Here is a 72,089-nt window from a genome sequence, read left to right on the forward strand (position 1 = left end):
CTCCTTGCTCTATCAACTCCTCTATGCTCTTTGAGAGAAATACATATTGCATTTTCAAATGTGTCAAGGGTTTTATCATGTTTCAAAATCCTGGCTGTCCACTATGTTAGACACAAGGTTTCTCATTCCTCTACTTTTTCATCTTACAGAAGAGGAAACTTCTGCTAATAGTCTAGCCCTTCCCGTAGATGGAGCAACTGGTCTAACTGGTCAAAGTCCAGGATATTCTCTGAACCATATTTCACCAGTGCTCATGGCCCTCACTTTAAAGCCCAATGGGAGTACTTGCCTGCTCTTTTACCTCTTGTCCCCAGGTACCTGTGGCCACTTTCTTTCTCCCGAGTCCACACGCCCAAACAGGGCCCAGGGTTTGTCTTCTGGAGATCTGTGGTGTATATTATTGCATACTCCAAACCTGTAAATCCTAAAGAAATCAACCCTGAATATTCATTGGAAAGGCTAATGCTGAAGCTCCAATATTGTGGCCACCTGACAGGAAGAGCTGACTCATTGGAAAAGACCCTGATGCTGGGAAAGATAAAAGGCAAAGGAGAATAAGGCAGCAGAGGATAAGATGGTTAGATAGAATCACCGACTCAATAGACATGAATCTGAGCAAACTCCAGGAGATGGTAGAGTCCAGAGGAGCCTGGCATGCTTCAGTCCATGGGGTTGCAAAGGATTGGGTTGGACATGACTAAATGACTGAACAACAAATGGCAGTGTTAAATGGACTCTTAGATTCAAAATAATAAGGGTAAGGCCTCATTAAGTTTCTTGGTCCAGCAAAATTTAACAGAAGCACAGCAGTTAAGGACTTACAAGGCATTCACCTGCTTATTAATAAAAATTTTGAAACCCTACTGGTCAGAGCTCTAGAAGGGAGGAGAAATGAAAGACATCCTCAAATCTTACATCCTTATGAACCAGCATTTATGAACCAAATGACTCCGGTGAGCAAGATCCCTAAAGCCAATATGGTAACAGTTGCTTGCTGGTACTGAAGTGTATTTAGTAAGTATAATTTGTGATAGTTAGATATCAAAGTATGTATGGCTGGGTCTCTAGATCCTGGGTTACTGATGTGCTTAGCAAAAATGAAAATAAATAAATAAAAATGGCAGTCATTTAGGCATAGGGAACCAAGTTTGCTTGTCAGAATCACAAAGAGAAAGGATTGAAATGTCTTGGACAGAGGTAGAGTCTTCTTTCCTAGGAATATGAAATCAGAAGGAAAATGAAGTTTCTCTTCTCCGGAATGCACTACAAACATACTTTTCATAAACGTGCCTGTAAGACATAAGACCCAAAGTAGTTTTCTCAACTCCGGGGCACATTAGAATCATATGGGGAGTTTTAAAAAATATATGTCTGATTTCTAAGCCCTACAACAGACGGATTGATAACAAAGTCTCTAATGGAAAGGTCCAAACATCTGTAATTGTAAAAGTTTCCCAAATGACTCTAATGTCCAGCCAGATTTGGGAATCGCTGGGCAGTGTAAATGGCTTCCCAGGTGACTCAGCGGCAAAGAATCTGCCTGCTAATGCAGGAAACAGGCGACAAGTGTTCGATCCCTGGATCAGAAAGATCCCTGGAGGAGAAAATGACAACTCACTCCAGTTATTCTTGCCTGGAAAATCCTAGGGACACAGAAGTCTGGTGGGCTACAGTCCATGGGGTTGCAAGAGTCAGATACAACTTAGACTGCCTTGTCGTTGCTTAGTCACTAAGCACTGCAGAAATGCAGAGGGAAAGCTATTTGGGCGCTCAATGTTGGAAGGCAGAAATCTAATAGGTTTTGCTGTTTGTTTTTGTTCTCACTCATTATATGTTTCAGCCAGGGCCGAGGGACAAGGGGAGGAAAGATCGACTTTGGGTGCACAAGGAAAAGAAGGAAATAGCTTCCTGTGCTGATGGAAGGGAGAAGGTTTAAACTTAAAAAGCAGAGGAGAAGCAAGGTTTTGGAGAGAGGGGCTCATGTGGAGATCTCATTTGGGTTTTGAAGAACTGGAATTTGTTTTGAAGGTTAAAATGACACAGGAGAGGCTAACAAGAATTTTGTTAACCCTCATATTTATTTAGATTCCCCTTCTGACTGGCATTTACAAAGGTGTGCTGATGAGATAAAGAATATTCCAAAACCCTCCCCACTTGCTTCCTTTGTTCACTTCACATAGTTCAGGAAGGTACCACAAGGAAAAGTCAATTTTTAAATTTCAAGTCCAGCCAAATCATTAAAATAGCTGGGGTGGCTTAGTGGCTTCATAAAAATTAAATCAGGCACACATTTTGAGTAAGCTCATTATGGAAATAAGGAATCCACAGAGGCATTTTAAAGTTGATGCTAGATCCAGAATCTTTCCATTACCTTATATGTGTGTGTCTATATGTGCTGGAATGTCCAGTACGTGGTTATATAAAAATGCCTGATGGCAGCCCCTCCGCTTTCCCCAATGGATATTTTGATTTATGCCGCTTCCAGCTTTATTCGACTTCCACTGATTAGTTTGCATTTACATTTTCATAGCATCCAGCTGCTCAGCATTCATGATTTACATTCATCCAATGTAATTAAAGTATTTGTTGTGGGTTTATAAGCTTTTTAATGGTCTATATTTCTGCATTTTGTGTCTCTCCTTCTCCAAATTTATTTTATTCATCAAGCTGTGTCCTAAAAAGCAGTAGAAACAATTACCTCTAAAGTATGTTAGTATACAGCATGAATAACGCTCACACTGGATTTAAAACTACCCTCACCCGAATTACCAATTCAGTGCTGAAAATAAATGTCTCTCTCTCCAGAAATTAGAATCTAATTATGTACAATAAACTACGTTAAATAATATCAAGGGTCTAGCCTAAACCAACAAAGACTCAAACATCCCCATAGAAAGCAGAACTGTTCCTGCTCACATTTGTTCTTTGGGGCCAAGGTTATTTTTGGAGGTCACAGGCACTGTTGAGAACTTGTCCAGGTTTCAAGGAGATAGAACTGAAGTGCACGCTAAAGAAGTAGTAGCCTGTTCTCTTGCCTGATACTCTCCACAAACGAATTTGGTAAATACTTTTGTTTCAGTCTCCTGTAATTAATAGGTAATTAGCTGTGACTCTAGGACAAAACAGCAAAATGACAACAAAGCCATTTAGACTTTTAGTACAAATGAAATCTCCCCATGCAGTCAATATTTCAATATGATTTCAGAAGCTGAAATAATCTCCAGGTTTTAAATTCCCATTGACCTCTAAATCAATCCTGACTTCTAACTTTTAAGTCTCTTTTGGCATTAATCCCACCCCGTATTTGCTTTTATCTTTGGATATACTCCTGTAAAACCCTAGAATCAGCTAACCTTATCTTCTCCTAAACTCAATTCTTTCAGCCACCTCTCAGCATTTTTCCAAGCCTATATAAAATTCACCAATTTACCATCTTATTAGATGCTAAACCACACTCTTAATCTGTTTCAAGTCATAGGTCAAAGCTAACATTTTTTAAGAACCCTGCCCAGTTAATACTGAGAATTTGCTCCCAACTTCTTAACATATTGAAACATTTATTTTACCCTTGTGTCTGTTTATCTCTTTAGCATTCACATGTGTAGTTTTGATTATCTCATCTCCCCTGTTTGGTTGAAAAGAGAGGGTAAGAAATTGCTGTTTGTTTTAATTGGTGCTGAAAAGAACAGCTTTGATTTAAAAAAAAAAAAAAAAGTTTGGTTGGGAGAAGAAAGAGAAATTGGCAATGATAAATGGGACTTTATCCCAAGTGGTTTCTCTTTTGAAAGAAATAGAAAACATATAATAAGATGGTTATAAATACCTCTGATATGCTAATTAGAATGGCAGTATCCATTGTCCATAATCTTAGCATGCTGGTTTATATTAACATAAATTAAAAATAGCTGCAAAACATGCTTAGTGTTATATGTCAATGTAGACTTTTACTGACTAGCCTACTGAGATTCTGGTGTAATTACTTTTTAGTTTTTATGGCTATTCCATAACTTTTAACTCAAATTCCACCTCTGAATGTTTAGACAAAAACAGCTAAAAGATTATACTCTCTTTAAGAAATACCTGCCATTAGCTTTTTAAAAAACTTATTTTGAGATAAGTTCAGACTTTTGGAAAAGTTATAAGAATAGTGTATTCATCTTCCTACCAAATAAAACAACAACAACCACAACACATATTTTGTCTCAGGGTGAAGCCCAAGGTGTCAGCAGGGCTACATTCCTTCTGAAGAACCTAAAGGAGAATCTGTTTTCTTTTTCCAGCTTCTGGAAGTCGCCTGCATTACTTGGCTCATGGCCCCCTCCTACATCTTCAAAGCCTGCCTTGCAGCATCTTCCAATCTGTCTTTAACTCCGTCTGGCCTCTGAAATCCCTCTTTTGCTTTTGGATGTTTGTGATTATATTGGACCTATCTGGATAATTCAGGATAATCTTCCTATCTCAAGATCTTAACTTATTCACATCTACCTTTTCCCCTCTGCCAAGTTAGTTAACATAACCACGTATTAAGGTTAAGATGTGGACATCTTTTGGGAGGCGTGGGCATTATTCTGCTACCACATATGGAATAAAGAATTCTTGTATATTCTTTTCCTAGAGTCCCCAGATGTTAAAATTTTACCACATTAGTTTCTATATTTCTCTTCCTTTCTCTCTTTCCATATACATATTATTTTTTCCTGAACCTTTAGAGAATATGTTGCAGATATGATACTACTTTTCCCCTGAATACTCAGTGTATATTTCCTAAAAACAAGTTTATTCTCTTATGCAACCCCCCAATCTATGTTAAATCAGAAAATTAACATTGGTAAAACACTACTAGCTAGTCTAAAGGTCTGTTTCAGATTTTGCCAGTTATCATAATAATGTCCTTTACAATAAAAGATGCCAAATCATAGACTCAGGTCATGCTGTCTAACTTGTCTCTTTAGGTTCCTTTGATCTGAAATGGTTCCTTGTTCTTTCTTTTATGATGTGGATGACTTTAAGAGTATAGGTCAGTTATTTTGGAAAATGTCTCTTAATTTGGGGATATTTGTTTTCTCATGATTATATTCAGATTATACATTTTTGGCAGAAATATCAAAGACACAAAACAGTGCATCATATCAGGAAACACCAGAAATGTTCTAAATCTAAATTCAGTCTCATTTTAATAATAAGTTCTCACATTTAAAGAATTCTTGTTGTATGTCTGCGTCTGAGCTAAACACTCTACATATATTATCCAATTTAATTTTCCATATTTGTTTTCACTATAACTGAATGGAGATTCACACAACTAGTGAGATAAAAGTCTGGAATTTAATCCCCTTGTCTTTTTTGTTCCAAATGCCATGCTTTTTTCACTTTATTTACAATGAAGGGAGTTTTTAAGTACTGAAAACAAGCCTTGACCAAGACAGCTTTGATGTTCCCCTCAGTTTTACTTAATTTCAGATAGATTCTTCCTAACTTTAGGCCTCATCTTTCTTTTCTTCCAGTATTTACTTTCGAAAACTAAAATTTGTGAAGTCTTTTTCTGACCCCTTGAGATGTAAGTCTTGCCGGTTTTACAATCCAGAAATGGCTTCCTCAAAGACTGAGAACCATCTCTTTAAAATGTCATCAAGAAAGATAATGCCCCCTCCCACTCTCTGTGGGAGGTTAAGAGCCTAAATGCAATAAGTGCCAGTTAGCAAACACCTGGACCAACTTCCCTGTCAACTTCTTCCAGCAGTTGTCCACTAACTCACACTTACACTTAAAAACTCCTCTTGACTGGTGTCACAACTTCACTGGTAGCTCAGTCGGTAAAGAATCCGCCTGCAGTGCAGAGACCCAGGTTCGATCTGTGGGTCGGGAAGATCCCCTGGAGAAGGAAATGGCTGCCCGCACCAGCATTCTTGCCTGGGAAGTACTATGGACAAAGGAGCCTGGCAGGCTACAGTTCATGGAGTCTCAAGAGTCGGACATGACTTAGTGACTAAACCACCATCTGCCTTGTGTCAGTGGAGTTGAGTTCAGTCTCTCCCTTGTAACATTAATCTCTCTCCCCTATTGCAACAGTCTTGAATAAAGGCATCTTATCCAGGGCAATATTTTTTTTTTATTTATAAGTTTATATGAGAAAAGAAATTATTTTAATCGATTGAATCAAGTTTTCCCCAACAAGTATAATTTGGCAATGACGAGTACAGCAGTTTTAGTTCTTATTTTTTTAATGCCACCTATATCACATAGTCGGAGAAGGCAATGGCACCCCACTCCAGTACTCTTGCCTGGAAAATCCCATGGATAGAGGAGCCTGGTGGGCTACAGTCCATGGGGTCGCTAAGAGTTGGACACGACTGAGCAACTTCACTTTCACTTTTCACTTTCATGCATTGGAGAGGGAAATGGCAACCCACTTCAGTGGTCTTGCCTAGAGAATCCCAGGGATAGGGGAGCCTGGTTGGCTGCCGTTTATGGGGTCGCACAGAGTCAGACACGACTGAAGCAACTTAGCAGCAGCAGCATATCACATACTGTGATGTGATAGCTCTCACTTTGACACAGCCATGGTCTTGTTTTAAACAGAGAAGTACACCTTCCTGTCTTGTCACTGAAATGAACACTTAAGATTGCCTGCTACCCATTTTCTAGGGACAGCTATTCACATGGGCTAATGGGAGTTGCCAGGTTCATACCAGCAATATCTCCTGACTTTATCTCTAAAACAGTCCTCTCTTAAACAGTCCTCTCTTAAAACTCTTTTGCAAAGGAAAGAGTTCTACTAATGCTTTTATTACTTAAAATGCATTTTTACCCCTGTCTTAGTAAATTTTCTGTTTGAAAGTACACATAAGAGTGTTTTTGGCTCTCCAGAAACTTTAGGACAGATGTGATTTATATCTCTGCATGCTCACTCTTTTTGGCTGCATGCACTGGGGTTAGGGAGAAGGAAAGGCTGTGTACATTTTGTTAACAGTGATTCTGGTACCCCAGTGGAAGTGCCAGCTGAGGATATTCACTACTAATCCTCAGACTCTAATTCCATAATTGCCTTGTTTTGTGTTTAGCTTTATTTTTGCCTTCCAGATACCCAATTGTCAGTTACTATTTCATAAATGAAATATCTTTTCTCATCATTCTGAGAATATGTGTACTTTCCTGAAGGTTTTTCTTACTCCTTTCCTTGGCTCTATTTTATCCAAGTTTCCTTATTATGGTTGTCTCACAGCTAGTAGAGTTATTCTTCAACTACCTGGTAAAACCTAGCTCCCCATTTATATTTGAAAGTGGAGTACTCAAAAGCTAGTTGGAAGGTGTGTGTCAGTCCCTGAGCTTTCTACCAACAGAACTTGCCCATTTCATTGGAGGCCTTCTTGACAGCATTATCTTCAATTTCATTTTGTGAGTGAGGGATCCTATAACTTCTCACTTGTGGGTATAAGCCTGGGAGCAGAACTGTGGATGATGAAGGTAAGGTTGTGTATAAGGAGCTAGGAAGCTCATGATTCAACGTGGAGACTGACTTGATCCCCATTTTCAGTCCTCATTTCACTCTCCTGCAGTATGTTAGATGCGCTAAGCCCATGGCTTCTCTGGTTCTATTTCCGGCTTTTTCTGGTTCTGTTTTGTGTGTGTGTGTGTCTTAGAGGAGAAAAAGGGGAAAAGGCTGGTCACCTGTTTTCAAGTATTGGAGAAGAAAAAGAGGGGATCCTATTATTCCTTGTACATACTTTTAGCCTTTCTTGCATTCCTGGTTTTCTCAACTTTGGAGTTTTTCTGGAATTCTGCAGCATTAGCTGGCTTGCTCTTGTTGGTCTCTACTTACACAGATACCTTGCCTCTTCTTCCATTTCTCTTTGTCCTTGTTGATTAATATTTTTTCGAAATACTTTACACTCCTTTCAGTGAATTTTTAGGAGGGTACAGAAATAAATACAGGAGTTCAGCCTGCCATCTCTAACTGTTGTTAGGTTTCATTTTTACATTTAGATTTCTTTTAATGCCTATGTCTTTATAGCATCTCTTTTTTAAATTGATTTAACCTCTGTAAAATGGATATACTGTCCTAAATGCTCTTGTGTGTGGCATGTATGTATGTGTGTATGGTATTTGCAGTGAGATTATAATAATATGAGCACTTACATATGCCAGGCACTTAGAGAAACACATCACATGGGTTAACTTACTTATGCATAACACTCTCATCTCATAGATAATATTATTGTGTCTGATTTACAGATGAAATCGAGATGCTTAAAGGTTAAATAACTTGCCAAAAGATCACAAAGCTGTGGAGCTGTGATTCAAATGAAGGCAGTTGTCTCAAGGATGTGCTATCAGACCTCTACTAAATATCCTCTTGGTTATGTAGCTTTTATGTATGTATGTGTGTGTGTGTGTGTGTATACTTCTTACAAGTGTACTACCTACTGTATTTCTTTTTATTTGTATAGCCATTGCAGTAACTGGGAACAGCATTTGCCTTAGAACGAACTTGTCTCATTAGAGGATGAACGTTGCTGACACTGTACTGTACCCTATCTCATGCCAGCAGCATGCTCCGTCTATAGGAAAATCTCAGTAAATGTTGATTACGTCACTTTATTCTCATACTCATACATAGGTCATTGTATCAATAATTCGAACTTTATGAAAATTCTTCAGTTTTCAAATATTCTTGCATCTAAAATGTAAGCAGTTTTTCCTCGGGTGGGGGGCGGTTCAGGGGATGGCTCTCACAGAACTGATATTTACATAGGAGTTGTTTACTTCTAGGTTGAAATGAAGAATCTGTTATACAACCCAGCTGTTCTCTTCCCATAACCATTCTGCATTTAGATGTGTGCTATTTAGGTCCACTGTATGTGATTCAAGTCATTTAGGTTTATATGGGCCCTGGACTCTATCTGATAGAGAAAGAAAAATAAAACCACCTTTTTAAAAATAGATCACTAAACTTCTGCACGTGCTGTGTGAACGAAATTGTTGTGGCTTTCTTTTCATGAAAGACAGGACCCTAAGCCCTTGGCTCAGAAAGATGTGTATGTATACCCCTTCCTCTGCCCTCTCCAAGCGCACTACCCCTCTCACACATTGTTTTCAGGTTCAAGGTCACAGTGAAAGCTATCTTTCAGCTTGATGAATGATAACAATGAGAAGGAATTCCTTTTCATTACTAGGTCAAATACTCCAGATATTCTTCCTCCTTACCTGCTAGGAGAGAGCCACTGTTTTAAATAAGAAAGCAGTGAGATTCTTAACTGTGTATTTTGACTAGAGACTCAATTAGTACTTGATTTTTCAATGACTGATGATCTGCCTTCGCTTCAGAATAGCCCGGAGCCACGAAGTTCTTTCGAAAAGCATACCTGAGGGTTGGCAGTAGGCAGCAGCTTTGCCATCATTACTGATCTTTCGATAATTCTAAATAGAAATTGTACTTGGTATCCTATTTCCCATCCACTCTGTTTAAAAAAAAAAAAAAGTTTTCTAGTAAATGATTTGGAACTATCTATGGACATTCTTCAGAAAAGGCAATGGCACCCCACTCCAGTACTCTTGCCTGGAAAATTCCATGGACGGAGGAGCCTGATGGGCTGCAGTCCATGGGGTCGCACATAGTCGGACACGACTGAAGCGGCTTAGCAGCAGCAGCAGCAGCATGGACATTGTTACTACAAGAGAGGGTTAGAAAAATTAGAACTAATGACCTTCTGGGTAAAGGGTACAAAACCAGACTTAGTTTCCTTTTTATCTGGACATTGAGGGCACATTTGTCTGTGTGTGTTGTATATGTTGTTTTCTGCACAGATGGTTTGTTGTAATTAGATGACATAACGCAAATATAGAACAGATTCTCCTTAAATTCAAGAGATGATTTCCGGTATTTCAAAGCAGTGTTCAGAATAAGTGGTCACAGGCACATTTAAATTCTGCTTCTGTTTTATTCTCTTTCTTGCCTTCTCTCATCTATATATGTAACTGTTCTCCTTTCTCTATTTTCTCAGTACATTGGTATTATCTCCTCTATGTCCCTCTTGGTTCCTTTTTTTTTAAAATTTTTCTTCTGGTGTATAATTAAATTTCATGAAATAAATATGGATTCATCCTGGTGAATGGTAATATGTTGAACTCTGCTATTAGCTCAGACCATTTGAGGAATGTTGTCAAAGTCTTGTGGAATTTTCCCAGAACTAACAGGATTTGAAAAAGAAAAATCCACCCATTTACTTCCCAGGTTTGTTCGTTGTTGGTTTCTTGATGAAAGAAAGTGACCTGTTCTTGATGAACTTGACATTGCTTAGACTCAGAGTTGAGGGGCCTTCCCAGAAAGTCAGGGGCCACACGCCAAACAGATCTGAGGCAAGAATACAGTTTTCATTTTCAGAATCCATTGCCGTGGTTTTATTCTGCAAAGTTCGACTTCACCTTCTTGTCCTCTCCTGTCATTTAGGAAGGGAACTGCCTCCACACCTGTGAGATCTGCAGCACTAGAAAACTCTGTACTTTTAAAACAGCACTGTCATTTACATAATTCCCTTTCCCACTTAGGAAGTTTTCTGTTCCCTCTCGGTGAAATTTGCATCTCAATCTCGCTTCCTTGTAAGAGCCTCCAAAAACCCTTAAGTCACAGTATTTTTGAAAACATGAAAGTTATGATTTGACTTTTCCATTGCCTGTTTATCCATTGGATTAGTGATTTTCATTAACCTCGGGAATTTAAGGAGGCAAAGCTCCTGACTGAGAATAGATCTTTATCGTGAAATCAAATTATCAGATGAAACCTTAATTAGGATTTGCGCTGCTGATCAAAGGAACAGCCAAAGGATTATGTGGCAAAAAAAAAAAAAAAAAGGCAACTCATAAGCTACCCAGTACCAATGGATGGATTTTCTCCATGATGCTTTTATGTGAACCAAAGTCAGATTTTGGATATATGGTCCACTGATAAACTAGAAATACCAATCTGTTATTTTTAAGTGAGCCTACTAATTTATTATTTAAGAATCAATCTGAAGAGAATAATAAAACTTGTCCAGATAAATCCTGTGAGGTCCGTAAGTGAAGTGAAAATCACTCAGTCGTGTCTGACTCTTTGTGACCCCATAGACTATACATTCCATGGAGTTCTCCAGGCCTTGTTTCATTACCAAGGATAAGACAGCCAAAGGAAGGTAGTCCAGAGAAGCTTGTTAGATTCCACACAGATCAGGGCCCCAAGAAGGGGCAAGACTCTGTGTTCAAAATCCTAGGGATAAACACAAATGAATAAAAGTCTGAAGTTAGGTCAGAGATTCCAGCTTTGAGCCTAAAATCAGCTCAAAATGCTAAAATGCCTGTCTGGGCATCTTTGGCCAGCCACTGGTATTGCATATCTTCAGGCTACAGATTTAATCTAAGGTCCAGAGCCAGGGAAAACCATGTCTGTCATTAGACTTATTATCCTCCCACCAACAGTGACTTTGGAATTGGCCCATGACCTCCTGCTCAGATGATCCCCCTGGGACTCATTTATTCAACTTATATTTGTTGACCACCTTTATGGGCCAACTGCCTTGAGAGGTTCTGGGGAAAACAACAGTGAAAAACTTATCATTCCTTCCTTTAAAGAACTGTCATTTCACTAAGGAGGTAAAATTTAAACAGTTCTAATAAAATACAGCAGGTGCTATGTTAGAGGTAAATGTGACAAAGAATGCTGTAGGAATAAGAAGGATGCCCAACCAAGCTGGGGGGTAGGGGAGGAATGGTCAGGGAAGACTTTCAAGGACTTTAAAATATTTCACTGAAGCATCCGGGGTATTTCTGAATTCTGTGGTTGGGAAGCAAGCTGTGAGGTGAGAAGGTTGGCAGAGACCAAACCAGAAAAGCCTTTATACCCCACACTAAAGTGGTCAGACTTCATCCTTAGAGCAGCAGGGAATACACGGAAGGTTTAAAGCACAGGGAAGACAAGACTAGATGGGAGTGCTAGGAATAAGGCTGAGTTCACTATGGAGCATGGTGTGGAAATGAGCACGGCTGAAGGCAATCATCTAGTCTATCAAAAGCCCAAGCCTTGGGAGTAGTAGAAGGGATGGGACAGTTTCAGGGGCTATTAAAGAAACAGAATTGTAAGATTAAGGGATTGATCAGATAAAGGTGAGGGAAAATTAACCAGATGTATAAGTAAAAAACACCAAGTTTCTTTCCTGGGCAAATAGGTAAATGGTGATATGTTTTACTGAAATATATATTATACGAACAGTAGGTTTTATGAAGACAGTATATGGTAAGTTCAATCTGGGGACATTTAGCACTGAAGTTGGAGAAGGCAATGGCACCCCACTCCAGTACTCTTGCCTGGAAAATCCCATGGATGGAGGAGCCTGGTAGGCTGCAGTCCCTGGGATCGCTGCAAGTCGGACACAACTGAGCAGCTTCACTTACACTTTTCACTTTCATGCATTGGAGAAGGAAATGGCAACCCGCTCCAGTGTTCTTGCCTGGAGAATCCCAGGGACGGGGGAGCCTGGTGGGCTGCCGTCTATGGGGTCACACAGAGTTGGACATGACTGAAGCGACTTAGCAGCAGCAGCATTGAAGTATCTGCAGGCATCCCAAAGTGGAGCTGTCCAGCAGGTTGTGGTTCTAGGAGTCTGAACTTAGATCTGAACTATGACATTTGGAGATTGTCAACATAGAGATGGTAAATGAAGTCATGAGGACTGAGAATAAAGATAGAAGGAAACTTGAAGCCTTGGAGAGAGAGAGAAGTCTATCTTGGGAAGTACATCTTCTCCACTCTTCCTTAGTGTCTTGGCAGAATGGTCTCTTGTCCTGGTTCCCATTTCCCATTCGAGTTCCCTGCTTGAATGGTTGCCCTGCTCTAAGCCTTGAGATTACCTTGTTGGTACCCAAAAAGTCAGTAAGCCCATACCAAACAAGCCCCTTTTTAGAAGAGGACACTTTTCGTGTCCTTTAGAAGAGGACACTTTTCCTTTATCATCAGCTGATGACTGGAGTCCTGCTACAACCCAGTCATCTTCTCCTGGGATGAAGCTACCTTCAAGTTCTTTCTGAAAACTCCTAGAGCTGGGTCCCTTCCACAAACCATGGCTATGAATACCATTCAAGATTGAACTCAAGACTTTCAGGCTTCCTTGGCCCACTGGCCAGCCCCTTTTTGCATTGAGCATGTTTGAAATTTGGGGTTAGACAAATCTCAGGTTAAAATCTGACTTTACTGCTAGAATATAAAAGTTCATGACACTGCTCTGTAAATTAATACACATTGCTTTTTCTATATTTTCCCAGCTTGATTGTAACTAATGTGAGAACAGTATGATACAGTGGGAATAACAAATGCATGTAGTAAAGACTTAAATGTTCTTACTTTTAGAGTCTTAAAATAGATTTCAAATTACCTTACTTCAGTGTGAGTGATTTTATATGTGGCAGTTCTTTCTGAGCTTCAGTTTTCTCGTTTGTAAAATGAGGATAATACCTGTGTTATTTACTTCACAGTTGTCATACGCCTCAAGGATAATGCATGTTACAGCACTTTGATAACTAGAAAGTTCTTTAAAAATGTAAAATATTAAGCACTTCATTTCACTCATAGGAGATATTAACATTTTTTTATATCGGTATATGAACACTCTGGACATCCGAAACTTTTGACCAGAAAATGTTAATGTATTGCTATTAAATTATTTGAATTACCTACAAAAATCTCACTTTAAGGTGACTCAAGATTATGTTTTTATTGCTATAGATCTTAGTCTGCAAACATTTATTGAGCACTTATCAGTGAAAGACACTGAGCTAGGTCCTAAGAAACAGAGAGGAAATATCCAATAGCTGAGTTTCAGAGGTTTACATCCTAGGTCATGCTATTGAAAAAGAACCCACCTGCCAATGCAGGAGATTCAAGAGATCCAGGTTCAATCCCTGGGTCCAGAAGATCCCCTGGAGGAGGGCATGGCAATCCACTCCAGTATTCTTGCCTGGAGAATCCCATGGACAGTGGAGCCTGGTGGGCTTGAGTCCAAAGGGTAGCAAAGAGTCAAACACGACTGAAGTGACAGCGTGCATGCACACATCCTAGAAAGAAGATGGTCAAATAATTACCGTATGGACCTACAAGGTTCCAAGATTTAGATGTAGCTGCTGAAAGCTGAAGGGATCAGGGACACCTTCTTAAAGGAACTGATAGCATGCAGCGTTTTGAAGGATGAGTAAGAGGAGTTAGGGGATCATTTATGAGTAGAAATGGAAGTTCTCGAGGATATTCCAGACAGGAGCAGCAGCAATGACAAAGATAAGAGTATTTTAACACAATTGATTTGCATTCGTTCAGGGGTGGAGAATGGTGGGTGAGAGAAAGGAAGAAACAAGAGTTAAGTCCAAAATTGAGCCATAGATGGAAATCTTGCCATGGAAATATATTGAGTACTAGGTTCCACATGATGAGGATAAAATTTACTTTGTATATCCTTTGGACTAGAGCAATTCTGGGGGCAGGGAGAGTACTGGGGAGGGGAAATTATTGCAGTGAGACCTAATAAGGCTGTAATCTAATGATGGTGGGAAAGGAGAGCTATACCAAGTAAAACTTCATTAAAGAAGACTTGATTACTGGGGCTGACATGGCAAGTGAAGGGGAAGAAAAAATTAATATATTCTGATTTTTCTGACTTGTACAGGAGGACAGTGTAGGCTATACAAAAAGCTAAAGGGTAGAGATAGGCAGTACTGCTGGACAGGGGATGAGGTGAAGAGAAGAGCATGGAATATTTACTTTCACAGCTAAATACCGGTAGGTAGTCAAGCCCAGAAGACAATCTTCATCATTATTAGGAAACTCCAAGGATATAATGTATGCTATGCTAAGTCACTTTAGTTGGGTCTGATTCTTTGTGACCCCATGGACTATAGCCTGCCAGGCTCCTCTGTCCATGGGATTCTCCAGGCGATGATACTGGAGTGGGTTGCCATGCCCTCCTCAATAGGCTATATACTTTCCCATTATACACACTATCATCCCTTCTCTCCCTTGTCTCCTAACTCATACTATCTCTTTGGCTAGCTGTAGAGAATTTGAAATTCCCTTTAAATATGCTTGATAAAAATCTACAAAAATGCCCTGAAAATATATTGATTTAACTCAATTGTTTGATATTTTAAATTCTGGTAGAGGGAAGGGACCCAAGACTCTTAAAAAATGATCATTCTTAACCAAAAAATAACCCCATTAATAAGCTTTTGATTCTAACTTTATTGAATTAAGTCTGCCTCCTTCTTTCATAATCTTTCAGATTACCAGCCATGGAACATTGTTTAATTCTCTCATATTCCTGTTGTTATTGCTTTAGCGGTCTTAGGACAGTCAACCAAGGCTTCTACAAACCATCCAAATCTGAAATCATTGAAGAATAATGATAGTAAAAAAAAAAATACAAAGTCTGCATCGTTTGCTGTGTCAGGCTCAACTGCTTTAAACATAAACTCATGATCACAAAGATTATTTCTGTGACAAAGAGTATTAGCACTATCTCTATTTTAATATAAAGGAACAAAGGCAAGAGGAAATTTAATAACTTTCCCAGTATACACATAGTAAGTAGAAGAGCAAGAATTAAAATTTAGGCAGTTGGGAATCAGAGGGATTGTACTTCATCACCCCACTATTAAAGGTGCGGATAATTTGACAAGGGACTCTGTACATTTAGTAAAGCTGGCACTCTTGCCCTCTATGGGGTCAGAATACAGTATCATATATGTATATATCAAATCATATATGAATATATTAACACATCGATACTGGGCATATTAAAACCACAAAGGCAAAATTCTCAACCAGGAATATAAAGAATAAAATCACACATCACACAGCCTGGGTTCATATCCCAGTCTGGCTTCGTACCTCAACTTACCAAGGTTTGAATTATTACAAGTTGAGTGACTATGGTCATGTTCAATCGCCCGGTCATGTCCAGCTCTTCGTGGCCCCATGGACTACAACATGTCAGGCCTCTCTGTCCCTCACTATCTCCTGAAGTTTGCCCAAGTTCATATCCATTTCATCAGTGATGCCATCCAGCCATCTCATCCTCTATTGTCCCCTTCTCCTCCTGCCCTCAATCTTTCCCAGCATCAGCATCCTTTCCAATGAGTGGGCTCTTCGCATCAGGTAACCAAAATACTGGAGTTTCAGCTTAAGCATCAGTCCTTCCAGAGAGTATTCAGGGATGATTTCCCTTAAGATTGACTGTTTTGATATCCTTGCAGTCCAAGGGACTCTTGGGAATCTTCTCAAGCACCACAGTTTGCAGGTACCTGTTCTTCAGTGTTTTGTCTTCTTTCCAGTCCAGCTCTCACAACTGTACATGACTGGGGGAAGACCATAGCCTTGACTATACAGACCTTTGTTGGCAGAGAAATGTTTCTGCTTCTCAAGACACTGTCTAGGTTTGTCATAGCTTTCCTGTCAAGAAGCAATCATCTGATTTCATGGCTGCAGTCACCATCTGCAGTGATTTTAGAGCCCAAGAAAAGGAAATCTGTCACTACTTCCACCTTTCCCCATTCTATTTGCCATGAAGTAATGGGGCTGGATGCCATAATCTCAATTTTTTTTTAATATTTAGTTTTAAGCTGGCTCTTTCTCTCTCCTTTTTCACCTTCATCAAGAGGCTCTTTAGTTCCTCTTCACTTTCTGCCGTTAGAGTGGTATCATCCGCATATCTGAGGTTGTTGATAATTCTCCTGCCTATCTTGATTACAGCTTGTAACTCATCCAGCCCAGCATTTCTCATAATGTGCTCTGTGCATAGGTTAAATAAACAAGGTGACAGTAGACAGCCCTGTTGTACTCCTTTCTTAATCCTGAACCAACCCGTTGTTCCATACAGGGTTCTTACTCTTGCTTCTTGACCCACAAACAGATTTCTCAGGAGACAGGTAAGATGGTCTGGTATTCCCTTCTCTCTAAGAACTTTCCAGAGTTTGTTATGATCCACACAGTCAAAGGTTTTAATGCAGTTGATGAAACAGAAGTGGATGTTTTTCTGGAATTCCGTTGCTTTCTCTATGATCCAGAGAATGTTGACAGTTTAATCTCTAGTTCCTCTGCCTTTTCTAAACCCAGCTTGGATGTCTGGAAGTTCTTGGTTCACGTAATGCTGAAGCCTAGCATGCAAGATTTTAAGCATGATCTTACTATCATGGGAGATGAGTGCAATTGTCCAGTGGTTTGAACATTCTTTAGTACTGCCCTTCTTGGGAATTGAGATGAAGATTGACCTTTTCCGGTCCTGTGGCCGCTGCCAGGTCTTCCAGATTTGCTGACATGCTGAGTCCAGCATTTTGATAGCAGCATCTTTTAGAGTTTTGGAAAGCTCTACTGGAATTTGATCACATCCACTAGCTTTATTGACAGCAGTGCTTCCGAAGGCCCACTTGACTTTACACTTTAGAATGTCTGGCTCTGGGTGACTGGCCACACCATCATAGTTATCTGGTTTATTAATATCTTTTTTGTACAATTCTTCCGTGTATTCTTTCCATCTCTTCTTGATCTCTTTTGCATCTATGAGGTCTCTACCATTTCTGCCCTTTACTGTGCCCATCTTTGGGTGAAATATTCCCTTGATATTTCCAGTATTCTTAAAGAGATCTCTAGTCTATCACCTTATGTTTTTTTCCTCTATTTCTTTGCATTGGTCACTGAAGAATGCCTTCTTGTCTCTCCTTGCTATTCTCAGGAACTCTGCATTTAATTGGGTGTAAAGACTCTGAAGCTGGGAGGGATTGGGGGCAGGAGGAAAAGGGGATGACAGGGGATGAGATGGCTAGATGACATCACCGACTCGATGGACATGAGTGTGAGTGAACTCCGGGAATTGGTGATGGACAGGGCGGTCTGGTGTGCTGCAGTTCATGGGGTTGCAAAGAGTCAGACATGACTGAGCAACTGAACTGAACCGAACTGAACTTTGCCTTTCTCCCTTGCTTTTTGCTTCTCTTCCTTCTTTAGCTATTTGTAGAGCCTCCTCAGAAAACCCCTTTGCCTTCTTGCATTTCTTTTTCTTTAGGATGATTTTGTTCACTGCCTCCAATACAATATTACAGACCTCCATCCATAGTTCCTCAGGTACACTGTTTACTAGATCAAATCCCTTGAATCTATTCATCACCTCCACTGCATATTCATAGGGGATTTGATTTAAGTCATACCTGGCTGGCCTAGTGGTTTTCCCTACTTTCTTTAGTTTAAGCCTGAATTTTGCTATGTGAAGCCGATGATCTGAGCCACAGTCAGCTCCAGATCTGTTTTTTTTGTTTGTTTGTTTTGTTTTATTTTTGTTTTTTGTTTTTGCTGACTGTGTATAGCTTCTTCATCTTTGCCTACAAAGAATGTAATCAGTTTGATCTCAGTATTGACCATTTGGTGATGTCCGTGTGTAAAGTTGTCTCTTGTATTGTTGAAAAATGGTGTTTGCTATGACCGATGCATTATCTTGGCAGAATTCATTTAGCCTTTGCCTATCCATAGAGCTTGTGGCTCAGCTGGTAAAGAATCTGCCTGCAATGCGGGAGACCTGGGTTCCATCCCTGCATTGGGAAGATCCTCTAGAGAAGGGAACAGGTACCCACTCCAGTATTCTGGCCTAGAGAATTCCATGGACTATACAGTCCATGGGATCGCAAAGAGTCAGACACGACTGAGTGACTTTCACATCCATAGAGCAACTATGAATCTGTTAGTTAATCTCTATTAGACTCATTTACTAATCTGTAAAATAAATGTAATATAACCTTATTACAGGGATATGGTAAAGGTTAAATGAAGAGAATGTGCCTGAAATACTCTGCCCATATTTATATCCTACATACTCTGACATCATGCTATATGCCTTCAATGCTCTCATCCCTTTACATGTGTGAACTCATTTAATCCTCCCAACAAGTTTATGATGTAGACGCTATTTTTGTCATCAGTCATTTTACAGGTGAAGACAGTGAGGCACAAGGAGATTAAATAACTTGTACAAATTCATATATGTATGTAACTGGCAGCCGTGGCTGGTCTGGCTCTTAAGGCCTCTGTCAGTGGCCATGCTATGCTGCCACACTAAGCAGAGCACACAGGTGTGTTAAGGTTGCCACCTTGCCGCCCAGGTGGGTCTGGTCCTTTTTGCGGGCAAAATCATTTCATCTCCCTTTCTCATATGCAAGGAATAGCCCCTGAAACACTACAGGTAACTGTTAGATTAATAAGTAAGAAAAAATGTTGTGAGATGGAAGAATAAAAAATTTTAAGGGGCAGCTTCCCTTTTTACTTTCCTGCACTGGAGAAGAAAATGGCAACCCACTCCAGTGTTCTTGCCTGGAGAATCCCAGGGACGGAGGAGCCTGGTGGGCTGCAGTCCATGGGGTCGCTAGGAGTCGGACACGACTGAAGCCACTTAGCAGCAGCAGCATGGAAGGAAGAATCTCCCCTCCTCAACAATTGGTTGGAAGTCATCCCCTCTCCAAGCCCATGCAGGGGTCATGTTTATGATTCAACTGGATGTTACCCAATGATTGACTAATGATCTTAGGCAATTATTATCTCAGAGAGCCCTTAGACCAAAATAAACTTGTTTCTGCCTATATATATGGTAGCATCTAGCTCATGTGATAAAACTCTTTATAAGAAAAAAACCTCAAGCTTTCTTTCTTTTTCTTTCTTTCTTTTTTTTTTTTTTTTTTTTTTGGTGCCAGGTTAGATAGTCTATTGATGTGTAACCACTTAGAAGTGAAGTCTGCCCACCAGTGTCTGACCATGTGCTCTTGGCCAACCAGTTGTTTCCCTCTCAGTTTCTCCACTGTCCATGGTTGCTGGATAATGTTATTAATATGCCCAAACTGGGTCTGTTCCAGAATTAGCAGTCAGGAAACGGTGGCTATTATCAAACGTGATTTCAAAAAGCCACTAAACTTTCTTAGAAAAATCTAATCCCTAAGACTTCTTTTCCTGTCTATATTTAGCATTGATTTTTCTATTTTAAAGCCAAAGATCATATTCCATTTTGAAGTCTAACAAATTCTAATCTCTCAGAAGGTTCAAACAATATTATCATTCACTATGGGTTTGAGCAGTCTTTCTTTCTACTTTGCTGACATTTTGGGTTGAATTAATTCCATTACAGCTGTGCATCTTTCCTCTCACAGCAGTTATCCACGCAATTGAGAATTATGGACCACACAAATCAGGTCAATGAAAAGTTCTAATTGTGCTCAGCTGTCTTCTTTCTATACCTTCCTTTATAATGTGGTAACAACAGATGTGATTGCAGCCACCATCCCAGAGCAGTGGGGTGACCCCGACTCTTAACTATTCACATGGTTAAAGGGTAAAGCTTCCCAGAATGTCCTTTGTCTCTTAAAATGAAGTTGCTTTAGAGCTTTCCTAAATAAAAGCCCACAGTGCATTATGTACTGTGTATTTCAGGCAAATAAAAATGTTTAAATCCACAGACTGAAAATGATCTTCACACATAAAATGAAATCTGATCAATTTACAGCCCAACATGAACAGAACTCCCAAATTAGGCACTTCCAAATTCAGCACAGCAAACACTGCCAGCCACCAAAGGAATGGGAGAAATCAAAGCCCTTCTAAATCTTCCTTCCATGATATATAAAAGATTCAGCAGAGTAGAGGTCAAAGAATATGAGGGGGAAAAGGTATAAAGGAAAAGAAAGATAGCTGATTTTTTTTTTTTTTTTAGTACGAAGGGATAGAACCTAATTATTCTTTTATGCAGAAAATCCCTTTGGCTGTACACATGAATAAGAGCACTCAAGGCAGCAACATTTTTCTTATAATTAGAAGAAATTATGATGTCTCTCTTGAAAGGCAGAATTTTCCTTATCATGAAAAAGTGTTCTTTATCATCCTTACTTTTTATTAGAGCCTTCAAAATGAGGTTTTCTTGAGCCTCTTGAAATAAATCCATTCCACTTTGAACTGCCAGAACTAACTATTAAAACGTGGCCTGATTCATCCTGAGAAATGGCCATATGCACAGTTTCCTGCGATCATGATGACTGCTAGGTGAAATATAAAGAACACTGAATTCCTTTCTCCCACAACCTGAACCATGCCGAGTTGGAAAATGTATGGATTACCCCTTTAAATAGGCTGGTATGTCTCATCTTTACATTCATTTATTTATTTTTTCAACATGTATTTCTTAAATGGCACTATAAGCAAAGCATTCGGCACGGGGCTGAATTTGCTGTGGCTGCTTGGAAATTAGCCTAAACAAAACACCGCACGTGAAAGATGATAATCATTAAGGCATGAAGGGAATATTTTTTTTTTTTTTTTAGGATACAATTTGAAGGCATTGGAAAGGTAACAGTACTCTTTAATTTCATACCAAACCTTCATGGGGAATATACACACAGCTCCAAGTTGTTATCAGCAACCGAAGGAAATATTGACACCAGGGATGCAAAATCACAGTGCGGTAGCTGCTCTGCTTCGCTGTTCTTGCTGAGTTCTCAGGGGTGAGCCTTTTCCTAGGATGGCTTCCGCACAGTCTGACTTAGCGGCTTGGCTTTTGGTACTTGGGCTCACTCTCTCCCTCATGAACACAGTTAGTGTGCGCAGGTCTTCCCAAGGTTGGTTTTGCCCACTCATCCTTTTATTATTTCCTTGATTATTTTCTCTTATATTTTTCATAATTCCTTTCCGCTCTGTTTTTCACAAGCCTGAAGCACCTTTAGAGGGTTTGAAAAGGAGAATAAATGAAAAACAATTCCAACACTTGTGCCCCTATGAGTTGCAGTAAAGGACTGAGTTTGTCCCCAGCATCTTAACATGCAACCCATTCCAGTGTTCTTGGTTGGAGAATCCCAGGGATGGGGGAGCCTGGTGGGCTGCCGGCTATGGGGTCGCACAGAGTCAAACACGACTGAAGCAACTTAGCAGCAGCAGCAGCAGAATTATCAGCATGCCTCCTTCTATTAGATAGCCTTCTTCCATCAAGAACTCACTATATTCTATGTGCTCCTGTACCTTTAACCATCTGATCACCATGGTAGGTCTTTGGAAAGTAACTTAAAGTTGAAGAACTGATGTCTTTGATGTCTTCCCTTATGTTCTCTACAAAAACTGTATTCGATTTATTTAAACTAAATATTTCTATTCCTATTATATTTCTTGTACATGACTCTAGTCATGTACCAGACACTGTGCTACATGCTCCAGGGAAAAAAAAGAAAAAGAAAGCTGTCTTTAGAAAGGTCTAAAGGGAAAAATAAAGTGAATGTGCACTAACTGTAATAAAGATGAAAGTTTTGGCTTGGGGACAGAGTTAGAACAAGAATTAGACTCAAGAATATTATGAGTCATTCTTCACTTTCCTGTGTGTGTAATTATGGGCACATATGTAAAACACAACATTAGTCAACTCCAAAGAAAACAAACATCTACCGTGACTGCACCACAGCCCCACACACATGAGCTGTAAGTATGCAGTGAATAGCTTTTACAGTTCAGAGGGAGAGATGAAGCGTCATTTGGCTGCGGGAAGGGTTTCTTGTTTGTTTTGGCCACACTGTGCGGCGTCTTAGTTCCCAACTAAGGGATCGAACGTGTACCCCACCTCCTACCACCCGCCTCCCCACCATGCATTGCTAACAAGGAGTCTTAATCACCGGAATATCAGGGAATTCCTTTAAGGAGGTATTATTTTTAATGATCCTGCAAGAATGAATGAAATGTCATTAAGACAGAAATGTAATCTTGCACATGGGGGAGAAAAAAAAAAAAAAAAACCTAGGACCATCAGATGTTTTGACATGCAGGGGAATGTAAGGAAGAGCTTAGTCCTTTGAGTTGTTAGCTTGGCCAGGAGACTGGAGTAGAAAATTGATAGGACTCTATCAAAGCTAGAATCCCACAAGCTGTACCACCACTGAACCTCAAGAAATGAATACTTCTTCCTAGATTTTCTGTAGAAGCCCCTGTGTGACACCAGCTGGTGGTAAAAACCTCAAATGGGTTTCTTTAGGAGGAAGGAGTTTGAGTCAGTTGTATCCATGTCTTGAATTCTTCATAAACTGAGAAGTTGACGTTATATACCAAGTGCTCAATAATTATTTATTGAGAGACTAGTGAGCCTTATGAATTATACTAAATATCAGCTACAAACTAAGTTCAGAGACTTCTCTGATATTTGCACATTAGCTCACAGAAACCAGAGCTTTGAAACTCCTTAGCAACCATACCAGACAGGAGCCTGATCAAAAATAAATTAGGTTCTTGGATCCAGTTCCAATTTGTGTATATTGGAGAGCTTCTTCACACCATAAGCAATTCTTGGACCCTGGCAGAATGTCCGAGAATTCAACTCCAATTGTGACATTATCTACCTGGAAATAGCATCAGATTTCACAGGTTAAGGTCTCAGCCCTTACAAAACGGCCACCTTCCCCGCACGCAGCCTCCCTTCAGGTGGCAGTAAAAAGCCCAAAGTTTACCTGTGCTTCTGACCAACTGGCTATAAATCAGAAGTTCCCATGACCCCCTTCTCAAATTAGATTAATTTGCTAATGCAGCTCACATAACTCAGAAATATTTTCCTTACTAGATCACCAGTTTATTATAAAAGGATGTAACTCAGGAACAGTCAAATGGGAGAGATGCAGAGGGCAAGGTGTGGCAAAAAGTCAGGGAGCGTCCATGCCCTCCTGAAGCATACCATTATTCCTGTATCACCTTGTGTTCATCAGCACAGAAGCTCTTTGAACAGTGTCCATTTGGGTTGTTACAAATGCTTCCTTACATAGGTGGTATTGATTACGTCATTGGCAATTGGCAATCAGCTCAACCTCCAGCCCCCTCTCCTCTCCCCAGATGTCAGCGGATGGAACAAAAATTCTAACCCTCAAATCACATTGTTGGCTCCATTGACAGCCAACCCCCAACTACTTTGGAAAGTAGGTGCTTTCCAAAAGTCTGTTCATTAATATAACAAAAGATACTTTTATTACTCTCAACACTTAGAAAATCCCAAGGGTTTGGAGAGTTCGGTGCCAGAATTGGGACAATGGTCAAATATATATTTCCTATTATAAATCACAATATCACAATATAGGTTTAGAAAAGTTTAATATTTTTCCCAAGTTGCTTTTTATGTGAGATCTCTAGAAATGTGTTATTTTATTGTATTGTATAATTTTTAAAAAAACTGGCATAGTTTAAGAATACATAGTATATTATCCTAGCAATTAACTACTTATACTATTATTTATATATGTGTTTATTCAAAACAGGCATATTGAATGCCAAATATGAGTTAGGCTCCAAACAAGGTTGAGGTGATTATGAAGATAACTGAGATAGGATTCCTGCTTATAAAGCTTCACAATTTAGGATGCGGGGAAAAAAAACAAACAAACACAATGGAAGGTTTTTACTAAGGAAACATCAATTGTTTCAACAAATACTGCCACTAACAGCATTGAAACTGGGTAATCCCTTATTTTTAACAATTGAAGGACCTGAGAATTCAAATTTTCTTTTAGACAAATATATTTGCCATTTAGTATTTTATCAAAATATTTATTGATTTTATAAGAAAAACAACAGCTGCATTTGTAAATTATAATCACTGGACCTAAAGGATAAAAATTAATAATTTGGGAAGAAATATTTTAACAAAATGATCAATGAGAATACATGAAGAGACAAATGATTTTGTTAAAAAAAATTGCTTCTCTCAATAAATGTCATAATTGAACACAAATGTATTATTGTTAAATCATAGAAATAATTAAGAAAAAAGACTAATTTATACTGTGCTTCTTTTTTAACAATTTGAAATAAATCCAGCCTATAATTGGTCTGATAATTTACTTTTAGAACTAGGTCACAGGATTTAAAGATCACTCTGGTAGGCTATATCCTCATGACTGCCAAGAATGAAAGTATCTTTAGAATCACCAAATGATCATTTCATACACCTTCTTCCCATTTTTAATGATCTGAGTTCTTTATGTAGCCATATACGTAAACCACATATGTACCTCGTTTCTTTAATATTTTTTTTTTCAAAAATGTTTTTCAGATCTGATGCAAAATAAAAGGTATTTAACCCACAGGGTGAATTTCTTTCTGTTATAATCCCAGTGCAGGTAGGAAGAATGTTTGAAAATGCCAGTGTTTCTTGCTATCATTTCACATCCACAAGTTAGAGGTTTCAACAAAGGGTCTTTATAGTTCACCCTTTTGGACAAATGGCTGGATCATAAGGAGTTAACACAGTTTAAGACTTGAAAGAGAAAAATGTTCCTAGCAAAAAAAGGCTCACAGCAAAATAATGAGTGCCAAGGCTGAAGCTGCTCTTTCTTGCTTTAGTGCTAGAACTGCATTATTCACAACTGCCAATCAGCTAATCTGAAAAGAATTTGTTCTCTACTGCATTTCTCCCTTATTGCTCCCACCCCACTGGTCTGGTGTACATCGCCTCCAGCTAGGAGGGTTTAGAAATGGCTACTAAACAGACAACAAATGCTGTTCTCTGCATCAAAGGGCAGTGGACACTGCGGAGAGAAAGGGCTTTTGCTCACCCCCATTTCCTTTTCACATTTAGCCTTTGCCACTGCAATCCTGAAAACCTCAGGCCATTGCAAAAGGAGAAATTGCCTGTCAGTTTCTGAAAAATTCAATACTGAGCTTTCACTGAAGATTTGGGGTGCTGAACTGGTTGCAGCTTCTTGAAATACTAGCAGCAAAAAAATTAAAAAATTAAGTCTACAGTAAACAAATTTTAACAAACACTGTGGCCACTGCCTAACGTGGTCACCATTATGTATAAAGTGAGGAAATTAGACATCACAATTTACACTTGAAAACAAAGAGTCTTAGATGAAGGTGAGAGCCAGGTTCTGCAATTACCGCTGTGTTGATGTTTGGAGCATCCTTACAAATGCTGGCCATGTTGTCACGACAAATGAACATGAGTGCATGCATGAGCAACGTTAGTAGACATAAAAATAGATTTATGTATAAATATTGCAGATGTATCTTTTAACCAGCATGGAGTAGTATCTTGGCAAATTTGATTAATGCCCCAGGGTTCTTTTTTCCCTTTGGTATATTCATGAAGCACCAGTTAAGAAGGTTGGAATTTATGTAGGTCTTCTGGGGAGTAATTATCACTCAGTGCATTAGCAGTGAAAAATCAGAGATCATTGCCAGCTTTCCTCACTTCCAAGGCAAGGCTAAACATTCCCTCAGACTGAATCAAATGGTCTTTGTTAATTTCTTGCACTAATTCACCAAGTGGCAATGCAGGAGTGACATTGGTTTCTGTTGCAGGTATTTCCATACTGAGGAAAACACAGTTCTGAGAAACTGTGTTTTTGAACCATTCTAAACCAGAAATTTCTGTGTGCTCCAGACGGGCACACAGAGCCAAGGGATGTCTAGCTCGCAGGCTCTTGATAGGTGAAGGAGGTGTGGATTGGACCTGAGATGGGTTTGGTTTGCTGTTGTTGTTAGTTCTGAGCAGAAGTGCACAGATCTGATTAGATTATCGAGGCAGGCTGGAGGGAGTGAAGTTACCCCAGATGATGAACTCAGATGCATTGCTTAATTCGACCTCTAATCCCATACTGGTTCAGTTAGACACTGGAGCTTCTTTACCAGCTGCAGTATCGCCATCATCCCCTAGCGACAGGTCCAGCACTCCATCTCCCAGCAGAGGCCCTGAGCTGCCAACCCAACTGCCCTTTCACTGGTTTCCTGCCACATTTCCCCCAAGCCCCCACACGCACTACCGCAAACCCACCAATCTGCTCTCTGCCTCTCCACTAATCCCACTGCTCCATATTAATCAGCCTCCTAGGGAGTAGTGGGAGCGCGAGTCCATTAGGTGGTCAGAGGCACCACAGATCACAGGACATAGTGCAGAGGGTCAGATACCACTGAGCTTCAAGCCAGCCCTGCCTCAGCATATCTGCCAACAATGGGGCAAGAGTCTACCTGGATGCAGCATCCAGTGTTCTAATAAGAAATATATAGAATCACTGGACAGGCCCAGTAGCCCCTAAATGTTATGTCATTTTATTTTGGAGTTAGAGACCTTTCATTTGTTAAGATTCAGCATCGAGAAATCCAAGGAATACATCATTTTATGCTGCTGAATGAATTTTCCTCTCCTGCCACCGTGAGGAGTATGTATAATGCCATTCAAATGTGGTTTTGTCACAAATGAACTGTATCCACGTGACTTAAGTGAACATGCACACATGTGTATATACCTAGAGAGATAGGAGAGTGAGAAGAGAAGGGGTAGTGGGGGCGGGGCGCTGGAGAGGGCAGGCGCATGCGCTGTACAAAAGGGGGTTGGGCAACCAAAGGACTCACTGCAATGCAGTTTTACATACAGGCCTGTAGGAGCAACCGGAATGTTATTAGACCATAAAAGCACATCAGGCTGATTTATGGTTTCTGATCAAGGTTTCTGTGAAAATTACTCTGCATCACCGGCTCAAGGTGACTGCTACCATTAATGTGTGGAAAATAAATGAGATGGGGACGCTGATAGCAGAGGAAGGGAAGGAAGCGCGAGGCAGTTTATACAGCACAGGTTCCCCATCTTGTTTTACAGTGCAGAGAAGCCTGTCATCAAAATGATTGCTGTGGGGCAGGAAAGGCAATTCTGGGTAATTAGATCTTATGGCGTGTAGCCGGTGCTTTCTTACAGCGAATGGATCAGGATGGTCGGGCGAATGCCTGTTCTCCGCATGCCATCTTTTCTATTTTCTGCTCATATTCAGAGAGTGTAGTTTAAATTTAGGAGAAGAAGTATGGCAATACTGTTTTCCTGACTCCATTTGACTCTAATAGTATTCATTCCCAGTTTACGGTTTTCCCGACTCTATTTGTTTCTAATAGTATTCATCTCTCCCCAATAAATAATCTTCCAAATTGGAGACTTTCCAAGAGAATTGATGTCTGGGAATATTTTATATGTCATCCGATGGCAACAAAAGAGTTCTGCTGGCCTTTTCCATTCCTTCCCTGTTTATAATTCATCACTAAAACATTTTGTACATGAAATGCCCTACTGCCTGTTTCAATATAAACAAATAGCATATACCCCAAGATCTTCTTACAAGATAGTTGCTGTGAAAGGTATAAAAGCTGTTTGCTTGCAAAACACCCTGCTCTTCCTCCTCTTTCCCTTTGTTCTTTTAGTCACTGTGAACTCTGCCTGCCTGAGCATTTGCTTGTATTTGGTGTCTTCATATTAGAGTTGGGAATGGCGCTCTCTTCCAGGATTTTGACTCGACATGCAAGTAGACAGCCCTGCCTTTTGGAATGCTTGGGAAAAACTAAGTAGATGAAAAGATTTGCAAATCTTTTTTCTTTCTTTCTTTCTTTTTTTTTTTAAACTACACCCGTTTCTCTAGCTATCCTAAAACTTGCCCTCTGATGCTTCTGTCTAGCATCCCCCATCTGGAACAGGCCAGTGTCTGATTTCCCAGCTGCTTCTGCTGCACTGATGGCCACCAAGAGGCATTGCTCCAAGGAAACCCACAGGCCTAGAGAACAATCAGCCCATTTAGCCAAAGAAGAACAGAGACCTGCATTTTCCCCTCACCCGCTGTTTTTAAGTAAGGCTTTCACTTTAGTGACACATCTTACTCTTAAGTGCCCGTGTCTGTGTGATAGCTGAGCTGGATTGAGACTTTCATCCCTGTACACACACACAGACACACACCCCGAAATACTGCCTCAGACAGACATTGAGGATTGGTGCTGCTTACCCATGTTGTCAACGATTCTGTTTCAAAAACTCAACACAGTCTCTAGATGATCCCCAAAATACCCAGTACCCAAAAGTTTTAATTGAAGCCAGGGATTCTAATATCCATACAACATTTTAAAAAGTCTTCAGAAAAGCTTTCTTTCACACCATGTCTTTTTATCATCACCGCAGTAGCGAGAGATCACTAAGATGGTCATTAATGATTTCCGTCTTTGGAATGGAAAATGCAAGCTCAGAGAAGCCACTTGTTTTGCCTGAAATCATTTCGTTCACAGTAGTACAGCCAACTCTCATTTTCTTTACCTTTCTCCAAGTAGGCTACTATAGTTAGAAAAAACAAAACGGAAAAAATCATCCTGGGAGAAAACAGATTGCTATTCTTGTAGTGACTCAGCTATGAACAAGAGACAAGACGCCAGACAAGACTCCTAGCTTCTTTGGTTTCCTTGATTTACTCAACTGTATGGAAACCCACTCTGGTATTCTTGCCTGGAAAATTCCATGAACAGAGGAGCCCAGGAGGCTAGAGACCTCACGGGGCCTCAAAGAGTAGGCCACAACTGAGCACACGTGCCCGTATGGATTAGAAATTGTCTATAGTACCTTCTAGAACTCTCTTTTTTCTATTTTCAATATCTTTCTCAGAACCATACTATGTTGGGAAGAATATCCAGTCACTGTCAGCATCTTGGGAGAAAAAGAAAAGGACTGTCTTCCCAGTTACCCTTCCCATCTCCAGTGCTTACCTATGCACATGCAAGCCCCATCTTCCCTCCCCACAACCATTCTGTTAGGAAGAGAAAATTTTGAGACAAGAGAGAAGCCAGCAATTCTTAGGAGCATTCTTAGGACTATATGAATATCCTAAGATGCCTGTTTCATTTTAAGATTAAAGTTAACTCTGCAAATAATTACTAAAGTCCATATGGAGGAGAGGGCACATCCAGAGGTTCCAGAGGGACATGACCTGAGATGCTGCCAGATCGCTGTTGCTTCATGGCAGTGGCAGAAGCTGAACGAATCTAATACATCTCCCCTCATGTGGGGTCATCCCCTCATATGGGGTCATCCCTCCATTATGCAGCTTCATTCAATTTGGCTGATACTACCTTTTACTGCAAAGGATTCTACAGTTTGCTAGTTTCTTTAGCTTCAAATGGATTATTTAGTTGACCTTCAGAAAGGTCCATTTGTAAACTCAAGGATAATGGCAGAATATTTGGAATTCAGCCACTTAAGAGTATATGGGAATATTGGGGGTGGGGAAGCCATGTTCCTGCTTTAGAAAACAATTGTTTTGCTTGAGAGGTAAAGAGCTGATTGATCACAGATCTCACCTTCTTCAAAAACATCTTTTTCAGAAAATTGTCCCTGTGATGACTATCTTGTTTACTGGATTTCTGTGGCCTGTTCCTGCGATAAAACCTGTCTGGGGTTTCAGTAACTGCAGTAGGTTTGGTGGAAAGTTTTGAGTTCCAGATGTGGTAAAATCCCATTCTCAATCCTGTCTTCCCTGACCAAAGCCCAACTCCCCAGGACCAAAGGGAAACTGAAACACTATTGAGAAAAAGGACTATAAGTCCCACAGAAAATATTTAGGAGGCCCTCAGGATGTGACCACACTGACTAGCAGTCATAAAAAGGTAGGGGAAAATAGAGTGCCACACGAGTGGCTTAGCCCAGTGACCAGCTGCTCTGAAGTCAACCAGTTACCCTCAGGTTTGCTTCAGTGGATCAGAATCAATTGTTTTAGCTAATAATAATGAACACTGTATATCTGACTTCACACAAAAGGCACTAAAATCAACTGAGAGAACCACAGAAGTGTCCTGGTGACACACGTGTGTGTTTTAGAGGAACAAGTGAGTAGGAAGGAGATGGGGACCACCTTTCTTCCACATAAAACTTGAGCTGGCTCTTCTCCTTTGCCCCCAGACAAAAAGCAGTGTAGCTAAACTGCTTAAGTCTCAGTTCTTCGTAATACATAAAGCAGACCTTATCTCCCTCCATTAAAAATTCTGCCTTTCCTTTCAGATGACCAGCTAAAACTAAAATGCCACATTTTCTTTCCTCTAAGGAAACATATCATGGTAGGTGTGTTTAAATTTAGGGCGATGGATGGAAACAATTTGCCTCTCAGCCGTTGAAGCCCAAATCCTCAGGCCTGTGCATTTCCTGAGAGGATCGGTGCTTACACAATAGCCTCGTGTTTTGTCAATTTGGCTGTAAAAATACCCAGCAATTTCTTTAAGTACTGCAGTTTTGAAAATTTCCAGAAGACATCATCTAGTAGCCAATCAGACAATAGAAGCAGGAAGAATGACAAAGCTCTTCAATAAACAAAACAGAGTCTCTCCAAACTTTACATGATAAATACAGTTGACCACAAGGAAGATTTCATTGTCCTTGTGTTCCCTACTTATTTAGTAAACTCTTAGAGAAAACTTTTCTAGCTACACTCTTCTAGCTCTTATGTGTGCAAGAGAAGGTACTGAAGAAGCACCCTTGCCCACAGTAGTATGAAGTAGTTATTGCTGGTAACCATTTTTAGGACAACCTATTGTGGCATGTTGTGAACATTAAAGTTTGTTTGGATTCATAAATTAAACTTTTTCTTTCCTTCCCTTGTTGCAGCAGAAGTTTGTTTAAAGTTTAGTGTTTTTTGCCTTCAAGGAGAAGGAAATTATTTTCTGATTCACTTTGGTTACAAAGTCTCGGCACAATCTGTTGCAAAGGAATGGTGAGGTATTATGGGAAAGGCAAAAAAGAAAGGATCAAAGTACTTAAACAAAATATCTTAGACAAAAGCAGAGAGGAAAGGAGCTTCCTTGTCAACCTAGAAAGAGGTTCTGCCTGGCCGAGGAAAAGGAAAAGAGAGAGAATGAGGAAGAGCTGTTATGACAGATGTAGAAAATCCAGGGTGGATGCCTGAGTGGGTGCCTGTTTTACAAGCATGACTGGTAGGGAGCATTTGTATCTTCCTGACAGACACGGTATGGGCATCCAGAAGCTGTCTGGGAACTAGATCAACACAGTGGACCGCTCAGCCACCCCGTGCACCAACTGTCAGACTGGAGTACTTTCTGTTGTTTCTGGAGAGAATTTCTCTTTACTTCTAAGCAACAACTTGCCCAGAGATAGCCCAGCTGGGGTGATGCTCATCCAGGTCCACAGATATGTTAAGTCTCCACTAAAATAAATCTTTGAGAACCAACCCCTCTCCCCGTTCTCCACAGGCACCACTAGGACCCTGATCACCTGAGGTTTCAAGACAAAGAAGCACGAGGTCATGACATACAGGAAGGCAGCCATGGATGGAACCAAACAGAAATCTACTTGAGCCTAAGGCAATGATCTCGCCTCTTGAAGAAAATAAATTATTGAATTTCACAAATAGTTCAGCCCATTTGTCAGGACAGAAGAGCTAGCTGGGGTTTGAGAACAGGCAATGTTTATTTGTTGTGCATGCCTCCACTGGAAACTCACTTATATGGAAACTTATATGACCCTATTAGGTGAAGCCATATAAAATCTTCAAATGCTTCACCATTTTTAGTCTACTAAAATGGCAATTTTATGTTGTCTAACAGTCATAGACTCTGGGGACTTGGAAGCCAGTTAGCAATGGAATTTCTATATAAGACAACAGAATTTCTATATAAGACTTAGAAGTGTTATTTTGGTGGAGGGTGGAGACATGTAAGAAACTTACCGGGAAGCTTCATTTGCTTAGCACACATACTGTTTATACTTAGTTCACACATTTACTTGGAATGCTCCCCTCCCACTCTTCTCACCTAGCCATCCTTGCCACTTGATCCCAGTCAATGATCCCAGTCATTCCTTCTATCACATACATAACGAAAAAAATATATATATATGTGAAAGTGTTTTTAGGATTTTGCTGTAGAGGTTTTATTTTCTTTCAGTTCACCTCTTCCTGTACCACAGTGACTTTCATTATCACACCAAGATATGAGATTCCCAAATCAGCATATACGTTCCACGTTGCTGGTCAGTCTCTCAGTTGTGTCCGACTCTGCAACCCCATGGAATGCAGCATGCCAGGCTTCCCTGTCCTTCACTTTATCCTGGAGTTTGCTCAGATTCATACCCTTGGAGTCAATGATGTCATCCAACCATCTCATCCTCTGTTGCTCCCTTTTCTTCCTGCCCTCAATCTTTCCCGGTATCAGGGTAGTTCCCAGTTAGTTGGTTCTGAGCATCAAGTGATCAAACCATTGCAGCTTTAGCTTCAGCATCAGGCCTTCCAATGAATATCAAGGGTTGATTTCCTTTAGGATGGACTGGTTAGATCTTACTGTCCAAGAGTCTTCTCCAGCGTTCAAAAGCATCAGTTTTCCAGTGCTCAAACTTCTTTATGGTGCAGCTCTCACATCCATACATGACTACTGAAAAAACCATAGCTTTGACTAGACAGACCTTTGTTGGCAAAGTGATATCTCTGCTTCTAATATGCTGTCTAGGTTTGTCATAGCTTTCCTCCCAAGGAGCAAGCATTTTTTAATTTCATGGCTGCAAGCACCATCTGCAGTGATTTTGGAGCCCAGCGTTTCTCATGATGTACTCTGCATATAAGTTAAATAAGCAGGGTGATAATATACAGCCTTATGTACTCCTTTCCCAATTTTGAACCAGTCCATTGTTCTATGTCCGGTTCTAACTGTTGCTTCTTGACCTGCATACAGGTTTCTCAGGAGGCAGGTAAGGTGGTCTGGTATTCCCATCTCTTTCAGAATTTTCCACAGTTTGTTGTGACCCACACAAAGTCTTTAGCATAGTCAATGAAGCAGAAGTAGATGTTTTCTGGAATTCCCTTGGTTTTTCTATGATCCAATGGATATTGGCAATTTGATCTCTGGTTCCTCTGCCTTTTCTAAATCCAGCTTGTACATCTGAAAGTTCTCAATTCACATTACTGTTGGAGCCTAACTTGAATGATTCAGAGCATTACCTTGCTAGCATGTGAAATGAGTGCAATTGTGCGGTAAACATTCTTTGGCATTGCCCTTCTTTGGGATTGAAATGAGGCCTGACCTTTCTTCCTCAAACATTCCTCCAAGCTTAAATATGCATACATATATATACATATATATGTATATGTATATCACTAAGGCCAATATGTCCCATTCCAAACTCTCCAGTTTCTCACTTATTCAAAAGAGAGTAGTTTAATTCAAGCTCCATTACATGGCTCCCAAGTTCATTTTTCTGAGCTTGGCATCTCCCACTGAGTACTCTGACAGCTCACATCACTCCTCTCCTAGTCACCCATGTGTGTGAACTTCATTCAGGTCACTTCCTCTCCCATCAGCCCCTGTGCCTTGTTACCAAGTCCTGAATCACTCTAATTTCATAAATCTCTCATTTCTTTTCAATAATTCAGCAATAGTAAGTGCTTTATATGCCCCATTCTCTCCCTGACCATTCCTTTCTATCTGTTTCCTCCCCTAAATGCTGAGTTCAGGCCCATATTGCATCCCACAGTCTTGCTTTCTATTAGACCATGCCCTCATTGCTGCCAAATTAGTATTTTCATCATTTTTATATTTTGTGAATCTAATCCAAGATGAATGACTCTTTAGCAAATAAGATGGAAAAAAAAAGAGAAAGAAAAATGGAAACTGCCATGAGGCTGGTCACTGAAAGCAAGATAGAACCTCACAGATATGGAGAAAATTATGGTGTCCATAGTTTTTCAAGAGGATGGCAGGTTCAGTCATGATTCGGGCATGGACAGAGCCAGAATTTCCAGGAGGGAAAGTTAGGTTCTCATTAGAAATAAAAATGGGAGTGATAGGTAACTCCCAGGGGTCATAGAGGGTGGCCAAGGCTAAGGTTCACTGGATTTAGGGGTAGACACCCTGACACTGTTGTAATATTACTTGTTTTTTATGTAGTCTGGTATGAGAACTTGAGCAGGATGTGTTTCAAGGGAGGAAGTTACATAGGTCTAGTTTTCTGGAACTAGGGAAATAATTCAGAGACTGATAAATGTACTATTTCTCTACCCCCTACACATTTGCTTACTTTTTATTGTCTTTAATTATCAATGAAATCCTCACTGTGTCCTTCAGCTTATCTTTCTAGCCCAGCCTTTGACAGCTCTCTTAAGTATACCTAGTAATCCATCCAATCTTGAAATGGCCACACTTTTCTAATTCATGGTTTCCTCTCCCTGAAATGCTCTCACTTCCTGGTGTGTGCTATTCAAAATACTACCCACCATTCAGTGCTGGCTCAGATCCCAACTCCTCCCAAAAGTCTTTCTGAATCAGATTGATTGAACTGCTTCTTCCTTTGGACTTTGTATTTCTCATACTGCATGCCTGGTTGAAACCAATTTCTAAGGATTTAACTAAATGTCTGCACATAGTTTCCAGAAAAAATACACTGATTCCCTTTTGTAGTGGACATTACACCATGTTCAGGTACTCTAATCTAGTGCTTTCTATGAAATTAAAATTCTTTTCAGACAGAGGGCATTGCATTCACTGATTACTGCTTTAAGGGCTCTATCGTGATGCTTCGTATACAACAGGCCTCAGTCAAGGTTCATCTAATTTATTGAATTATCTCATTATATATTAAGCTGTGTAGATCAAGTATGGAACATTCCCTAGACAGTGAATATAAATGTTCTGCCATTCATGTTTGCATTCAAATATCAAAGATCCAAATACAAAAGCCTCACCTCTTGAAGAAGGTAGGAGTCTAGTTTGTAGAATTCTCTTACACCATTATTTCTGAGAGTCTCCAACAGTACCGACAAATGTCTGTGAATCTGTCATGGCGGTCACTGCATGCAACTGCTTCCTGGTAAATATCATGCAGCCTAGGCACCATCAGCCTACTAAGGAGCCCTTCAAGGCTGGAATTCTATTCCTAATTCAGTTGCTGCCACTGCCATAATTGGGAGATCAGAACTCCTTCTCATTGGTTTTTGAAGTGGGAAGGAGAACCTTTCTTCTGCATTATGCTTAACTAAAGGAAGTGAAGGCAAGGTGGGCATTAGCCCTTTAATTAGAATACAGAATCACAAAGTTTTATAGCAGCCATCAGTAACTTTCACTCACCATCACAGCTAGTAAGACCGTGGCTTAGCAGTCCAGGTTCTGTTAGTCCCACAGACATGCCACTTATATCTAGCCATCTAGCCCTGCTACTGCTTTTAGGTGCCTGATTGCCTAAGACTTAGCACCTTTGCTGGGCTTCCCTGGTGGCTCAGAGTGTAAAGCATCTGCCTGCAATGCAGGAGACCCAGTTTGATCCCTGGGTCAGGAAGATCCCCTGGAGAAGGAAGTGGCAACCCACTCCAGTACTTTTGCCTGGGAAATCCCATGGATGGACAAGCCTGGTAGGCTATAGTCCATGGAGTCACAAAGAGTTGGACATGACTGGGTGGCTTCACTTTCTCTCTTAGCACCATTGCTGCTGTCAACTATTCCCTCCATTAGTCCTCATCACAGCCACCGCCACAGTGGCCGGAGCTGGCAAACCAATGACACCACCAGCATTGCTACTAATGTTGCTGACTCCCTGTAATCATTTGAGTAAAAGAGGTGCTACTTGATCAAACTATTTTACATTGTTATTTAGCTCTCCACTCATTCACTTGGGCAAAGGTAACACAGTAAGAAACCTTGTTAATATTATTTTATGTTCCCTTAAAATGTGTCCCCAGCAAAGTTGTCTGAAATCCATTCAGCTTTTTCGATTGGTGTGTGCAGGTAGCTACATTCAGGTCTTCCCCACTCCATCCCTACCTCTCACCCACCCCATGTATGGCTGGATTAGAATGAGTTCTGGTGACAGCCATGTAGCTATATGAGAATCAGTACTGCCTTTCTCCCTTCAGCCCACTCTGTTCAGTTCAGTTCAGTCGCTCAGTTGTGTCCAATTCTTTGTGACCCCAAGAACCATAGCACACCAGTCCTCTCTGTCCATCACCAACTCCCAGAGTTTACCCAAACTCATGTCCACTGAGTTGGTGATGCCATCCAACCATGTCATCCTCTGTCGTCCCCTTCTCCTCCTGCCCTCAATCTTTCCCAGCATCAAAGTCTTTTCCAATGAGTCAGCTCTTCGCATCAGGTGGCCAAAGTACCGGAGTTTCAGCTTCAACATCAGTCCTTCCAATGAACACCAAGGACTGATCTCCTTTAGGATGGACTGGTTGGATCTCCTTGCAGTCCAAGGGACTCTCAAGAGTCTTCTCCAACACCACAGTTCAAAAGCATCAATTCTCCTGCGCTCAGCTTTCTTCACAGTCCAACTCTCACATCCATACATGACCACTGGAAAAACCATAGCCTTGACTAGATGGACATCTGTCAGCAAAGTAATGTCTCTGTTTTTTAATATGCTGTCTAAGTTGGTCATAACTTTCCTTCCAAGGAGCAAGCATCTTTTTATTTCATGGCTGCAGTCACCATCTGCAGTGATTTTGGAGCTCAGAAAAATAAAGTCAGCCACTGTTTCCCCATGTATTTGCCATGAAGTGATGGGACTGGATGCCATGATCTTCGTTTTCTGAATGTTGAGCTTTAAGCCAATTTTTTCACTCTCTTCTTTCACTTTCATCAAGAGGCTTTTTAGTTCCTCTTCACTTTCTGCCATAAGGGTGGTGTCCTCTGCATATCTGAGGTTATTGATATTTCTCCTGGCAATCTTGATTCCAGCTTGTGCTTCTTCCAGCCCAGCATTTCTCATGATTTATGAGAAACATCGTGGCTCACTATTTCAGATGACTTTTGTCATGAAATCTCTCTCAGGGGTCCTATTTTCTTTCCTGAAAAGGACTCCGTTAGAGTTACAGTGGTCCACTCGATATGTGACTGTATCCTTGAACATCACTAGGGGTCAGGTCAAAGTATTTTATCTCCTGAGATGTCCCATCCCAATATAAATTAGTGAATGCAAGTGATATGGGGCACATGATGTGGCATTTGAGCCCTTTATCCTGACCATACCAGACATCTCTATTCATTGCATATCAAAAATTATTTTTAAACTTTTCTAAAGTCTTGCCTATTCATAGTAGCCAGACTGGACACACACTTCCAACAGCAAGTAATGTAAAATTCACAACTGCCTTCCAGTCAAAGCCTATGAAACAGGTGAGGAAACATTAAAGTATGACCCATAATGAAGAGAACATTCATCAAAAGAAATGGGCAGAATCGGTACATATGTTGAAATTAGCAAAGGGCATTGAAATGGTATTATAACCGCAGTTCATATGTCCAGAAAGTTAAGTAGAGATATGAAAGCTATAAAAAAGGATTCAAACAAAACTTCTGTAGGTGAAACCTTAAACATCTGAGCTAAAAATTACCTGGGGTGGGACTGGTGGAAGTTTAGACACTGCCGAAGAGAAGACTGAAAGATCAAGTATCTGGAACACATACCAACAGAACTAATTCAAAGTAAAACACAATCAGTTTAAAATGAACAACGAGCTGTGAGAAAACTTGACGTTACCAAATATATGTGTGATTAGAATTCCCAAAAGGAAAAGCAAGAAATGTTGAAAGGCGTGATAGCTGACTTTTTTGTCCACATTTGAGGGGAACTATAAACCCATGGTTCTAAGCTCAGTGAATCTGCAGCAGAAGAAACATGAAGAAAATATATAATAATCAAGTTGCCCAAGAGAACAGACACGTAGACATAGACAGCAGCAGATTCCATGTTGGAAACAATATAAGTTCAAGAAGAAAGTGGAACTACATCTTTACTGACATTTTAAAATAGTAATATACGCACTAAAGTAGAATCCTATACCCAGCAAAAATATCTTTCAAACTGAAAGTGAAATAAAGAAATTTTCAGAAATAAAAAGCCTTAGGAAATTTATGATGAGAGGACTTGGACTTATAATAAATATTTAAAACCTTCTTCAGGTGAAAGTAAAGTGATACCAGACACAAGTATGGGCCTACACAAAGTAATGAAGAGACTGGAAACAGCAGCACATGGGCAAATGCATGAGATTTTCTTCTAAATTTTTATTATCTTTAAAATATAATCGACTATTTAAACACATGTATAATATGTATAAAAGTAAAATATAAGACAACAGTAGCATAGAGGCTTGACGGGGAGAAATGGACTATTGTAATTATCTTATACTGTAGGTGAAGTGGCATAATACCACTTGAAGATAAACTGTAATAAATTTAAAATGTATACTATAACTCCTAAAACATTAGAATAACAAAGTATATTTTTATAGGTAATAACCCAAACAAAGAAGATAAGGTGAAATTTTAAAATATTCAATTATTCCAAAATTAGATAGAAACAGAGAAAAAGAACAGAGGGAGTAAATAGAAATAAGAGAGCAAAATAGTAGATTTAAATCTAGCTTTATCAATAACCATATTAAATATAAATGGTCTATATATTCTAATCAAAAAGAAGAGATGATCAGATTTGATTTTTTTAAAAAAAGACCCAACTTTATACTCTGTAAAAATAGAAACATAAAAAGTAAAGGAATATAAAAATACAACACAGAGACACCAAATAAAGCAAGAGTGGCTATATTAATAACAGACTAATTAGAATTCGTCTCTTCCTGAATGCCCCACAGGAATCTCAGGGAACATGTCATCTTTCCCCAAAATTGCCCCTTGCCCGTGTTCACGTCCCTGTCAGATGACTCTGTCATTAACTTAATCCTTTTGCTTGAAACTAGAAAACAATGGGCCAAGAGCTGTAAGCTTTCAGATTCGCAGCAGACCCTGCCTTCACTATATGCTCTACAGCCTGTATTTTTTTGACTCAAGAGATGATGACCTAATTTTACCTGCAGTAACCTCAGCATGTCTTCCACCATAGACTGTGAAAGGAGGGTCATAAAGAAAATCACCATGCCCTTGGAAGATCATCCTGGATTTCCAGTAGCTGGCCATTCAAGGCTTGTTCCCTCTCGCACCATCATTTATTACCAGACTATTAAAATACTTTCCTAACTGGCTTCTTGGCTCCAGTCTCCATATATTCAATGTAGACACCTCTCTCCCCATTGCTAAGTATATTTTCTAGAAAAAAAAAAAAAAGAACCCATGACTTAGGATGCTGTGTGAGACCCTGCCCATACGATGCCTCATATCTAATCTATCCATGCGTTTGCCATACCTTATTCTCTAAACTTGATATGTTGGTTTGCCCTCCAGCTTTTGCTTCATTCATTTATTCAGCCTAAAATGCGCTCTTTACCCCTTTTCTGAGCTTCTCTGTTTGTTCAGATGGTAAAGAATCTGCCCGCAATGCAAGAGACCCAGGTTTGATCCCTTGGTCGGGAAGATCCCCTGGAGTAGGAAATGGCAACCCACTCCAGTGGGTTACCTGGAGAGTTCCATCGACAGAGAGACTAGTGGGCTACAGTCCATGGAGTCGCAAAGAATCGGATATGACTGACTGACTAACACTTTGACTTGCACCCCATTTCTACACACCAAGAAAAATCCCCAGTTATTTTTCAAGTCTTAGACAAAGCATTATCTCAATGAAAATGTTCTGATATCTCTCCCTATTCTAATCATAGTATAACTCATGTCATTTATGCCAAACTGCTATTGTTTTATGTGTGCAAGCCTGCTCAGTTGTGTCTTAATTCTTTGCGACCCCATGGACTGAAGCCAGTCAGGCTCCTTTGTCCATGGAACTTCCCAGGCAAAAATACTGGAGTGGGTTGCCATTTCCTCCTCCAGGGGATATTCCCCAGCCAGAGATCAAACCTGAGTCTCCTGCATTAACAGGAGGATTCTCTACCACTGAGCCACATGGGAAGCCCCCTAGCACCTATAAAGTGTTTTTACTTTGTATGAAGAAATGCCTTGTGATTTACACAACTTTTATACTCAGGACCCAACACAGGTATCTCAGTCTTGGTACTATGACATTTTAGACCAGATAATTCTGTGTTGTGGGGACTACGCTGTGCACTGTCAGATGTTTAGCTGCATCCGTTGCCATTAAATAGTACTCCTCCACCTCGGTCATGGTAATCAAAAATGCTTTCAGACATGGCCAACATCCTTCTATGGGAAAAATTACTCTGAATGAGAACTGTTGGCCTAATACATTTTTGTTGTTGTTCAGTCACTAAGTCGTGTCTGACTCTTTGCAACCCCATGGGCTGTGGCATGCCAGTCTTCCCTGTCCTTCACTATCTCCCAGAATTTGCTCAGGTTTCATGTCCATTGAGTCGGTAAGGCTATCCAGTCATCTCATTTTCTGCTGCCCTCTTCTCCTTTTGCCATCAATCTTTCCCAGCATTAGGGTCTTTTTCAGTGAGTGGCTCCTCACATAGGGTGACCGAAGTCCTGGGCACATAAAAGCATGTGGAATAAGATCATATATTGCTTTTCAGGACTGGAAGACAGTAAGCAGGAAAAGGTAGAACTTAACCTATCCCATGTTTAGGCTTGAGAAGAGAGGGATACAGTGGGTAAAGAGAGGACCAAGAAAAAACTACACTATTGGAGCCTGGTCTTGGGAGTTGGTGGCAAGGTGGGGAGGGGCAGTGGAAGGAAGGGCTCTGTGTGCAATCAAAGGTGGATCAAAACATGAATGTGTCCTCTCTTCTCTTTACAAGAGAAGTCCAAGCTAGTCAGTGTAGAGCCAAGCTTTGAAGTCTGGTCCTTACCCTGAATACCCTGAATCAAAAAGAGAACTGTGTGGATTCTCCAAGATAAACATAATCAAAGCAGGCCAGTCTACATGCATATCCAGAATGGGCAGGAATGTGCTCTAATATCCTCACCAAAATGCAAACGGATTTCACTGGTTCATGAAGGTGATCAGTTAGATATCTCCTCCATATTGATCACTGCCCTCCTAGACACCTGAGAAGCAATGATAAACAATCCATTCCAATGGAATATAAATGAGGTAGAATCTCCTCTCTTCCCAGTTCTGGATTTGGTCACCAAGATTTGGGAGACACATGCAGAACTACCAAAGGATCTGGATTTAGATTAGCAGGGCTTTTTGGTTGGTTTGTTTGTTTGTTTTTGGAGAGGTCAAATATATTTTTGCACTGAAATGAAGAACATGTGAGAGTCGTAATAGAAATCCAGGAATCATAAATAGCAAAGCTAATGCCAACACAGCAGCAGTGCGAGAGATCAGCAAAGAGGCATGACTGAATGTTAAAAATAAAATAGGTTCTGAACAGATATACTGAATATAGGAATTCTGTTTTGTTTCGTTTCTGGAAGCCAGTGTAACAAATGATGGTAATAGTAACTTTGGCAGGCTGCTAAAAAGCTGGGCATCACAAAGAATGATTCTCTTTTTCCGTGCAAAAATTATGAAAATGAAACTGGGATGTTTCTTTCCCTTTTTAACACAGCAGGGATCACGTACAGCAAATAAGCCTAACAACGCTCTAATGCGGGAGGCACTGATGCTGTTAAGTGATCATCGTCATCCATGCAATGCATCAGATACCCAAACTGTGCCTTTGTCTTCCTCCTTGGCCTTCAAAGTGCTGTTTCTTTTTCCCTATAAAATCATAAAATGTGTTATTAAAAAACAGAGTGGCAGGTCCTCAACTATCCTCTCTCTCATCTCATCCTATGCTGAGTCCCAGAAAGAAAGAAACCCCAAACATGTAGTTTAAAGATTAGTACACAGGAATTGGAAGAACTTCTTGATTCAACAATTAATATTTTTATTCAGTATCTCCATTGTGTCAGACTTTGTATCAGGTTCCGGGCCAGTGAAAACCTGTATACAAAGAATCCGAAGAAACATTGTTTTTCTGGAGCTTGAGAATTGTTAAAGAGGACAATAGGCCAGGAAGCAACTGTTATGTTTACAAAGCAGGCTGCTTAGAGCAGAGAGCAGAGGCAAAGCAAGGCCCGGAATCTTTAAGGGACCTCAATCAATGAAGGCTTTCAAGGAGAATGTCTAATTGTTAAAGGTCCCTGACAGACAGTTAAAAGTAGAACAGACCCTTATCAACCTGAGAGAAAATTAGATTTAATAGCACTTAAAATCAGAGGGGTAAATTAAAGGGCATTCGTATGGCCACACTGGCAGCCATGACGATGTGGCTCCATCTCTCCGAGCTTCATTTTTCTCACTCGTACAATGTTACAGAAGCAATTCCTTCTACCTAGGCAGGTTGTGAATCTTAAGTGACGTAATGGGCCTTGCTCACGCACAATGAATGGAGTTGTTGCTACTATTATTGCAACGAATTCCATGAAGTTAAAATTTTTGGACAGAACAAACACCAAATTGATCAAAGGTTATTGTCTCTTGATACTGGGATGAGATGTAAATTGACTTTCCTTTCTACTTCTCTTCATTTTCTGTATTTTCTATAATGAGCATACATTATTTTATCATCAGTAAAACATCAGCCTTTAAAACAGATTTTAAATGTAAATTTAATCAAATGGATTATTTGGTAGAATAATCACTGTTAATCCAACTCACATAATCAAGTAGCTTTTGAATGTACAAATCCTTGATTATATTGTGCCAAACATTGTCCTCAGCCTTATACAGAAATAGAGAAGTATGCTCCTGGGCTGCAGGGAGATTAGTCTTATGAATAAATGTCTCCTTTCTTCTATTTCTCCATTAAAGCAAGTAAACTGCAGTTATATACATAGATCTGCATGAAAAAGTTAGCAAAGTCCAACTCTTAAAGGTTCAGGATCGGGAATTAAATGATGTCAATTCAAGTGCTGACTAATTTCTAGCAGTATTAATTGACTGCCTACTATGTGCTGGTACATTTTCTAGGCATGGGGAAAACAGCAGTAGACAAATATGTAGCTTTGGATGTGGTCTTGTAATCTTTCTTACCTGTCCAACAGAAGTAAATGAACTAACATACAGTGTCCAGAAGAAAGGAAACACACAGCATCCTTGTGTATTGAATCTTACCCATCAGCATTCAAACATAGTGTAAGTCTCCCATTTTAAAAATAATCATCCAGTTTCTTTGATTCTACACTCCTTTCCAGTGACCCATTTACTTTTTCCTGACTGTTGCTTGACTATCCTGAAGCTAAGTGTTATCCATACTCACTGTTTCCAACTTCTCCCCTCCCATTCTATGTTGAACCCATTCCAAACAGGGATTGGCCCAGAGCCTGCTTTTGTCACCTGGGATTCAGCTAGTAAATACTATGCCTTTGTGCAAACTAGAAAACGGCACCCGCCTGCCTGGGTACATTATAAATAGCTGTGCCCTCCACATGCATGGAGCAGAGGCAGGGAGAGCTTCATGACCACTCGCACACTTGAACAGACACCATTGTGTGAGACATGCCAGCCCATCCACAGTGCTGCTGCTATAGCTGCCAGTGGTTAAGCCCACCGATCAGTTCTCAGCCCTGATGTTACCTGCATTGCCAGCAACATAGGCCAGGGTAGATTCCTACCTACTCTTTGAAGCACCTACATTACAGCACATTCTTTTCTTTTTTCTTTTACTCTTTTTTTCTCCTTTCTGCCTTCTCTTCCCCACCCCCAGTTTTATTGAGATATAACTGAAATAAAACATTGTATAAGTTCAATGTGATGATTTCATACACATATACACTGTGAAGTGATTACCACAATAATTAACACCTCTACCACCTCACATAGGTACCATATGTGTTCATGTGCCTGTTTGGTGAGGACATTTAAGATCCTCTCTTCTAGCAACTGTAATACAATACTGGGAATTATAATTAACACACTGTACATTAGCTCCCCAGAACTTATTCATCTTATAACTGGAAGTTTAACCAGTATCTCCAGCACCTTCAACCAGCATCTCCCCTTTTCTCCTTCCCTCCAGCCTCTGGCAACCACCTTTCTAATCTGACTCTGTGAGTTAAATATGGCACAGTATCTTATATGTGGAATCTAAAAATGTAAAAGCAAAAATATCAAACTGATAGGAACAGGGTAGAGGAGGGACTAATTGTCAGGGGCTGGAGGAAATGGGGAGATGTTGGTAAAAAGGTACAAACTTTCAGTTATGAAATTAGTAAGGTCTGAGGATCTAATATAAAATATGGTGACTATAGTTGATAACACATTATTGTGATTTTGAATTATTTTAACAACAACAAAAAACGTATTTGTCTTTCTCTGACTTCTTTTGCTTGGTATAACGCACTCAAGGTCCAACTTTTTTTTTTCCATGACAGGATTTCATTCTTTCTCATGGATAAATAACATTCTGTTGTTTTACATATATGTGTGTATAATATATATACACACATATATAAAGGTGGTGTGTATATATATATTGTACACCATCTTTTTTATCCATTCTTCTGTCAATGAACATGTAAGTTGTTTTCATGTCCTGGCTATTGTAATACTGAAATAAATAAGGGAGTACAGATATTCAAGAAACCAATTTCATTTCCTTAATGAATATACCCAGAAGTGGAATTGCTGGATCATATGGTAGTTTTATTTTAATTTTTGAGAAACCTCCATACTGTTTTCCGTAGTGGCTATACCAACAGTGCTGCTGCTGCTAAGTCGCTTCAGTTGTGTCCAACTCTGTGTGACCCCATAGATGGCAGCCCACCAGGCTCCCCTGTCCCTGGGACTCCAACAGTGCACAAGTGATCAATTTTCTCCATATCTTGCCAACACTTATCTCTTTTCTTTTGATACTAGCCATTCTGATACATCTGAGGTGACATCTCATTATGGCTTTAATTAGTGATGTTGAGTACCTTTTGGCTATTTGTGTGTCTTTGGAAAATGTTGTTCACTTCCTCTGCCCATTTGTTAATTGGATTATTTGGGGTTGTTTTTAAGTTGTCTGACTTCTTTATATACGTGGATTCCCCTTTCTTTATCTTTTGTATATACTGTAGGTTTTTTTTTCTGTTGTTACCATGGGGTATATATAAAACATCTTACAGATTCAGTAGTCTATTTTATGTTGATATGGACTTAGCTTCAATCTCATACAAAAATTACTCTCTTACTCACTGCCATTTTATGTTTTTGATGTCACAATTTACTTTTTGTATTATATATCCATTAACTGTTGTAGCTATATTTGTATACTTTTGTTCTTTAATTTTTAAACTAAAAATTAAGTGGCTAAAACATGGTATTAGTGTTCTAAATTTTAACATATGTTTTCCTTTACTGCTGTTTTGTATATTTTCATATGTTTTTATGTTACAAGTCAGCAGCCTTTTATTTAAAACATGAATAACTCTCTATCAGCATTGGAAGGCCCTAACCCATGAACTCTTGTATCCATCTGCCTCTCAGTCGTTTCCCTCTGGGTACTCAATAGACATCTCAAAATTAACAAGACCAAACTAAGATCCGGTCACTTCTCTAAGCCCAACATCGTCTTCAGTCATCATTCTAATTATTCAGATGAAAAACTTTGCCTTTCTTTGTCTCATACCCCCACATTCACCTATAAGCATATTCATCAGCATAACCTTCAAGTGTTGAAGGAATTCAAGAATGTCTTACTACCTCTACAACTCATGCTCGATCCAAAGCAAAACCATCATTCATCTATTATTTCAATTGCTTCCTAACTATTGAATCTCCTTCCTTTCTGGTCCCCCTTCAATCTATTTTCCACATAAGTTAGAATGAGCCTGTTAACCTTCAAGTCGGATTATTTCACCTGTCTCTTGAAAACCTCCCAGTGGGTTCCTGGCTAAACCAGAGAAAGTCAGGGATGGTGATGTCACACCAGCACCCCCTGCTGACATCTGGCCTGGACTGCCTCTCTGACCTCATCTCTGATACCTCTGCCCCCAGCACACACTGTTCCTTTTTTCTTCTGCCATATTTACTGATTTATTTTCCCTTGGGCGTGCACTTACCTCAGGGATTTTCTGCTTACTGTGCAAGTGTTTTTTCCTCCCCCTTCAGAAAACTCCCTTATTACTCCCCGCTTTCCTTTCAATGATACTTCCATGATAATCATCTTCAAACTACAACACTCCATTTTCCTTTCCTGCCTTATTATTCAATAATATAAAATATATTTTACTTACATTTTGTTTTCTTTTTATCTCCCCCCAAAATAACATAAGGTCCACATGGGTAAACCATTTTTTGTGTTAACTCTTTTATCCCTAGAACCTCAGCTAGAGTCTAAGAATTAGTCAGTGCTCAAAAAATATTTGTTGAATCAATATATTCACATACATGTAAATTTTAAATAATAAAAAGAACATATAATATCCATCAAGAGTGGCAAAGATTTTTCCTTGACTATTTGCAAGTGGAGCCCCACAGAAGTTTCAGAAAGAAGAGAAGGTTCCAATGATTCTGGAAGTGACTGACCAAATGACTGCAATCACATGGCAAAATACAGGTGTTAGGGAAATAAAGGCAGTAGGAGTCCTCATTTATGAAATTTACCAAATGTATATTTCTTTTATTCTCAAGCACAGGTCAAACTCAGATGGCTATAAAAAAGATTCCTAAAGAGAAAATTAGATAGGTCAGAGAAATTTAAGGAGACTAAATTAAAAGTGTAGAGTAGTAAAATATACATGTGTAGGCATGTTGACTCACCTACAGCCAGACATGCTGGAATGTGAAGTCAACTGGGCCTTAGGAAGCATCACTATGAACAAAGCTAGTGGAGGTGATGGAATTCCAGTTGAGCTATCACAAATCCTAAAAAATGATGCTGTGAAAGTGCTGCACTCAATATGCCAGCAAATTTGGAAAGCTCAGCAGTGGCCGCAGCAGTGGGAAAGGTCAGTTTTCATTCCAATCCCAAAGAAAGGCAATGCCAAAGAATGCTCAAACTACCACACAATTGTATTCATCTCACATGCTAGTAAAGTAATGCTCAAAATTCTCCAAGCCAGGCTTCAGCAGTACTTGAAGCATGAACTTCCAGATGTTCAGATGGTTTTAGAAAAGGCAGAGGAACCAGAGATCAAATTGCCAACATCCGCTGGATCATTGAAAAAGCAAGAGAGTTCCAGAAAAACATCTATTTCTGCTTTCTTGACTATGCCAAAGCCTTTGACTGTGTGGACCACAATAAACTGTGGAAAACTCTGAAAGAGATAGGAATACCAGACCACCTGACCTGCCTCTTGAGAAATCTGTATTCAGGTCAGAAAGCAACAGTTAGAACTGGAGACGGAACAATAGACTGGTTCCAAATCAGGAAAGGAGTATGTCAAGGCTGTATATTGTCACCCTGCTTATTTAACTTAGATGCAGAGTACATCATGAGAAACGCTGGGCTGGAAGAAGCACAAGCTGGAATCAAGATTGCAGGGAGAAATATCAATAACCTCAGATATGCAGATGACAGCACTCTTATGGCAGAAAGTGAAGAAGAACTAAAGAGCCTCTTGATAAAAGTGAAAGAGGTGAACAAAAAAGTTGGCTTAAAGCTCAACATTCAGAAAACGAAGATCATGGCATCCGGTCCCATCACTTCATGGGAAATAGATGGGGAAAAAGTGGAAACAGTGGCTGACTTTATTTTGGGGGGCTCCAAAATCACTGCGATGGCACCCCACTCTAGTACACTTGCCTGGAAAATCCCACGGATGGAGGAGCCTGGTGGGCTGCAGTCCATGGTGTCGTGAAGAGTCAGACACGACTGAGCGACTTTACTTTCACTTTTCACTTTCATGCATTGGAGAAGGAAATGGCAGCCCACTCCAGTGTTCTTGCCTGGAGAATCCCAGGGACGGGGGAGCCTGGTGGGCTGCCATATATGGGGTCACACAGAGTCGGACACGACTGAAGTGACTTAGCAGCAAAATCACTGCAAATGGTGACTGCAGCCATGAAATAAAAAGATGCTTACTCCATGGAAGGAAAGTTATGACCAACCTAGACAGCATATTCAAAAGCAGAGACATTACTTTGCCAACAAAGGTCCATCTAGTCAAAGCTACGGATTTTCCAGTGGTCATGTATGGATGTGAGAGTTGGACTATAAAGAAAGCTGAGCACTGAAGAACTCATGCTTTTGAACTATGGTGTTGGAGAAGACTCTTTGAGAGTCCCTTAGACTGCAAGGAGATCCAACCAGTCCATCCTAAAGGAGATCAGTTCTAGGTGTTCATTGGAAGGACTGATGTTGAAGCTGAAACTCCAATACTTTGGCCACCTCATGCGAAGAGCTGTCTCATTGGAAAGGACCCTGATGCTGGGAAAGATTGAGGGCAGGAGGAGAAGGGGATGACCGAGGATGAGATGGCTGGATGGCATCACCGACTCGATGGACATAAGTCTGAGTGAACTCCGGGAGATGGTGATGGACAGGGAGGCCTGGTGTGGTGTGGTCCACGGGGTCACAAAGAGTCGGGCACAACGGAGGGACTGAACTGAGGCATGTCGAGGTTCACTGTTGTCACCAGTATATTGATCTCCTTTTCTTTCTTGTCACACCCCGACATTTAAGTGTGGTTATTCGATCAGCACTGGACAATGAAATGTGAATTTTACATCCACTTGTCACCACCTGTACTTGGCAGTTTTCTTTGTATTTATCTGGTTTGTGTTCTGTTCACCATGATTCTTGAATCTGTGGGCTGATGTATTTGATCTATTTTAGAAAATGCTTAGCCATTGTCTTTGAATATTGATCTGTCCCATCCTCTCTCATCTCTTTCTTATACTCCATTTATATACATATTAAACCATGTGTCTGTATCTCTCATGCCCTTTATGCATTATTTGCTGTTGTTCTTCTTAGTTGTTTTCTCTCTGTGCTTCAGTTTGAATTTTTATTGACCTGCCCCTGAGTTCTATAAGCATGTCCTTTGCTTTGTTCAAGTAAAATTCATTTAAAATCTTGAATATTTTAGTTCCAGAATATTCATTCTTTTTCATAGTTGTCAATTATTTAATAAAATACTTTCTTCATCCTTGTTGTCAGTCTTCTATTTTTTAATCTGTTTAAAGTTTTTTATAGTCTTTATCAATTCAACATATTTGTGTTTCTCTTCTATCAATGACTTTTTCCCCTAATTATTAGACACATTTTCTTGTTTCTTTACACATCTTTTAAATTTTTATTATGTACTAGACATCGCATGTAAAATAAATGGAGTCTAAAATTGATCTAATATTTTTCCAAGAAAGGGTTTACCCTTTCCTGAGTTGTTCAGATGAGTTGAGAGTCTGATCAAAACAACACTATCAGGAATTTAGTTTAGTCAAAGCCAGGTTTTAGCTTTAATTAGAATTATTCCTCCTCTAGTACCATCTGTATGTAGTAGGCCCCTCCCTCTAGGGCGACTTTTCCTTCAAAGCACCATGAGACTGTGAGTGATTCATTTTTATAGTCCAGCCCTCCACGATCCCCATACTACCCTATCACTTAAATATCTTGTGGAAAAACACAAGCCAGGAGATCCTTCTAGATTCCAACCTTTCACAATAGCTCATGTGGCCATCAAATGCTTTGCTGGTTTCTTTTTCATTCCAGTTGTATCCTTCTCTCCGTGGCAAGCCCATCCTCAGTCCATCTCTAGGCATGACAAATGCCACCACAGGAGAAAGTATCTCTCTCATGAGCTGAATTCATCAAGCCTCTCTGTGTCTAGAACTTCAGTTCACTTGTTTATTTTTTTCTTCTAAAGCTCTATGACTGTAAATATATAAATGTTATGAATATTTTTTTTCTTAGTTACGGGTTGACACTACCTCTTACATCATAACTATTAACACCAGTGGAAATCAAATTCTATATTTAGGATTTAGTTGTTAAAACCTAAACATAGCACTTCATCATTCTTAACCTTTATGTCCACTGATCAGGCTTTGAAATATTTATTGTGTTATTCAAAGCATTAGAAAGTATGGCCAGTTCTGTCTCATCTAATACTTTGATTTGCATATCATCTGTATATTCAATCAGTAAATTAACTAGGACTAAGTTATTCTGGCTATGGTTAACTGCAGATTTTTCTAATGAAATATTAGAAATCTGCTTGAATTGATAGCTCCATCAATTAACACTCTTTAAGCAAATATTCAAATAGATATTAGATCATTCTTCAATAATGCTCATCTTACTTCTTCACCTACAAAAGAGATTATCAGTGGGAGTTAAGGAGGCTAGAGTAGTTATGGCAGGCTGGCTTAGTTTCTCTAAAACACATAAAGTAGTAACAGTCAGTTGTTTTGAAGCTGATAACTTATAAGTTACAATTATAACTCTTAATAATTGTACTAGTAGCTTAGAAGTGGTGGTACATTATTCAGAATACTTAAAATCATTGCAAGCTGAATAGCTAAAACATCCATCTTAAATTTGAAAGCACAAGTCACTGAAGAAAATACAGGTTTCTGTCTGAAACATAACAGAAATTCTAATAAAGGATATTAACACATGAAAGTAAGATGCTCTGGAAGTGGTATCTGTGAGAAAGTGGTAAGAAAAGAAGCACTTTTCATTTGTACAAATGTATTTCTTTTAGTTCCAGTAAGTTATACACCAGTTTTTTTTAATTTGGTTTAGTTTTATTTCAAAATAAACACATTTTTATTTTGCTTTTAAATACATGTATGTAGGTTTTTCAACACTGATTGTATATTGCATTACCCACGAGTCTTTGTTTTGATGTCCATGAGGGATTGAAACATTAGTATTTTTTAAAGTACTAATATCAAAATTTCTGGGAAAGGAGCCCACCGATGAATTTTTAAAAGACTATTTTAGTTTTAAGTCTACTATAAAATGGAGAGGAAGATACAGAGATTTACCATAAATCCCCAACTCCCACGTCTGAATAGCCTTCATGATTATCAATATTGCTCACCAGAATGCTACATTTTTTTACCGAAGATGAATTTCCATTAATGAATCATAATCACTCAAAGTCTGTAGTTTACCTTAGGGTTCATTCTTAGTGTTATACATTCTATGGGTTTGGAAAAATGTATAATGACATATGTCCATCACTGTAATATCATGCAGAGTATTTCCACTACTCTAAAAAAAAAAACTCTGTACTCTCCCTATTCATCTTTTTCTCATCCCACTCTTGGCAACCATGAATCTGTTTGTCTTCATAGTCCTACCTTTCCCAGGATGTCATATAGTTGGAATCATATAGTATGTAGACTTCTCAGATGGGCTTGAGCTCTCACTTAGTAAACTTTATTTAAAGTTCCCGCAGGTCATTTCATGGCTTGATAATTCATTTCTTTTTAGCACTGAAAAATATTCATTGAATGAATATATAATAGTTTTATCTATTCACGTACTGAAAAACATCATGGTTGCTTCCAGTTTAGGGCAGTAGTTGATAAAGCTGCTAGAAACATTTGTGTGCAGGTTTTGGTGTAGACATAAATGTTCAGCCCCTCAGAGGAAATATCAAGGAGTGAGATTGCTGAGTCAGATGGTCACAGTATTTTGAGGTTTGCTGGAAACCGCCAAACTGTCTTCCAAAGTAGCTATGCCATTATGCATCAACGTTTCCTGTTGTTCCATATTTATATGTATATCTAAATCTCATTCATTTTATCTGACCCCCTTGGATCTAATAATCTGGATTTTTATTGCTTGTTTATATTTGATTTTACCTTTTGACCTGCTCTGGACTTATTGACTATATCTTGGCCAGTTCCCTAGCTTAGATCCAAGTTTAAGAATCCAGTATTCATCAACTTTCAGTGACCTACATAGTCTGTGTAGGGGAAATCCAACCCTTACTATGGTTGAAAATTGCTGCTTTACAGAGTTGCTGTCTCATATTGAAACATTAGGCATGCTTTTCCAAGATCGTGGCCAACTTCATTCATAGGCTGGGCAAGTAGAATGGAGGTCTGAAATGAAATAACACAACTTTCCTTTATAACTAAATATATGTTACAAACTTATAATCCAACAGCTGGAGTAGACTCAGTTTGGTTCAGTTCAGTCACTCAGTCATGTCTGACTCTTTGCGACTCCGTGGACCACAGCATGCCAGGCCTCCCTGTCCATCACCAACTCACGGAGTTCACCCAAACTCATGTCCATTGAGTCAGTGCTGCCATCCAACCATCTCATCCTCTGTCGTCCCCTTCTCCTCCTGCCCCCAATCTTTCCCAGCATCAGAGTCTTTTCCAATGAGTCAGTTCTTTGCATCAGGTGGCCAAAGTATTGGAGTTTCAGCTTCAACATCAGTCCTTCCAATGAACATTCAGGACTGATCTCCTTTAGGATGGACTGGTTGGATCTCCTTGCAGTCTAAGGGACTCTCAAGAGTCTTCTCCAACATCACAGTTCAAAGCCTCAATTCTTCGGCACTCAGCATTCTTTATAGTCTAACTCTCATATCCATACATGACTACTGGAAAAACCATAGCCTTGACTAGACGGACCTTTGTTGGCAAAGTAATGTCTCTGCTTTTTAATATGCTGTCTAGTTTGGTCATAACTTTCCTTCCAAGGAGTAGGTGTCTTTTTATTTAATGGCTGCAGTCACCATCTAGAGTGATTTTGGAACACAAAAAAAATAAAGTCAGCCACTGTTTCCACTGTTTTTTCATCTGTTTGCCATGAAGTGATGGAACCGGATGCCACAATCTTAGTTTTCTGAATGTTGAGTTTTAAGCCAAATTTTTCACTCTCCTCTTTCACTTTATCAAGAGGCTCTTTAGTTCTTCTTCACTTTGTGCCACAAGGGTAGTGTCATCTGCATATCTGAGGTTTATTTCTCCGGGCAATCTTGATTCCAGCTTGTGCTTCTTCCAGCCCAGTGTTTCTCATGATATACTCTGTATATAAGTTAAATAAGCAAGGTGACAATATACAGCCTCGATGTACTCCTTTTCCTATTTGGAACCAGTCTGTTTTTCCATGTCCAGTTCTAGCTGTTGCTTCCTGGACTGCATACAGGTTTCTCAAGAGGCAGGTCAGGTGGTCTGGTATTCCCATCTCTCTCAGAATTTTCCACAATTTATTGTGATCCACACAGTCAAAGGCTTTGGCATAGTCAATAAAGCAGAAAGAGATGTTTCTCTGGAACTCTCTTGCTTTTTCAATGATCCAGCAGATGTTGGCAATTTGATCTCTTGTTCCTCTGCCTTTTCTAAAACCAGCTTGAACATCTGGAAGTTCACTGTTCAAGTACTGCTGAAGCCTGGCTTGGAGAATTTTGAGCATTACTTTACTAGCGTGTGAGATGAGTGCAATAGTAGTCATCTTTCACCTCTCCAGTAGCAGTAGCTTGAGTATTCTTTGGCATTGCCTTTCTTTGGGATTGGAATGAAAACTGACCTTTTCCAGTCCTGTGGCCACTGCTGAGTTTTCCAAATTTGCTGACTAGCAAATGCAAAACAAGGCTGTTAAAGTGTGTGGGTGTTTAGGTAGTAAGAGGAGGTAAAATTGGTTGACTTCTGGAACCAAATTAGAATGGGACAGGAGCAAAATCCTGGTTGTCAAGTTAGATCACATTGCCATGTGATTACATAGATAGGGAAGATGATAGTACCTGGGTTCAAGAGTTCTGACATGAGATCCCTAAAGGAATGTTCTGTGACTCAGAGAAAATCTAAAAACTATAGAAGCTGTTAACTGTGCAAGAACCTAGAAGTCATCACTTGAGCTGGAATTACAGATCAGACAAACAAGAAGCATGGCTCCATACTAAACCTTAGCAAACACTTGATCAGAACTCTGTACCAGTTTCTGCTCTGCCTAGAGCCCAAATTACACCAACAAGAGACACTATGTAGGTCATAGATTATATTCAATATAACCAAAAGTCCCAGTTAGATTAGAATTGAATGGGGCAGGAAAGTGAATGTCGCTCAGCCGTGTCCGACTCTTTGCGACCCCATGGACTATACAGTCCATGGAATTCTCCAGGTCAGAATACTGTAGTGGGCAGCCTTTCCCTTCTCCAGGGGATCTTCCCAACCCAGAGATTGATCCCAGGTCTCCCACATTGCAGGCAGTTTCTTTACCAGCTGAGCCACAAGGGAAGCCCAAGAATACTGGAGTGGGTAGCCTATCAGTTCTCCAGTGGATCTTCCCAACCCAGGAATCAAACTGGGGTCTCCTGAATTTCAGGCAGATTCTTTACCAGCTGAGCTGTCAGGGAAGCCCAGATAGATAGCATGTACCAAGTTAATAAGTCAGGGGTTAGTGACACAGAGAGATAACACTTTTCTGTAAAGAACTGACAAGAGGTTAGGTAGGTAAAAGAAAGGTTGCATGTTACCTCAAAGCTGAGAGGTAGAGAAGCAAGGAGGTTCCGTGCTCAGTGCTTGCTAGGGGACCAAGAAGTGCTTATGAGTGAGAAGTTTGTCTAATATCACAGTGTTTTATCATCTTGAGCAGACCACTTTTCTTATCAGGCCTCTGATCATGCAATAAGTGCAAAAGGACTTTAGGAACTGAACTAATTAACAAGTCAAAGATCACTATAGATAAGATCAAAACAAGCGTATGCAAACTGTAGGCTAATAACTGTAAGGGAGCAGAAAAGATGCTGACAACCTACAGAGCAATGTCTTCCAGTCTTAGAATTCTGGATCCCCATGGAGACCCTGAACTATGGTTAGGAATGTTTAGATCCTTATGTGTTCCAGGCATTTTCAAATGATGAGATAATATACTATTCTTTTCAAAGGTCTGCTGATACCATACGTTTAATCAAATATAAGTTAATTAAGAAATATCATTTTATTGAATACATAGAAGTTTATTTTCATTCTGTATTTTCTAAATACTATAATTGCAAATACTAAAATATAACTACTATTAGATATCGGTCTGAGTAAGTAAGTGTTAGTCTCTCAGTCGTGCCCGACTCTTTGGACCCCATGGACTGCAGCCCACCAAGCTCCTGTGCCCATGAGATTTTCCAGGCAAGGATCCTGGAGTGGGTTGTCATTTGCTTCTCCAGGAAATATTGGGCTGAGAAAATGTTTATGGGGAATATTTTCTAACATTAGTCACATAGGCTGAGAACTACTGCTTTAAGGGAAAAGACAGAATCATTCCAAGGAGGAAGCAGCTAGACTTGATTGGGGTGGGGTGAAGGCAGTGTGACAAAGCAGAGGTAACTCAGCTCAGATCCCCTCTGCACCATGTCCTAGCTGTGAGCAAATTATTTATCTTTCTATGGCTGTTTTGTCAATGTTAAAATGGTCAGAGTATTATCCAAGTGGAAAGTGTTGTTCCAAGAATTAATGACAATGTATGCAAAGAATCTGGCACATAATAGCTACTCAATAAATGGCAACCATTAACGCTACTGCAAAAGAGAAGATAATTGTGAGATAAAAGTGAAAAATAAAATTCAAAATAAGGAAAAGTAAAGAATGCTGAAAAATTGGTCAGAAAAATATAAATACAGAGTCAAGGTATAGAGAGATGAGAACTTTACTCCTGGATCTGCCATTTAGGAGGTGCACATAAATTACGTAACATGTGGACACTAGTTACTTCCTCACTGAAATAAAATATTTGGACTCAGTTTTAAAATGATATGATTTTTCTGTGATTATTTTTAGAACAACAGAGTCAACCTCAGATACATGAGTTAGTTCAGCTGTTGAGTAATTAATACATGCTTTCTGCAGCTTCTTGATCTTGTTCCCCACCCCCCACCCCCACCCCCGGTAAAGTCTCACAGAACCTACAAGTAGGGACTAAGCCTGCAGCCAGCCAGGTTCCAACAACATAGGGCTCTAAGAGTTTTCTCCCAAGTAAGGTACGTGGACTTATAAGATGGGAAACTAACTGACTGGGAAACCCATTCTGATAAACACTCAACCAAGACCTGTTCCATCTCCCAAACGATGCCATAAATTGGACTCTGTACATGGTGCCAGATTCTATCTTGGAGACAGAGTTTGAGTAAAGTAGAAAGAAATGGCTTTATTGCCTTGCCAGGCAAAGGGATCCACAGTGGGCTAATGTCCTCAAAAGTGTGTGTACCGACCTGAAGGGGATGGTGAGGAGTTTTATAGTAATGGTTCAAAGGACAGGGCATGGTCAACTCCTGGACGTTCTTCTGATGGGTTGGTGGTGAGGTAAGTGGGAGTCGGCATCATCAAACTTCGGGTTCCAACTGGTCTGGGGTCTACATGCTGTGGGCAACAGTCAGTCAACTTCTTTCAACTGACAGGGGTTTCAGTCTCTGTAAAACACCTTGAAAGACATGGTTCAGAATATTTTCTATAGTCCTTGGAGAAGAACTAAAGATCCTTGAACTTTGTTTTATGGCTAAAATATCATTGTCTTGTCTTGCTTGCCTGTTTTCCTTTGTTTCTGCATTTTTTCACTTCTGTGAATTAAATTTATTCTTTGACTACAGTTTGTTCTACAGACAAAAGGCAGGCGGAGGACTCAGGTGGCAGTTTATTCTGGAAAGGCCTCGTAGTGCCCTGCTCGGTTACACAAATCCTGTGAAATCCAAATATGCCACGATTTGTGCAAACTTATGAACTTCTATCTGGCTTCCAAGTTGTATTTCTATGAATAATGCCACCTCCCAGAAAGGCATCTTACATATGTGGTTATGTATTCATACTTTAATTTCTATAGGGTAGGATCCCATAGTGTAGTAGTTCTGGTTGAATCATGTAGGTTTTTAAAAATTGTATTTATTTTTGGTTGCGCTGGGTTTTCATTGCTGCGGGCGGGCTTTCTCTAGTTGTGGCAAGCAAGGGCTACTCTTCGTTGTGGTGCACAGACTCTTTTTTCTTTTTTATTACAGTGGCTTCTGTGGTGGAGCACAGGCTCTAGGTGCACAGGCCTCAGCAGCTAGAGCAAGTGGTCCCTAGAGCACACAGGCCTCAGCAGTTCTGGTGCACAGGCTTAGTTTTTCTGCAGCATGTGGAATCTTCCCAGACCAGGGATCAAACCTGTGTCCCTTGCATCAGCAGGCAGATTCTCATCCACTGCACCATCAGGGAAGTCCTGAATAATGTACTTTCAATTTTAATAACTGCTGCCAAATAGATTTCCAAAAGAGCCTGCAACAATGCATATTTCTACCATTAATATCTGAAAATGTCCTTTTCTATGATTCCCATCAGTATTAGGTGTTGCTGTTTGGTAATTTTTGCCAGTACAATGAATGGAAAATAAGGTCACTATTACCTTGATTTTGCTGAAGCTTGGGTACATAGGCAGGCTCAACTTATTTTTATACATGTATATGTGATACACATTTTTGCTCTTCTGAAAAGTCTTTTGAAACTTTTGTCTATTTTCCTATTGGGTGGTTTGTTTCTTTCTTATCAATTTGTAAGAACTTTTTCTGGCCAATAGATGGTTATTGTAAACTATGTATACTGCCACATATACTTTGAAAATATTTTCCCCAAATAATGGTATCTACTCAGTTTGCTTTTTGGCACAGAGTATTTCAGTTTCATATACTTAAATGTGGTTTTATTTCTTTTAAAGCATCAGCATTGCATTTTATTTATTTCATCTTTGGTTGCACTGGGTCTTTGTTGCTGTGCCTGGGCTTTCTCTAGTTACAGAGAGGAGGGCCCACTCTTTAGTTGTGGCATGTGGGCTGTCACTGCAGGGGCATCTCTTGTTTCAGAGCACAAGCTCTAGGCGCATAGGTTTCAGCAGTTCCAGCACACGGGCTCAGTAGTTGCGGTACACAGACTCTGTTTCTCCACAGTATGTGGAATCTTCCCAGACCAGGGATCAAACTCATGCCCCTGAATTGGCAGATGGATTTCTATCTACTGTACCCCCAAGGAAATCTCAGCATTACATTTTTATTTTAAAAGTTCTACACCAAATCCTCTAAATTTTTTGAAATATTATAACAATTTTTTTAACATTTAAATGTACAATATTAGTAAAATTTCTTTGATTATAGTGTGAAATAGGACTCAAGTGTGTCTCTTTTCAGATGGTTGGTTATTTTGGCCAGGCATTTATAAATTGAACCATTATCTTCTTATCAAATTGTCCTAATTTCTAGTATATTAAATTTGCATGATTTCTAGAAGGCTAAGCTAATATTGTTGTTGTTCAGTTGCTCAGTTGTGTCAGACACTTTGCAACTCCATGGACTGCAGCATGCCACGTTTCCCTGTCCTTCATAGCTTCTGGAGTTTTCTCAAAACCATGTCCCTTGAGTCGATGATGAAAACCAAACACCTCATCTTCTGTCGTCCCCTTCTCCTCCTGCCCTCAATCTTTCCCAGCATCAGGGTCTTTTCCAATCTGTTGGCTCTGTGCATCAGGTGGCCAAAGTATTGGAACTTTAGCTTTAGCACCTGTCCTCCCAATGTATATTCAGGGTTGATTTCGTTTAGGATTAACTGGTTTGATCTTGTTGTCCAACAGACTTTCAAGAGTCTTCTCCAACACCACAGTTCAAAAGCATCAGTTCTTTGTAACTCAGCCTTCTTTATGTTCCAACTCTCACATACATACATGAATACTGGGCAAGCCATAGCTTTGACTATACAAACTTTTGTTGGCAAAGTGATGTCTCTGCTTTATAATATGCTGCCTAGGTTTGTCATAGCTTTTCTTCCAAGGAGCAAGTGTCTTTTAACTTTATGGTTGCATTCACCATCCATAGTGATTTTGAACTAATACTGTACTGTTTTATTATAGTGAGTGGAGGCAATTTGACTATTGTATTCAGTTCCTCAGTCTCTCTTGTCATGTGACCCTGAAGTGCAGAGGAGTGGCTAGAGTATATTTCCCAAAACCCATTGATGTTGGGGCTGGCCTTATGACATGTTCTGGCCAACAGGATGTGGGTGGAAGTGACAGGGTGCTGGTTTCAAGCCTCGTCGTCCTGTCAACCACTGAGAGAAGAACATGTCCCATGCGGTCCAAGGAGAATGTGAAGGCACACAGAACAGAACTGAACCCAGAAATGCTGGCTTCTAGCCCAGGAAATCCAAAGCATGAAGCAGAGCCATCCCACCTGACCTGCAAACACAAGACAGAAAGAAAAACTCGCTGCTGTAAGCCACTCAATTCTATGCTGCTTGTTATACCTCATTCCGACAACAAAATATCAACAATACAGTATAGCTAATGACTTGAAATCTAGCAAGGGACCTCATACTTACTCATTTTCATCTATATTCACATATGTAAAGTTTCATAGGAGGTTTAATATCACATATAAAAGAAGAAAAATCTTAAATTGTTGTTATTTATAGTTATGTCATATCTTTCCATTTTATTCAGATCATTTTTCCTAAGTTCTGAAATGTAATTTTACAGTTTTCTTGAAGTAGGTCTTTTACCAGACAGTTTGTGTCTATTAGAAATGGATTATTTCCCCAATTATTATACTAGTGCTTTTTTTTTTTACTAGAGTGTTTTTTAAGTATCCAATAATATTAGTAGAATAAAAGGTAATTATAGCTATCTTATTCATGGTAATTTTGAACGTTACTTTTACTTTTTTGTTGTATTGTGGTCGGTATAATGCAAAGTCTTGATGGAGAGCTTTATAGATGACACCTTAATTGCAACTTGCTTTGAGAGCTAAAGATATAAACAGAAATGATATGAAGAATATAAATACATTATTACATTGTGTGTGTGTAGTCATGTTGAACTCTTTGTGACCCTATGTACTATAATAGCCTGCCAGGCTCCTCTGTTCTTGGGATTCCCTAGACAAGAATACTGGAGTGGGTTGCCATCTCCTCCTCCAGGGGATCTTCCCAACCCAGGGATTGAACCCATATCTCCTTACATCTCCTGCACTGGCAGAAGGGTTCTTTACCACTAGCACCACCTAGGAAGCACACATTATTATATTAGAATTAAATGTAAATGATTTAGTAATGCTAAGGCTAAATGGTATATGTCATTATAGACTGGGCTTCTCTGGTGGTTCAGATGGTAAAGAATCCACCTGCAATGTGGAAGACCTGGGTTCGATTGCTGATTGGGGAATATCCCCTGGAGAAGGGAATGGTTACCCACACCAATATTCTTGCCTGGAGAATCCCCATGGACAGAGGAGCCATCCATGGGCTTGCAAAGAGTCGGACATGACTGAGTGACTTTCATGTTTAAGGAGGATCATGATAGACTTGGAAAAAAAAAAACCTGAAAAAAAAAAGCCACTTAAAGATATTTCATGATCTATTACTAAGTGGTCTACAAGAGAAATCATGCTACCTACCAAAATATTCATGTGAATCAAGCTACTTCCTCTAGCACTTAGGTTTTGATCTTTGATAGTACTTTTCATTAGAGGCAATTCTTTTCTATACAGCAGGGAAAAAATTAAGATAGGCTTGAAAAATGCTGTGTGAGAAAGCAAGGATGTTTTTTAAATACCAGAGGCAGTGCTGAAAACACGAAGAAATATCTAAAGAAGTTTGCATTGGCCAGTTATAACATTATAAGTATCAAAAAGAAAGTAAAATTCTGCTGTGTTTGAAACAGCCATCTATAATGATACTGGAAAAGTAGAAAAATGAATGTAAAAAGAATGAATGAATTTATTTAATTTTAATGAGAGGAGTATAGATTTCTGCTGGCCTCCTGTTTATTCCATTAAGTACATATTTTCATAGAGAAAATAGATATACATTTTCTCCATCCAGTCTAAGTAGAGTAGATAGAGAAAACTAGAGATAGACTGAATAATATAAGAAAATTTGGTCCAAAAGACAAGCATGATGTATATGAAGAAATTCTACATTGCTTCTGAAGAGTATAAAAATAAATGAATGAAGAAACATGCAATGTTATTTGATAGACTCAACATCCAAAAAGTTTCCCAGTTTAGTGTACAACTTTACTGTAACCTATTAGCAATAAAGGTTGTATTGTTTTGTTGGACTGGGAAATAAATTCTAATGTTTCTAGGAAAATTTAAAACTATTAGGTCGGTGCAAATATAATTGCAGTTTTGGACCATGAATTTTGAATCATTGCAACTAGGCTCAAACACATCTTTATTAATCAAAATAGGAACCATTACAATCAACACATTTTTGCCAGTGAGAAACAAGTTTGTTTATTCCTGTAGCATAAAAATCCATGCTTTGAGATTTAACAGACACTTAGAAAGCATTTTCTGCCTCCTGCTGGCTGTGGAATCATTTTCCCTACAAAAAGTTGTTGAGATCTTTGAAATGGTAGTCAGCTGGTGAGAGGTCAGGTGAATATAGCAGATGAGGCCAAACCTCATAGACCAACTTGTTCAACTTTTTGAAGCGCTCGTTGTGAATATGCAGTCGGGGTTCACCATGGAGAAGAACTGGGCCCTTTCTGTTGACCAGTGTCGGATGCAGGTGTTGAAGGTTTCAGTATATCTCACTGGTGTGCTGAGCATGCTTCTCAGATGTAATGGTTTTTCCAGGATTCAGAAAGCTGTAGTGGCTTTCAGACCAGCTGCAGACGACCAAGCAGTGACGACGACCTTTTTTGGGTGCATGTTTGGCTTAGGAAAAGTGCTTTGGAGCTTCTTCTCAGTCCAACTACTGAGCTGGTTCATTGCCAGTTGCAATATAAAATCCACTTTTCATCACATGTCATAATGCAATGGAGAAATGGTTCGTTATTGTTGGGTAGAATAATAGAAGATGACACTTCAAAATGACAATTTTTTTGATTTGTGGAACCCACTTATTCATGAGGAACCCACTTATCAAACATTTTCACCTTTCCAATTTGCTTCAAATGCCAAATGATCATAGAATGGTCAGTGTTGAGTTCTTTAGCAATTTCTCACATAGTTGTAAGTGGATCAGCTTCAATGGTCTTCTCAATGGGTCCTTGTCAACTTCCAATGGCCAACCACTGTGCCCCTTATCTTCAAGGCTCTCATCTCTTTTGCAGAACTTCTTGAACCACCACTGCACTGTAAATTCATGAGCAGTTCCTGGGCCAAATGCATAGTTGATGTTGCAAGTTGTCTCCACTGGTTAATGACCCATTTTGAACTTGAATAAGAAAATCACTAGAATGTGCTTTTTGTCTAACATCATTTCCCTATTATAAAATAAATATAAAATAAACAGCAAGTAATAAGTCATGAACAAAAAACCCTTAAAGCAAGAAGTGTGCATTAATATGATATATAACATAACCACAAATATCAAATGGAAAAGTTCAGCAATGCAAAACCATAATTACTTTTGCAACAACCTAATATATATATGAAAAGATGGGACTTCCTGGTGGTCAAGAGGCTAAGACTCCATGCTCCCAATACAGAGGACCCTTGTTGGATCCCTGGTCAGATAATTAGATCCCACATGCTGCAACTAAAGATCCCGTATACTGCAACTAAGACCTGGTACAGTAAAATAAAAATATTCACATATATGTATGAAAATGTTCATATATATACATGAAAAGACAATAATTTTGGAAGTATGTTTCTAACAAGTAAAAAAATTGTTAATAAACTTAAAAATTTAGAAAGTGCTGAAAAATATGCAACTCATAAAGAGACTTCATACATAATAAAGGTAAAATTTCTAATTACTAGGGAAAATTATTCATGAATGGCATTCAAGAACAGAGAAATGATTTAGAAAACTATAAAGTTTGATCCCAAATGTACCAATTACGTTTAAATCAATGTAATAAGATTTTAAAAATTAAAACTGAAATTATAAATTATTAGATATCTTATAAATAGGCTTTCTCAAGTTAAAACCTTTTTCTGCCTGGGGGTTGGTTGGTTTTATAATGGATGCTGAATTATACTTAGAATCATTTTGATTTTTCTCAAGATCAAGGAAATTCACTTTTCTACTTTGTTGTTGTTCATTCACTGAGTCACGTCTGACTCTCTGTGACCTCATGGACTGTAGCACACCAGGTTCCCTTGTCCTCCACTATCTATTGCAATTTGTTAAAATTCATCCATTGAGTCGATGATGCTATCTAACCATCTCATCCTCGGCTGCCTTCTGTTGCCTTCAGTCTTTCAGCAAAAACAGGATCTTTCCCAATGAGTCAAAGTATTGGAGATTCAGCAGCAGTCCTTCCAAGGAATATTTAGCGTTGCTTCCCTGATAGCTCAGTTGGTAAAGAATCTGCCTGCAATGCAGGAGATCCCAGTTTGATTCCTGGGTTGGGTAGATGCCCTGGAGAAGGGAAAAGCTTCCCACTCCAGTATTCCTGGGCTTCCCGTGTGGCTCAGCTGGTAAAGAAACCACCTGCAATGTGGGAGATCTGGGTTTGATCCCTGGTTTGGAAAGATTCCCTGGAGAAGGGAAAAGCTACCCTCTCCAGTATTCTGGCCTGGAAAATCCCATGGGCTGTATAGTCCATGGGGTCACAAAGAGTCAAACATGACTGAGAGACTTTCACTTTTTCTTTTAGGATTGACAGGTTTGATCAGCCCAAGGGACTTTCAGGAGTCTCCTCCAGCACCAGGATTTGAAAGCATCAGTTCTTTAGTGCTCAGCCTTCTTTATGGTTCAACTCTCACATCCATACATGATTACTGGGAAAACCACAGCTTTGACTATGTGGACTTTTGTTGGCAAAATAATGTCTCTGCTTTTTAATACACTGTCTAGGTTTGTCATAGCTTTTCTTTCAAGGAGCAAGCACCTTTTAATTTCATGACTGCAGTCACCATCTTCAGGGATTTTGGAGCACAAGAATATAAAATCTGCCTCTGTTGCCATTGTTTCCCCATCTATTTGCCATGAAGTGATAGGACTAGATGCCATGATCTTAGTTTTTTTTAATGTTGAGCTTTAAACCAGTTCTTTTCACTCTCCTCTTTCACCCTTATCAAGAGGCTCTTTAATTCCTTTCACTTTCTGCCATTAGAGTGGTATCATCTGCATATCTGAGGTTGTTGATATTTCTCCTGGCAATCTTGATTTCAGATTGGGATTCCTCCAGCCTGGCCTTTTGCATGATGTACTCCGTGAACAAGTTAAATAAGCAGGGTGACAATATATAGCCTGTTGTAATCTTTTCTCAGTTTTGAACCAGTCACTTGTTCTATCTTCTAACCGTTGCTTCTTGACCTGCATAAATGTTTCTCAGGAGACAGGTAAGGTGGTCTGGTATTCCTATCTCTTTAAGAAGAATTTTCCACAGTTTTCTGTGATGAACACAGTCAATGGCGTTAGCATAGTGAAGCAGAAGTATATGTTTTTTCTAGAATTCTCTTGCCTCCTCCAGGATCCAACGAATGTTGGCAATTTGATCTCTGGTTCCTCTGCCTTTTCTAAACCAAGCTTGTACATCTGGAAGTTCTCCATTCCACGCTAAGTCGCTTCAGTCATTTCCGACTCTGTGACCCTGTGGGCTGCAGCCCTCCAGGCTTCTCTATCCTTGAGATTCTCCAGGCAAGAACACTGCACTGGGTTGCTGTGCCATTCCTGCGATCCAGGGGATCTTCCTGACCCGGGGATCCAACCCACGTCCCCTGCAGCTCTCGTGCTGTAGGTGGTTTCTTTACCCTGGACCCACTGGGGAAGCCCGTTCTTTATTCTGTTGTTGTTCAGTCACCCCATTGTGTCTGACTCTTTGTGATGCCACGGACTGCAGCACACCAGGCTTCCCTGTCTCTCACCATCCCCCAGAGCTTGCCCAAGTTCATGTTCATTGCATCACCGATGCCATCGAGCCATCTCTCATCCTCTGACACCCTCTTCTCCATCTGCCCTCAATCTTTCCCAGCATCAGGAATTTTTCCAATGAGTACTGGAGATCAGATGAGAAATAACTCCAGAAAGAATGAAGGGATGGAGCCAAAGCAAAAACAATACGCAGCTGGTGATAGAAGCAAGATCCGATGCTGTAAAGAGCAATATTGCATAGGAACCTGGAATGTCAGGTCCATGAATCAAGGCAAATTGGAAGTGGTCAAACAAGAGATGGCAAGGGTGAACGTCGACATTCTAAGAATAAGCGAACTAAAATGGACTGGAATGGGTGAATTTAACTCAGATGACCATTATATCTACTACTGTGGGCAGGAATCCCTCAGAAGAAATGGAGTAGCCATCATGATCAACAAAAGAGTCCAAAATGTAGTACTTGGATGCAATCTCAAAAATGACAGAATGATCTCTGTTCGTCTGCAGGGCAAACCATTCAATATCAAAATTATCCAAGTCTATGCCCCAACCAGCAACGCTGAAGAAACTGAAGTTGAATGGTTTTATGAAGACTTACAAGACCTTTTAGAACTAACACTCAAAAAAGATGTCCTTTTCATTATAGGGGACTGGAATGCAAAAGTAGGAAGTCAAGAAACACCTGGAGTAACAGGCAAATTTGGCCTTGGAATGCGGAATGAAGCAGGGCAAAGACTAATAGAGTTTTGCTAAGAAAATGCTCTGGTCATAGCAAACACCCTCTTCCAACAACACAAGAGAAGACTCTACACATGGGCATCACCAGATGGTCAACACCAAAATCAAATTGATTATATTCTATGCAGCCAAAGATGGAGAAGCTCTATACAGTCAACAAAAACAAGACCAGGAGCTGACTGTGGCTCAGATCATGAACTCCTTATTACCAAATTCAGACTTAAATTGAAGAAAGTAGGGAAAACCGCTAGACCATTCAGGTATGACCTCAATCAAATCCCTTATGATTATACAGTGGAAGTGAGAAATAGATTTAAGGGCCTAGATCTGATAGATAGAGTGCCTGATGAACTATGGAATGAGGTTCGTGACATTGTGCAGGAGACAGGGATCAAGACCATCCCCATGGAAAAGAAATGCAAAAAAGCAAAATGGCTGTCTGGGGAGGCCTCAAAAATAGCTGTGAAGAGAAGAAAGGTGAAAAGCAATGGAGAAAAGGAAAGATATAAGCATCTGAATGCAGAGTTCAAAAGAATAGCAAGAAGAGATAAGAAAGCCTTCTTCAGCAATCAATGCAAAGAAATAGAGGAAAACAACAGATTGGGAAAGACTAGAGATCTCTTCAAGAAAGTTAGAGATACCAAGGGAACATTTCATTCAAAGATGGGCTTGATAAAGGACAGAAATGGTATGGACCTAACAGAAGCAGAAGATATTAAGAGGTGGCAAGAATACACAGAAGAACTGTACAAAAAAGATCTTCACGACCCAGATAGTCATGATAATGTGATCACTAATCTAGAGCCAGACATCTTGGAATGTGAAGTCAAGTGGGCCTTAGAAAGCATCACTACGAACAAAGCTAGTGGAGGTGATGGAATTCCAATTGAGCTGTTTCAAATCCTGAAAGATGATGCTGTGAAAGTGCTGCACTCAATATGCCAGCAAATTTGGAAAACTCAGCAGTGGCCTCAGGACTGGAAAAGGTCAGTTTTCATTCCAATCCCAAAGAAAGGCAATGCCCAAAATGCTCAAACTACCGCACAATTGCACTCATCTTACATGCTAGTAAAGTAATGCTGAAAATTCTCCAAGCCAGGCTTCAGCAATACGTGAACCATGAACTCCCTGACATTCAAGCTGGTTTTCGAAAAGGCAGAGAAACCAGAGATCAAATTGCCAACATCTGCTGGATCGTGGAAAAAGCAAGAGAGTTCCAGAAAAACATCTCTTTCTGCTTTAGTGACTATGCCAAAGCCTTTGACTGTGTGGATCACAATAAACTGTGGAAAATTCTTCAAGAGATGGGAATACCAGACCACCTGACCTGCCTCTTGAGAAATCTGTATGCAGGTCAGGAAGCAACAGTTAGAACTGGACATGGAACAACAGACTGGTTCCAAATAGGAAAAGGAGTACGTCAAGGCTGTATTTTGTCACTCTGCTTATTTAACTTAGATGCAGAGTACATCATGAGAAACGCTGGTCTGGAAGAAACACAAACTGGAATCAAGATTGCCAGGAGAAATATCAATAACCTCAGATATGCAGGTGACACCACCCTTATGGCAGAAAGTGAAGAGGAACTAAAAAGCCTCTTGATGAAAGTGAAAGAGGATAGCAAAAAAGTTGGCCCAAAGCTCAACATTCAGAAAACTAAGATCATGGCATCCAGTCCCATCACTTCATGGGAAATAGATGGGGAAACAGTGGAAACAGTGTTAAACTTTATTTTTTTGGGCTCCAAAATCACTGCAGATGGTGATTGCAGCCATGAAATTAAAAGACACTTACTCCTTGGAAGAAAAGTTATGACCAACCTAGATAGCATATTAAAAAGCAGAGACATTACTTTGCTGACTAAGGTCCGTCTAGTCAAGGCTATGGTTTCTCCTGTGGTCATGTATGGATGTGAGAGTTGGAATGTGAAGAAGGCTGAGTGCCGAAGAATTGATGCTTTTGAACTGTAGTGCTGGAGAAGACTCTTGAGAGTCCCTTGGACTGCAAGGAGATCCAACCAGTCCATTCTGAAGGAGATCAACCCTGAGATTTCTTTGGAAGGAATGATGCTAAAGCTGAAACTCCAGTACTTTGGCCACCTCAGACGAAGAGTTGACTCATTGGAAAAAACTCTGATGCTGGGAGGGATTGGGGGCAGGAGGAGAAGGGGATGACTGAGGATGAGATGGCTGGATAGCATCACTGACTCGATGGACATGAGTCTGAGTGAACTCTGGGAGATGGTGATGAACAGAGAGGCCTGGCATGCTGCAATTCATAGGGTCACAAAGAGTCGGACATGACTGAGCAACTGAATTGATCTGAACTGATCTGTTCACATCAGATGACCAAAATATGGAGCTTCAGCTTCAGCATCCATCTTTCCAGTGAATATTCAGGGTTCATCACCCTTAAGATTGACTGGTTTGATCTCCTTGCAGTCCAAGGGACTTTCTGGAGTCTTCTCCAGCACCATAGTTCAAAGGCATCAGTTCTTCAGTGCTCAGCCTTCTTTATGTTCCAGCTCTCACAACCATACTTGAACACTGGGAAGACCATAGCCTAGACTATATGGATCTTTGTTGGCAGAGTAATGTCTCTGCTTTTCAACACACTGTCTAGGTTTGTCATCCCTTTCCTGCTAAGAAGAAATTGTCTTCTGACTTCATGGCTGCAGTCACCGTCCACAGTGATTTTGGAACCCAAGAAGAGGAAATCTGTCATTACTTCCAACTTTCCCCTTCTATTTGGCATGTAGTAACTGTGAAGAAAGCTGAGCGCCAAAGAATTGATGCTATTGAACTGTGGTGTTGGAGAAGACTCTTGAGAGTCCCTTGGACTGTAAGGAGATCCAACCAGTCCATTCTAAAGGAGATGAGCCTTGGGTGTTCTTTAGAAGGAATGATGCTGAAGCTGAGACTCCAGTACTTTGGCCACCTCATGCAAAGAGTTGACTCATTGGAAAAGACTCTGACGCTGGGAGGGATTGGGGGCAGGAAGAAAAGGGGACAACAGAGGATGAGATGGCTGGATGGCATCATTGACTCAATTGATGTGAGTCTGAGTGAACTCTGGGAGATGGTGATGGACAGGGAGGCCTGGCATGCTACGATTCATGGGGTCGCAAAGAGTCGGACATGACTAAGTGACTGAACTGAACTGTACTGAACCGGGCTGGATGCCATGATCTTAGTTTTTTTAGTATTTAGTCTTAAGCCAGCTCTTTCACTCTCCTCCTTCATCCTCATCAAGAGGCTCATCAAGAGTTCTCCATTCATGTACTGCTAAATCCTAGCCTGAAGGATTTTGAACATAACCTTGCTAGTATGTGAGATGAGCACAATTGCACTGTAGTCTGAACAGTCTTTGGCATTTTCCTTCTTTGGAATTGGAATGAAAACTGACCTTTCCCAGTCCTATGGCCACTTTTGAATTTTCCAAATTTGCTCTTTAATAACATCTTTTAGCATTTTAAATAGCTCAGCTGGAATTCCATCACCTCCACTAGCTTTGTCCATAGTAATGCTTCCTAAGGTCCACTTGATTTCATACTCCACGATGTCTGGCTCTAAGTGAGTGACCACATCATCGCAGTTATCCATGTCATTAAGACCTTTTTTGTATAGTTCTTCAGTGTATTCTTACCACCCCTTCTTAATCTCTTCTGCTTCTGTTGGGTCCTTGCCACTTCTGTTCTTTATCTTGCTCTTCCTTGCATGGAATGTCCCCTTGATAGCTTCCATTTTCTTGAAGAGATCTCTACTCTGTTCTTTGCATTATTCATCTAAGAAGGCCTTTTATAGCTCCTTGCTATCCTCTGGAATTCTGCATTCACTTGGGTATATTTTTCCCTTGCATGTCTGCTGGGGTCCAGCCCTGGTGGATCCAGGGAATTCAAAGGGTGGACGGCTTTGGTGAGGAAAGACTTATTTGTTTATTAATATAAGATTAGATTAAGAAACAATAGTGTAGTAGGAAAATTAAGTGGAGAAAGAGGGCTGAATAACTTGGATTACGCGGAAGGCCAATAAAATTCTAGACAAGGAACTTGCACCATCTACGTTGGGCCACCGGCGCTCACTTGAATATCTAAGGGTGCCTTGCCTTAGGCTCCCTTTCGCGTGGGTCTTAACAGCCAGGGCAAGTAAGTAGACTTGGCGAGCCTCCACGCCCCAGATGGGAATTCAGCCTGAAATTAAAGTAAAGAGGAGAAGAAAAAAGAGAGAGAGAGAGACATGGGGGAAACCGGTCCAGCGACTGGCTCCGGCTCCTATTGTTTAGAAGGCCTTATATACCTTTTAGATTGTACATAGAGATCAATGGGTAATACAAAATTATGCAGTGTTAGCAGCCCAGACTCTTTTCAAAACCAGGCTTTTCTCTCTGCATACCTAATTGTATACACAAATCTTAGGTGATTTACATCATCTTCTGGCCAGAAAGTGCCAATTAACATTTTACAGCCTTTTTTCTGATAAGGGTTTGTCAACCAGAAGACTTATTTGTGTTGATCTTCCCAAGGTTTGGTGCCACTCTCAGAAAGCACTAAATAAAGTTACATTCTTACATAGCAAAGATACAGCAACTTATAACAAGTAAAGTGATTTACAACAAAAGAGAAGCAATTAACTCAAAAGTCTAGTGTTGCTAACATCAAAACCACCATATATCCTTTTCCATATCCCGTTCACATTGATCAACATCCTCCCAGGTGTCTAAAAGATAAAGAATATGGAGACCTGGCAGCAATCATTGAGTCAACGGTGAAAACCCTCTACCAATATAATTTTTAACTCTTTAGAAGAGGCTCTGTATCTTTAAGATGCTTTTAAGCTTTGTGCCTCTCGCAGTTGGGGGCTGTAAGCAATTCACAAGCTGTAAGAGGTCCGGGGGAACCTGTTAGGCAAGCTAGAGAGCTATCAGAGGGGGTTTAACTGAAACATCCCTTTCAAATGCAGACTAAAGCCCTGAGTTGACTTTTTCCAGAGAATGTCAGAAGAGTGGAAAAGCAGGCAGATTCTTATTTTTGCGGGGTACATGCTCAGAAAATGCCAGGGGTGTGGCCTGAAGTCTGATCACACCTTGTGTATGTCAGCTTCCTTCCTCATGACCTTGTCCCGGGTGGGATACCTCACACTGGCTCCCGGCACATGTCTTTCACTTATCTTCTTTCCTCAGCTGTTTGTACACCCTTCTCAGACAACCACTTTGCCTTCTTGCATTTCTTTTTCTTTGGAATGGTTTTGGTCACCGCCTCCTGTACAATTTTATGAACCTCCATCCATAGTTATTCAGGTAATCTGTCTAGCCTGATCTAATTCCTTGAATCTATTCATCACCTCCACAGTATAATCCATAAGGAATTTGATTTAGATAAAACCTGAATGGCCTAGTGGGAGCTTCCCAGCTGTCACTAGTGGTAAAGAATCTGCCTGCCAATGCAAAACATACGGATTTGATCCCTGGGTGGGGAAGATCCCTTGGAGGAGGAAATGGCAACCCACTCCAGTATTCTTTCTGGGACAATCCCTTGGACAGAGGAGCCTGGCAAGCGATAGACCATGGGGTTGCAAAGAATCAGACATGACTGAGTGGTGAATGGCTAGTGGTTTTCCCTTGTTTCTTCAATTTAAGTCTGAGTTTTACAGTAAGGAGCTCATGATCTGAGCCACAGTCAGATTGAGGTCTTGTTTTTGCTAACTGTATAGAGCTTCTCCATCTTTGACTGTAAAGAATATAATCAGTCTGATTTCAGTATTGACCATCTATTGATATCCATGTGTAGAGTTGTCTCGGGTTGTCAGAAAAGGGTTGCTATGACCGACATGTTCTCTTCACAGAACTATTAGCCTTGGCCCTGCTTCATTTTGTATTCCAAGGGCAAACTTGTCTGTTACTCCAAGTATATCTTGAACTTCTCCTTTTGCATTCCAATCCCCTTTGATGAAAATGGTTTTTGTTTGTTTGTTTGGTTGGTTTTTTTTGCTCTTAGTTCTAGAAGATCTTGTAGGTCTTCAAATAACCAGTCAACTTCAGATT

Source organism: Oryx dammah, unplaced genomic scaffold (assembly GCF_014754425.2).
Source record: "Oryx dammah isolate SB20612 unplaced genomic scaffold, SCBI_Odam_1.1 HiC_scaffold_16, whole genome shotgun sequence".
NCBI lineage: Eukaryota > Metazoa > Chordata > Mammalia > Artiodactyla > Bovidae > Oryx > Oryx dammah.